Raw genomic sequence first — 54,247 nt, 5'->3', positions numbered from 1 at the left:
TATAAGGACCTACGGAAAAACAAGTGTAAAGTGCAAGGACCTCTAGATAGGTTTGGCCTTTGGCTAACCATCTTCCTATATTTTGTTCGTTCAAACTTCCAATGCATTTCTGTGTCTGCTGTTTTTCCCATATTAAACTATTCTTTTCCATTAATGTCCCCTTTTTTAATTTTTATAATAATGTCCCAATTTCATCATTTCATTGTAATTCTAACAAGTTTTTTTTCTAATCAATTGAATTGTTTGAATCTATAAATTAACTCCGTAAATAGCAAAATCCATTTTCCAGAATTTCAAAATTTAATCTCTAATGTTAAAAGAAAATAAAAAATAATGTTAAAGTCTGATTTCAAATTCTCTAATTTTTCAATGGTTGAAGGAAAAAAAAATGAATTTGAAGTTAAAAACGACAAAAGGCCAAATAAAGCTTATAGGCATATATATATTTTTTTGATAATTGGGAAAGCGAAAACCTAGCAGTTTTGTGTCCAAAGTTTGATTTTTTTTTTTGGAAATTAAGACATTATTATAAAAATTAGAAGTTTTTATTAAAATTGCAACAGTGCCCAAATGTTTCAATTTATTTGCTATTAGACCTACTTTAAATACCCTGACTGCTATATAATTAGAATTAGAAATTTGTTATAAGCCGCCAAAAAAAGTTAAAGCATTAGGGGAAGGAAGAAAAAACAATCTATGGTAAGTCATTTGTTCTTTTTGTTTTTGTTAGAGCATCCCCAATGATATTTTTTAAAATAAAGAGCATCTTTTGTAAAATAAAGAGCATCTTAAAGATAAAGAGTGATATTTAAAATTTTACTCAAATGGACTCTTTTTTTTTTTTGAGAAATAAGGATTGGATTAATAGAAAATTAAGCTGAAATCAGCCATTACAATATGAGAGATATCAGATGGAACAGACTCCATCCAAATATGTTCACTGCAATTCTCAACTAAAGCCTTTCTAGCTAACATGTGGGCGACCCTGTTTACATTCCTGCTAACAAAGTGATAACCCAAACATTGATTATTATTGCTGAGAAGGGAACAATCTGCAGCTAACAAAGCAACCTCATTCCAAATATTAATTGCCTCTCTAATATTAAATTTTATTTTATTTTGTTTTCATAAAAATATATTAATAAAATATTAAATATTAATAAAATAATTTTTTTTATTTAATTTTTTATTCATTTATTTATTCAGATTTTTTACTAAAAGTAAAAATAACCATCTTATTTTTTAAAATTTAAAATTTTACTATTTGAAAAATGAAGTAAAGAGTGAAAATGACTCTCTACATGTGGAGAGTCAATTTCACTCTCTACTCTAAATATAAAGAATAGAGAGTTCATTGGACTCCTAATTTATTGTCAAACTCTTTAATTTAAAGAGTTTGACAATTTTAAAGAGTTCATTGGGGATGCTCTTAGAGTTTAGGGTATATGTTGGGTTTATAAAATAAGGGCGGAATGGAATAGCTATTCCGTAATGGAATGATTATTCTTTGCTTTATTTCATGAAATAGTTATTCTATTGAATTGCTACGTAAGGTATATTTTAATATGACGAGTTTACTTTATTATGATTTTGGTGTTCAGGATAATCATCCGACCGAAGAGCTTGAGAACATCCCGGAAACTGATATCATCAGTAACTTGCCGAGTCACGTCATAGATAATATTCTAATTTTTCTGCCGATTCATGAAGCAGTGAGAACCTGTACACTTTCCAAGAAATGGAGGTTCAGCTGGATGTATCTTCCCAAGTTGGTATTTGATGATACTTTCTATCAGAAATCAGTATTACCTTGTGCTCCACAACCTGCTATTACCACATTATTTTTTCTTAATGTCTTTAGAGTTCTATTACTTCACCAAGGACCCCTCTTGGATTTTACTTTTGATGTTTCATTGTTAGAAGACTATCCTGAGATTGACCACTTGATGCTTTACCTGAGCAAGAAAGGCGTTCAGCGAATTTTCTTTGGTTTTGGAAGAAATTTTACTGAAGACCAAAGGTTTCCATTGTATTTGTTCTCGTGTGTGAATTTGAGGCGCTTGACCTTGTCCGGGTGTTCTTTCACAGTTCCTGCATTGGCATTTCAAGGATTTGTTAAATTGATTTTTCTTGAGTTATGTGAGGTTTGGTTTAATACCAATGAATTTGAAACTTTCATCTCGAAATGCCCTTTACTTGAAACACTTTCTATAAAATGGTGTAAAAAAATTCAAAACCTGAATATTGACATTCCTCATCTTAAGTTCTTTTATGTCAAGGGTGTGCGTCGCTCGTTTTGTTTTAGAAAACCTTGTCAGCATCTTTCAATTGTTATCTTTGATGGATATATTCATGAAGACGAGGCCTCTAAACCAACCGAGTTTTTTGAATGTCTGCCTGTTGTTGAGCACCTGCGTCTCAGTTTTAACTTTGTGGGGGTAAGCCAGCTACTTTTGTTTACTTCATATGAATATTTGCCAAATTTTCTGTTGTTGATTTACAAGTCAAATTCTACATTCTTACGTTGTTGTCCTACATTTTCTTCAAGAACTGGCCAAGGAAACTTTCGGTTCCTCTCGACTGTCTTAGAATTCTTGAGCTGCATTATATATGTTTGAGGTGTACGACTACGATCTCTGCTGTTCTTTGCTTGATTGTGAGCGCTCCTAACTTAGAGAAGCTTGATATTATGGTAATTCCAATATGTTCACTTGCTTTGTACCTCATGTTTCCCATCAAAACTAATGTTTGATGTATTTTATATTAGGCTCATTCTTTTAGGAGATCGGGTAAGCATCTTGATCGGGAGCTCTTAGAAGTCCAGGACCTGCTAGATAATGCACTGAAAAGGATTCGAGTGGTGAAGATGAAGCTCTCAAATAAAAGAGGACGGATTTCTGAATTGAGATTGATAAAGTTTCTATTGGCTGAATCAGTAGAACTAGAAAAGATGTTTATACAGCCTGCCAAAGGAACAGTTGCTAAGCAAGGACTCAAGATTTTGAAAAAGATAATTCGATTTCGACGCTCATCAAAGAAGCTAGAAATTGTATACTTAGATCCCTAGGATGATGCTAAAGCTGGTAGTAATGGTAGTGATGATATTGAAGGTTTAGGATATTGATTAGGCCTGAAAATCAAGTCCTTTTTCATGTCTTAGTAAAAACATGGAATTCAGTTTGCTGTTTTACCCTTGATTCATAATCTTTTGTGCTGTCTGGTTGATTTAATCATAATTTATTCTTCGATCACTTCAAGATTGGTGGAGCTGTTAATAGCAGTTCTAAACTCATAATGCATAAGCATGCAGATGATGTCTTAATGCACATAATAGTTGGCTTCATAGATTAAAATCGTTGTATTGTTCTTGGAGTACCAATGCTTTGAAGTGTAAACACACCTTTTGTTCCGGTTTTCGAGATGCTTATTAGTTCGTTGAATTAATCCAAATCCGCTGTCTGATTGCAATGTCAATACTGATGATTTATATAGATTCTTAAGTGACAATCCTATAAGGTTTATTTAAATGTTAATTTGTTCTCATTAAGGTTTGTTCATGGGAATACTGTTTGTGATTATTGGGGAAGTTTCATTGTCCTATAAATTTGCATACTTTGGTCAATTAATCACAAATAATTTTATTATCAATTTGGTCAGAAGTTTATTGTTCAGAGACTGTCATTTTCAAATGTATAAATTGTTAGTTGTTAGTTTCGATTTGGCAGCTTTCGTATAGTTTCATTGCGTGTTTTTAATTTGTATCGTAAATGACTGAGCTGTTATTCAGAACTGGCGGTTCACGGTTTCCACTGAAATGCATACGATTAATATTTATACAGAATCGACAAATTTTATAAGTAAATTAATTTCGATAGTAATTGATCAACGATTGCAATTTAAGGAACACATTGCCTTTTTAAGTTGTTTAATTTGCTAATGTGTTGATCTGGAATTGAAAGTTTGCATAGCATAGCATTTGTGCCAACTGATACTTTTAGTGCAATACTAATTGCTGGTACTGCAAGTTGCATTTAACAAATTAGCTGCCAGTTAACTAATTGGTCAGAAATTTATCTATTATTTAAAGCATGAATAAGATTTTTTAATACCACCTTAACATGAATAAGATGATTTAATTTTATTATATAAATTTGGTCTACAAATTATTTAGGCTAAACTATAAAATTAGAATGTATAATAGTATGGGTCGTAATTGTCTCGGCAGCTTCTCACTGACCATTGGATCAGACTCTATTTTCGGAGCAGAGCTTAAGAGTCTTATCTACTGGATTAACCACAATAACTGGATTAACCATCTTACTCAGATTAGTCATTTTCATACCTTTAAACACGTATCTTTCTTTCGTACTCTTGCAACAATATGTTGATTTTACCATCGAAAATTAATTTTTAAAAGTCATATATACGAAACTATGAAACAAAATAAAATTACAAATTAATTCATTGTAATTTGCAAATTCATCATAAAAGTAATGAAACACATCAAATTGTATAATTATTGAAATTGAGTTTAGATTAATATTATTTTTTAGGTTAATTATAAGTTTATTGATAACTCGTATATAAATATAATGTCCAAGTGTATGTTGTAGAGATGCACTTTTTTGGTTAAATTAATTTGCTTGTTATTTCTCAAGCAAAAAGTTCTACGGATTTAGCTTAAATAAATGACATATAACATTCAATGCCATAATTTCGTAATCAATGAAAAGTCTTTTAACTCTAATATTCTTATTGTGTTAGGGATGATTTTTTTCTTCTAAAATATAAAACATAAGTTCGTAAAAAATCTAAAATATTATGTTACTCCAAGAGACATACTACTTATCCATTGAATTTGTAATTGTGTTTTAGGTGATATTAAATTCTTTTTTATAATCAAAATAGGAATAGGAGTATTTTAATTAGAGTATTTATTGGATTAGAAAATATCTTATGAGTTGAATTAGGATTATCAGTTGTACCAATTAATTATATTAATAGTTAAAATAATATTAAGAACACTAATCTAAAAGTGCCTGACCCTTCATCCGTACATTTATATATACTAGTTTTACATTACGTGCTACGCACGTGGCTCGTAACGTAACTCGTCAATGTATTTTATATGTTATTAAATTATTAATATGAAATTAGTTAGAGTTTTTATTAGATTTAAAGAAAATTATGAGTTAATTAGACTAAGACTGTTATTTATATTGATCAATTATACTAACAATTAAAGTAGTAGTAAGTAATGTTAATTAATTGATTCATTAAACATACCCTACATAATAATATAAAAGAAACTGATATTTAATATAAAGAATAAATTTTTATTTTATTATTTATTGATAAACATAAAATTTCAATAAATAAAAAAATTAAACCACATTCATTTTCGTATTATATTCAGCAACATAATATAAATAGTTAGCAACATACATTATTAATGAATCAACATACAATTTGTACAATCTAAAAAACATAAACTATACTAATGATCTTTTTGTACGAAATTAAGATACAACAAAATTTACTTAGTTAAGTTTATTTATGATTTTCGGAAAGTTGTTATAGATTTTATCAAATAATAGTAAAATACTAATTTAGTGGAAGTATTTCACTTTAGTTAACATTCTTAATCAATTATCTTAATAAACAAAGTAGTAGTTCATTAGGATTAGTAGCCTATATTAACTGTATTAGGAATAGTTTAAATTCAATTAGTATTCTACATTAATTATAGTTAATCAAATAATAAAAAAGAGAATATCAAGGGCATTAGCGTAAAAGTGTCTGTCCCCCCCCATCCGTGCTTTTATATATAGTATACTAGTTTTTCGCCACGTGCTACGCACGTGAGCGATATTTATATGACCCGTTATTTAAATTTAATATAAATTAGTATAGTAAATATACAATTTATTTCAAATACATTATTATAAACTATTTTCAATAAAGTTAGATAAATATAGTTTTAAGTTAAGATTTTTTTATCTAAGATGAAATAATAACATTAGCTAATAGCATTAATAAATATTAGCTAAAATAATAAAATTATAATTATATGACTCGTTGTTTTAAATTAACATTATAACACGGGATTTCAACAACAATTTTGAAATTTGCATTGAACATTATATATTCTCCAAAAACAAAAATAAAATAACCCAAAAATATCAATTAATTACAATACAACGATCAATTAACAATATAGTACATGCAATTGAGCTAATTAATTTATATCATAATGCTCAAAATATAATCGAAATTGATTGTTTTAATAGAAATAAGTTATAAATTGAATGCGCATCTTTTTAAAATGTCCGGTGGTGATAGCGCCGCACATAGACGACAAATGTAGTGTTAATAATGTTATTAGTTAATTAGCAGTCCGACAACCAGGATTCAGGCAACTATACTATAAAGCTATTTCATGAATAGCAGCATTAACTACAATGTTAGCTTAATCATCTACTAATATTACAAATAAGTTGGACATGTTACGAAGCCTATCGGCAATTACTACATTTGGAATATGAAAGCCACTCCACAATTGAGATTTTAAAAATCTAATTGAAAAAAAAGAAAGAAACAAGAACAGCAAAATATACTTGTAAATCAACTATTATGCTGCAGATAATTGACCATTCTCCTCGTTATGCTGCTTGGCTTGCCATATCTCTGGTTCTTCTAAGAGCTGAGAATCATCTGCTTTTTGACCAAGACAAAACAAAAATTACATTTAAATTAACAATATAATGAATTATGAATATCTCGTAATTTAAGTATGTTTCCGAAGTCCAATATCATTAACAAATCTAATTTTGACCCGTTGCACCATCACTGTTCTTATTATCATTATTTGATAGCTTTGCATGCATAGCCTCCACCAGTTCAACAAGCCCAATTCAATCTCTTCCATCAACAACCCAACTATTCTCTTATATAGTAGAATTGATTTTTTTTTAATAGTAGTTTAATTTGAATAAAATTTGTACAACATAGCAGAAGAATTGGCATCAAAGTAAAAATACATGATAATTGATTTTCTTTTAGGTCATGTTTGGTTCATGGAATCGAATAATAGGGAATAGAATAGCTATTTCATGTGGAATGAAATAGTTATTCTTTACTTTTTAAGAGAAATAGTTATTCTATAATAAAAACATGGAACAACAATTTCATGGAGTTAACAAAAGTGAAGCATATCTATTCAATACGGAATAGCAATTTTATTCCGGACCTATTACATAAACCAAACACAGCTTTAGTAATAGTTTATTTTGAATTAAATTTAAACTCTTAATTAATTGATAATATTTTTATTTTGTATTTAAATTACATCTCCATTCGCTTTATATTTTTTAATATCAATTATTGTTTTTTTGGTAATTAACTAATTAAATCTTTAAGAATTACGTTTGTTTTTAACTATTTTAATTACTGCTTTATCATTAAAGGAGTGGCATAGTTGTTTTAGACTTTTACCTAATTTCAACTTGTTCTATTTAAATCAAATTCATATTCTTTCTTTAGTTTCAGCCTTTTTCTCATATTAAATGGCCCATATTCTATACAGTTCAACCAAAATGAAACTCATATTTGCATGTAATCCGATTATCTTATTTTTAGAGAGTTTGCAGTTAATTATGGTTTATTTTTATTTTAATATTATAATTATTTTTTATTTTTATACCCTTAATGAAACCTAATATCGTAATTTTGCCTGTCCCCCCCCCCCTTCGCTCTTATATCCGATTATCTTATTTTTAGAGAGTTTGCAGTTAATTATGGTTTATTTTTATTTTTATTTTAATATTATAATTATTTTTTATTTTTATACCCTTAATGAAACCTAATATCGTAATTTTGCCTGTCCCCCCCCCCCCCCCTTCGCTCTTATAGTATAGTTATAGATAGATAGATTATAAATTAATGATTTTGATTTAAAATATTATTAAAGATAAGCCAAATGTAGAAATTATTGAATTATATAAACATGATCAATAAAGAAAATTAAATCCTTTTTAATTAAAAAAATTAAATTTTCTTATCAAAGTTATTGATAGACAAATAAAATCACGTGTGTTAATCTTATTGGCTAGTAAGGATGTAAATTTGGCAAGCCAAAACTGAATTACGTGAAGTTCGAATGTTATATATTAGACGGCACATTAAGTGGGAACTCTCAGTTTGCTGAATTCAGTATCTCACTCTAACTTAGCTTCTTCTTACAACTACGGTAAGGTAAAGTGCCAATCATGTTTGTTTGGGTTTTTCCTTTGAAAATTGTATGGTTCGGTTTGATCTGATTTAATTTAAGGGTTTTCTTTCGTTTTAGTGTGTGTTGTTGTTGCATGTACTTGTTTGCTTTTTTCTTATTTTTGTGCTATTTTTCTAGAATATGTACTTCTTTTTAGTTTTAATATTAGAAAACTTGATTATTTCTACGTTCTAATTTGTTTGCCGATTCATGAAGCAGTAAAAACCAGTGTCTTGTCAAATAAGTAGCGGTTCAAGTGGACATATCATCTTAAATTAGTACACCCCCGGCTATAAAAAGATAGGTCAAGTTTGATTTATGCAGTAATTAAGAAATACAAGTTAGAATAGTTATATTTAATTAACTTTCTATTATATCCATAATGACAGAGGAAGTATTTGACTATACTGCAAAGCCTAGCATTACTAAACTCTTTTTTAATATCTGAAACATTAATAGAAAAAACCTCGTAAAGGAGAACACAAATATCACAGTGAGCTATTACCATATCTTAAATGTATTATATTTTGATATATTTCTATATCTCATGTGATTTTATTTCGCAATTGATTTGAGTCTGTCACTCGAGACTTAACCAGGAACTTCTGCTCAGGGAATTCAGTCTGTCTCTCTAAGCTTCTTCTTACTTTATCTGCTGATTTACAATTATGCCTAAGGTATCATGCAACTCAAATTATAAGTTTGTGTTTTAAGTCCTTCATCTGATAATTTACTTGCATCATCAATAAACAACATGCACTGCTAACCAAATTTATTACTCTCAATACTCTTAGGAAATAAGAGTAAAAGGGCTCTCATCTTTGATTGATACACTTGGAAGTATATTCAATTTGCAGAGCAATACTCGTCCCAACACAATGTCGGTTCATCATTCAAATTTAGATAGAATCAGTGACTTACCAGAAGATGTCCTTCAGAATATACTCATGTGGTTGCCAATTCGAGATGCAGTAAGAACTAGTATCTTGTCAAGTAAATGGAGGAACAAATGGGCAGATGTTCCTCAACTTCTATTCGACACTACTTTTACTGCGATAAGTCAGGAAACGCAAACTAATAAACATCTCATTACCATATATGAAGTATTATTGCTTCACTCTGGACCAATTCATACATTCGATCTCTCCTTTCCTGGATTGAAAAGTTGTCCTGAGATTGACCGATTCATTCTTTTCCTGTCTAGAAAAGGTCTTCAAGATATCAAACTTTGCATCTCAAGTGGATACCCCCACAAATTGCCTTCGTACCTTTTTTCATGTTTGCAACTAAAATATCTGTGTCTGAGTTTGTGTATACTCACACCTCCAACTACATTCCAAGGATTTCGTACACTCATTCGTTTAGAACTTCTGAATGTCCAACTTCCTTCAAACTTTAAAAACTTTATCTGCAATTGTTGGTCACTCGAAGAGCTGATGTTGGATGACTGCTCAGATATCTCTTGCCTTGAGATCAGCTGTCCTAAACTAAAACTTCTTTATTTTAAAGGTTCTTACCAAACTTTGCGCTTAAGAAATATGCCTCATCTTGCGACAGTGTCAATTTATGTGACTGAAGCTAAATCTGAGGGATTGAAAATACCTGATTTAATTCAGGTACTACAGCTACATAATTTACCTGCAGTGAAGTACCTGAGTGTGGATTATTATTTTCTTAAGGTAATTCATCATTTCATTCGTTATGTTCTTTCCTTTATCGTACAACATTTTGAAATCCTTATTTGGTTCTTGGTGCAAGAACATGGTCGTTCATGACGCATTGAAGAGGCATCCAACTGCTTTGAAGCACTTGAAAACTATTAGAACTTTTTATGTTTCCTTTGCTATATTGGAGGAAGTCACATCTGTTTTTCACTTGCTTAGAAGCTCTCCTAACTTGCAAAACCTTCAAATTCAGGTATTTACAGAGATTGAAGCCTTTTGATATGCCTTTTTGCCTTCAGTAAGCTTGTATGTCTTATATATCAAACAACTTTATTGGTTTTATTCTTCTCTTTAGTTTCATCCAGAAGCTGTTGAACCTTCTGAACTCTTAGAGGCTGAAGACTTCTTAAAAGCTGAAGGGCAGTCTGATTACTCCTTAAACCATCTTCAGGGAGTGAAGTTGCAAAATTTTAACAGTAGCAGGCCGGAAATAGAGTTTGTCAAGTTTCTGTTAGCCAAATCACCTGTTCTCGGGACAATATCTTTGCAGCCACATTCAGGGATGTCCAATGACGAACAACTTGCAATACTGAAGGAGATTATTCAATTCCGCCGTACATCACCTAATGCACATATCATTTGTGAGGAATTTGTTGAAGATCTAGTAGGCTGATGATGTAGTAGTTAGCATGTGAATGCATATGTGGTTAGAATTATCACCAAAACTAAGTATGTTAGGTCCTCATTTGATAGAACCCGGTTTGTTTGCGTTACTGCTTTATAGTATGTGTTTTCATGTGTAACATTGAGACGCTTGACCTTGTCCACTTGTACTTTCACAAGATTTGTTAAATTTATTTCTTTTTCATTTGATTGGGTTTGTTATACTACCTATGTGTTTCAAACTTTCATCCAAATGCCCGTTACTTGAAAGACTTACTAATTAAAGTTGTACCAATATTGATATTCTCCATATTTACATTCCTTATTTTAAATACTGTACTTTCACTTCTCAGGTTCTTTTAAGCTGTCTATTTTGTTTTAGAAAAACTAGCCAGCATCTTTCAACACTTATAATTGACAATGCCCCAACTGATCACATAGATATTTCTGCACCTGAGACCTCTGAACCGACCGGACTTTTCTAATGTCCGTAAATCATTGAGCGCTCACATCTCGGGTATCAGTTTGTGGATGTAAGACCTTTTTTTAATGCATTTTCTTCAAGTAGCTGGTTGAAGGAATATTGCCCATAAAAGTTTTGGTTACTCTTAGCTGTCTTAGAGTTCTTGAACTGCCGGATATATGTTTTGGGTGTCACAATCAAGTAATTACCATCCTTTACTTGATTGTGAACTCTGCTACCTCAAAGAAGCGGGAGATTGGAGTAATTTTCTATTTGTTCACTTACTTTGTATGTCATGTTTCATATTTTCTATCTAATGTTTGCTTTGTTTTTCTCTTAGTCTGTTCCAACTTCAGATGAAATAAACCTCTTAGATAATGCACTGAAAAAGCCGCGTATGGCGAAGATGCACACGAAAGAAGTAGAACCTGAACTGGAATTTAAATGATATTGAAAATGAATGTTGTTTTTGATATAGTAATGAAGCCGAGGATGTTAATTACGCCTGATAACTTTCTTATAGATTCTTGCTGTTTCTTCATTTTCCAATGCTCAGTGTCAAAATTGAATATTAATGCTCAACTCGACATTAGAGAAGATTTCAACTCCATATTTTTAGAAAATGCTCTGATTCTTGAAATACCTTTAAATTATTTTGACTTATCGTTTTCCAATAATTAACTACCCTGTATTTGTTTGTTCACACTTCCAAAGCATTTCACTCTCATATTAATTTTTTTTTGTATTTCATTAATTTCACCTTTTCAACTCACTGCATTCCATTTCCATCAAATTACTGTGAATGCCCTATATAATTAGAGTTAGAAATTTGTTATAAACAGCCACAAAAAGAAAAAAAAAGTTAAACCAGCAGGGGAAGGAAGGAAAAAAAAGAAAAGAAAATTATGGTAAGTAATTCACTCTTTTTTATTTGTTAGAGTTTAGTATTCTGTATTTTAGAAACTTAAAATATTTATAATCTTTTAGGAAGTGTGTAATGTAAGTCTTAAACTGACGAGCTCACTTTATTATGTGCCTATCTCTGCATTGATTATGATCTACAGGATATAATCAGCAACTTGCCGAGCGACATCATAGATAATATTCTAATTTTTTTCCCGATTCATGAGGCAGCGAAGACTAGTATCTTGGCAATGAAGTGGAGGTTCAAGTGGAGATATCTTTCCAAATTAGTATTTGACAGTACGTTTTATGAGAGATCCATATTACCATCTACTCCTACTACACAACCAAATATTTCTACACTCTTCCTTAATATCTTTAGAGTTTTATTACTTCACCATGGACCCATCTTCAAGTTTACTTTTTATGTTCCATTGTTAAAAAATTGTCCCGAGATTAACCAGTTGTTTCTTTACCTGATCGAGAAAGATGTTCGAGAAATTTCCTTTTACATTGAAAGTAGACCTACATTCTTTAGATTGCCATTATTTATGCCCTCATGTGTGACATTGAGGCGTTTGACCTTGTCCACATGTTCAATCATAGTTAAATTGGCATTTCAAGGATTTGTTAATTTGATTTCTCTCAAGCTTCAGCAGGTTTATTTTGAAGCCAATATATTTGAAACTTTCATCTCCAAATGCCCATTACTTGAAGCACTTACTGTAAAAAAATGTTCCAATATTGGTAACCTCGATATTAACCTTCCTTATCTTAAGTTCTTTTACTTTGATGGTTCTTGTAAGACTATTTGCTTTGGAAAAATTAGCCAATGTCTTTCAACAGTTATATTTGATGGATACTTCAACTGTGCCGACACCTCTGCGATGACCAAACTTTTCGAATGTCTTCCTACTGTCGAGCACCTGTGTCTTGGATATTGCTTTTTTAAGGTAAGCCAGTTATTTTCTTGAAACTTTGTATAGGGATCTGCTAATTTTCTAGTGCTGATTTAATTGGCATATTCCACTTTCTTACTCTATGTTCTTGCATTTGTTTCAAGTGCGTGGTTGGAAAATTGCGGAGGAAACTTTATCTTGGCTGTCTTAGAATTCTTGAACTGCCTGAAATAAGTTTCAGGCATGCGGCTGAGAGCTCCACTGTTCTTACCTTGATTATGAGTTCTCATAACTTAGAGAAGCTAGAGATTTGGGTAATTTTCTATTCATTCACTTGCTTTATAATTTGTCTGTCATGTTACATATTTCCAATCAAAAACTGACGTTTGATGTGTTTTTCTCTTAGTTTGGTGCATATACAGATGAAATGCCACTTCTAATTGATCAAGAAATTTTAAAAATTCAAGACCTCGTAGACAATGCACTGAAAAAGCTCCGAGTGGTGAAGATGAGCCTCCCACAAAGTAAAGAAGTGAAACCTGAACTGAAATTTATTGAGTTTATTTTGGCTAAATCAGTAGAACTAGAAAAGATGCTTATAGAGCCTGGCAACAGAACAGTTGCTGAGGAACGACTCCAGATTTTGATCGAGATTACTCGATTTGAACGTTCATCAAAAAAAGCAAAAATATTATTCTTAGACCCTGATCCTATTGATTCTGATTATGACGATTATGTTGGTTGTGAATACTTATAATAGTTATCTTTGGATGTTTATTACTAAATGGTTACTCTTCATCATTATATCTCATCAAGATTGTTTGGGTTTTTTCCCATTTAATTGCCCCCTAAATATATAATTCCCAAATGGTGCCCCATCATTGAATCCGCAAGTATGACTTGCGGATTCATAATGAATCCGCAAGTCATACTTGCGGATTCAATAGCTATCCCTTAATCACCTTGTTAAGGGTGATTAAGGGATGGTTACCAATCATTGGGAGACAACTTTTGTCTCCCAATGATTGGTGTAATCATTAGGTTAATGATTGGGCATTCAATGCCCAATCATTAACCTAAACTTTTAAAAAAAAAAAATTAATAAAATTCCACTTTAATATATATCTAATAATTAACAATTAAATTTGTAATAAATCAAAAAAATAATATTATTTTAAGATTTGAAATAAATCAATATTTGTACCAACGCTAATTTTTATACTATACTGATTTATTATTTAATGTTGGTAAAATGGTAGGTATTATAATTGTTAAAATTGATATTAAATAAAAATTGCTGATAAGTTTTTTAAACCTATTATAATTTAGAAAAATGTAATAAATTAAAGAATTTAGTATAATTATAAAAATTAATAGTATTTATTAAAATGTTAGGGATTAGTCAAATTTAGGAGAATGTTATAAATTTTTTTATTTTATTTAACTTTTAAAAAATGTTAGAGAACTGTAATTGTTAAAATTGAAGTTAATTATATGTTTTTAGTAAAATGCTAGAAATTCATAATTGTTATAATTATTTATTGTAAGTAAAATGTCGTTAAAAATGATATGCATTTGAAATTGCTATAATTTGTGCACAAATACTAAAAATAGAGATTTTAATTTTTTTTAACAAAATTTGTAGTCGACACAATATATCGTTTCAGATATGGTATGATGGGCAAATTCTGAACTCCCCCCGTGGAGCAGAATATCACGGTGGTTCAAAATCGGCCCGATTTCGTGATTAGTTTTGTTGTATTTTGTACCAAAATTGTAAACAATTTTAAAAGGCCAAATCACTTAAAAATCCCTCACCTTTAAATAAATTTTGAAAAACATACAATTAATATATGCTAGACGTGGAGAATGTTTTTAAAATTTTTCCAAATGAAAAAAACGTCAATTTAATATTTCAGGATACAATTGAAACATAAAAATGCAAAATAGGGTAAAATTGACAAATTTTACAATTTTAAAATAATATTGTTTTTTTTGATTTATTATAAATATTAAAATTTATATTTAATTTTAATATTTTTTTTTAATTTTCAATTATTAGATATATATTAAAATAGATTTTTATTAAAATTAATTTTTTTTTTAATAATATAGGTTAATGATTGGGCATTGAATACCCAATCATTAACCTAATGATTACACCAATCATTGGGAGACAAAAGTTGTCTCCCAATGATTGGTAACCATCCCTTAATCACCCTTAACAAGGTGATTAAGGGATAGCTATTGAATCCGCAAGTATGACTTGCGGATTCATTATGAATCCGCAAGTCATACTTGCGGATTCAATGATGGGGCACCATTTGGGAATTATATATTTAGGGGGCAATTAAATGGGAAAAAACCCAAGATTGTTTAATGGCAGTCTTCAAGAACAAGAATGTTAATTTGAGTTTTGAAATAGAAATCATTTTGCACAAACAGATTCTGCCTGCAACTAATTCAATTATGTACGCATTCCCATAGTAATTGCTTATTCAATAGTATAATGTATTTATCATATGTTTTTAGGCCTAAACAACTAAATTGCTAGTCTTTGTGAAACTAGCATGAGCTTTAGCATGAACGTGGTTAAAGCTTGAATAAGACCACATTTTGTGGAACTATAAGATGATATCCTTAGCTTGAAACTCTTTTGTATGGTTGTATGTCTCTTAATTTATCTATCAATAACTATTTTATATTTTTAAATTTTTTTAGTATCATTTTTTCAAGCGTTGGTAAATATATTTAAGTCTAATTTGAAGTTGACATAGGGTAATGTTAGTAGGATACAATCTCTGCACATTAACTTATAACAATGCGTTGCATCAACTCTGAACGAATTATGGATAGATTTAACAAATATCAGAAAAATGATAAATTTAATATATTTTTAAAAATATAACTGTGAGTACATAAATCTATCTTGCCTCTTTTATTTTATTTCTTACATATTTATAGTCTCTTTTTTTTTTTATACAGGAGAAGAAGGCAAGAGACTAAAAAACTATAAATTAATAGACCTATAATAAAAAAAACTCCATACATCTTCCCATAAAAACTCTCCCTTTCTGATTATCAAAAACAAAACTCCCTATAAATCATGCATAAGCCACAGAATCACACGCAGAGATCACGAGAAATAGACTTAACTAAACTATCATCGCTGCACGAGCGATCCGCAGCAAAATTCGCTACTATAGATGCTATAAATAATAACCAAAAATTGTTTGACTTTCTTGTTTTAATAAATACTGCCTTTGTGCCGTAGAGATAGAGAAAATGGCTACTTTTTTTATCGCACAAAAATAAAAAAAGTAGTGTTAGTTAAATATAAAATTATTAAAATATTTTTGTAATTGATTTATAGTTTCAAACTTTCAATAAATGACTTTATACATATGAAATTTTATTGAACAATAATTATGTAGTGGCTTTGGTTTTTGTAAACCATTAATTTATATTGATTTTTAATGATAAATGGCTTAATTTCCTGAAAAAAAATTTCCATTCATATTCCGGTATCTCCCTTCTTATGGGGATGGGCATTCCTCACAACCAACCGAGGCCAATTCGGTTTCCAAAGTCGGGAATACACAGGCCCACGGCCCATTAGAAGGCACAGTTAAATCCTCTATGCATTTCATTTCAGTCTGCAACCAGCAACTTGTGCTTACTGAATTCAGTCCGTCCCTCTTACTTTATCGGGTGATTTACGAATTGCAACTATGGCCATGGTATTCATGATAATCTTCTATTTATTTATTTACGCATGTTTGGGTTTTTTATTTGCAAATTTGTTGGTTTGGTTTGATCTGATTAAAGGGTTTTATTTCAGTTTTGCCTCTGTGTTTATGTTTTTGTGTGTTGATGTTTTTGTGTAAGTTTTTAGTCTTATTCCTTCCTAAGGGCATCTCCAACCCAAAACCTATTTAAGTTTCAATTTACCCACTTTTAGGTTTGCTACAGTGTTTTTACTCAAACCCATTACCCCATTTTTCACACCAAAAGAATATTCTCTATATATTCTCTTTTATATTTAATACTATTATATTTAACCATTTACCATTTCACATCTATATTTATATTTTAAACACATACATCCTCATCTATTCATTTATTTAATAATACTTAAATAATATTAAATTAAATATTAATTTTTTTAATATTATTTAATGTCCAATTATAAAAAATAAAACAAATAATAATTGAAATTGAAACAATAAAATTATAATTATAATAACACATTATATTTAAATATTAATAATAAATAACACATTACATTCAAATATAATAATAAAACTACAATTGAAACAATCTTCTTCATGCCTCCGCATTAGTATATTATTAATTAAATAATTTTAATTTTAATGTTTAATGTTGTTTATTAACTATTATTTTAATTTCCGTTCTACGATTAGTTTAATTATAATATTTATCTACCCGCTTTAATGTTTAATGTAATGAAATGTTTATGTTTAATGTAATGTAATTTTTATGTTTAAATAAAAAATATGTTGTTTAAATTTTATGTATTTAATTTAAATAATTTAATTTATTTATTTTATTTTTACCAATAAAAATAATTTGGATTACATTATTAAAAATTTAATTGGTATTTAATGAAAAGTTGTACCAAAATGAATATTTACAAAGTTAGCTATATAAATTGTAATTAAAAAGTAAATATCCAATTAACCAAAAATGGGTTTGTGTGAATAGTGCATACCAAGAAGTGGGTTGTTACTATTCACAAACAAAGAAATGGGGTGGGAAGTAGGTATGGGTTGGAGTTGAAAAACAAGACCCAAACCCAAAAATAGGTATGGGTTGGAGATGGTCTAAGTAACTAAAAAGTGCTTACAAGATATATATTACCCTGTTTAGTTTACAATTACAATATTCATGAAATCATTGTTTCTGGGTATATGCTAATCAAATTATATGTTTATGTTTTAAGTCCTTCATCTCATCATATTTACTGATTGGAATAAAAGGATTTCCATTTTCGTTTGGAAATTTCAATAAATTTCTACCTTCAATTTGCAGCGCAATACCCGTCCCAGGAAAATGTCCGTTCATCATTCAGACTTAGATAGAATCAGTGACTTGCCAGAAAATGTCCTTGAGAAAGTAGTGATGTGTTTGCCAATTCGAGATGCTGTAAGAACTAGTATCTTGTCAAAAAAATGGAGGAACAAATGGGCAGAAGCTCCTCAGCTTATATTCGACACTACTTTTGCCCCGATAGTTCACCCATCATCACAAATTAAGACACTTCTCATGACCATATATGAAGTGTTATTACTTCACTCTGGACCAGTTCATAAATTCACTCTCTCCTTTCCTGGATTGAAAAGTTGTCCTGAGATTGACCGGTTGATTCTTTTTCTGTCTAGAAAAGGTGTTTAAGATTTCAAACTTTGCATCTCAACTGGTTACACCCACAAATTGCCGTCATACCTCTTTTCATGTTCGGATCTAAAATATCTGTGTCTAAGTTTGTGTATATTCACACCTCCACCCACATTCAAAGGATTTAGCTCACTCGTTAGTCTAAAGCTTCAGGAAGTTCTGTTTCCTCCGAGCTTTAAGGATTTTATCTTCAGCTGTTCGTTACTTGAAGAACTAATGTTGGATTGCTGCACAAATATCTCTTGCCTTGAGATCAATTGTCCTAAACTCAAACTCCTTTATTATATTGGTTCTTACCAAACTTTGTGCTTTAAAAATACGCCTCTTCTTGCAACGGTGACAATTTATGAGATTAGAGCTCGATATCCAAAATCCAAAGGAAAGTTGATACCTGATTTAGTTCAGGTACTATGTAGTTTACCTGCAGTGAAGTACCTAAGTGTGGATTATTATTTTCTTAAGGTAATTCATCGTTTCATTCGTTATGTTCTTTCTTTTATTGTACAACATTTTGAAATCCTTATTTGGTTCTTGGGGCAAGACCTTGGTCGTTCATGACACATTGAAGAGGCATCCAACTCCTTTGCAGCACTTAGGAACTATTAGAACTTTTTATGTATCCTTTAGTAAATTGGAGGAAGTCACATCTATTTTTCACTTGCTTAGAAGCTCTCCTAACTTGCAAAACCTTCAAATTGAGGTATTTACATTTTACAGAGATTGAAGCTTTTTAATGTCACGACCCAATTTCATGGATCGCGACCGGCGCTAGGGTATGGGTATGGTTGTACCAAAACCCGTAGCTAGCCTTGCGGATAAACAACAAATACAAAGACCTGCAAGAAAACCAATGCTCGGGGGCAACCGAGACTTCAGCCTAGTTCTAGCAGTTCATAATATACAATATTTATAATAAAATGCTCAGCCAACTCTGAGTCTTAAATATGGCAAAAGTACATATTAACCCAAGCTAATAAAGAATCCCAAAATAACAGTAATCCATTGAATAACTTTATAACAAGTATTAGACATATAATACTTCTAACTACTACTGCGGTCTAAGAATAAAATCAGTTTAATAAACTTTATTAAATAAAGTAAAACCTCCGAGGAAATAAAGAATCGGAGAGCAGCTAACTCGCTCATATCATAACCCTGGAAAAATTGGGAAAACAACGGGGTCCGATATACTGAGATGAGTTCATACCACTATTTACATTTATCAAGTGGAAAACCTTTAAAACCGTTTAAAACATTTAATAACAACATTACGTATAATAGTTGGAACCCTAATCCACAATACTAAATATATATATAATCCAATAGGCATGGTCCCGAGAGCTGAGCTACACCGAGTTACCACCGACCATACTTAATCCATATCCAGAGTCCCGAGAGCTGAGCTACACCGAGTTACTCTACTGGTCCCGAGAGCTATGCTCACACCGAGTTACCACCACATATCACATACCTTATCTAGATCAATACCGGTGCGCACGCAGTCCTAATGATGCCCATTAGGTAGCATGTTCCAACTAAGAGCCATAATGGAAAAACAGTTCGAAATATCGTATACAGTATATATAGATATTAAAATAATAATTTACTTAATAAAGCGGTAAATAGTAAGTACAAACTCACTGCTTGCTAATCCACGTGAAAACTCCTGGCAAGCAACCTAGACTCGGTTCGCCTCAAAAGCACGAACAGTCGACGAGTCTAAACACAAATAAATAATTATTAAAACGAACCCTAACTCTAGAGAGTACTAGACACCTCATAGGACTAGCACAAACAACAAGTCAAGGTAAAACCAACCAGAGTAAACACAATACTCAATTAATTAATAAACCACACAAGTTAAGTCTATTGAGTTCCCGCTTTAAAATCCATTTCATAAAATACTTTTTAAAACAATTGATAAATAATAAACCAAGTAATCTCCAAATAGTGGGTTAGCCGAGTTACTGATAACTACCAAGTTAACCTCACATGTCAGGTGACCCAAGTCTAACCCGACCCAATCATTTTATCAAAATATAAACCATAGTTTATAATCCCAAGAATAATGATTTGATAAAATAATAAATTATAATTGAAAGCGGAACTCAATATCTTTAAACAAAAGTAACCATTAGTTACTAACAAAAACTTAACCACAGTAAAGTTTAAGAAAACGTTTTATGTCAAAACGTAACTTTATCCAAAATGGCACATCAAGCCAATATTTTCAAAACCCATAATTACCCAAGTAATTATGTGATTAAAGATTATAAAATAAAAATCGTATTCAGATTGAAATTATAAAAACCAATCCGATTAACATCAAAAAGAATATTATTTCCAAATTTAAACGATGCTAACACTTAGCAAAAATTTGGCTAAACAAGCCAACAACATTACAAGCATGTTGTAACACTTAAATGAATCCAATAAGGATTGCATAACACATTTAAATCATTTACTCAGAATGAACCAACAATCAAACCATATATCAATCGAATAACTATGGCATACATAACATAACTCGTGTACAAACAATCAAGAATCGATGGGCAACAATCTTGAACAATATCATCATGCCAAAGACATTACAAACAGCCCTAACATGTATTTCCAGCCACTATCAACATATTCAAACAGTAGGTAAGCAATGAAATAATCATACCAAGCAAGCTAGCACTTAACCTAGCAATTCAATTCATAATACCCAAGGTAAAATCCAATACAAACACTCTAAACCAAAGCTAACTATACATAATCAGTTCTAAGCATGCAAAAACAGTAAATCAAATCATCACAACACCCAAGGTATAGGTTTAACCTTAAAACACAAGATTCGGCACTTACCGACGAAGATAAGCGGATAAAACATCATATGGATCCAAGAACGAGGCGAATCAGAATTGGTATGCTTAAGACCTCACACAACAATGGAAAACATGGATACATAAGCCCTAAAACGAATTGAACAAAGGAAATGTGAACATACTAAGGATAGGGTATGCAGATCACTTACCGGAGTCCAACAAACAAAGGAATTGATGTACAAACTATCAATTCAGAGTGTTGTAATGTCAATGGGTCGGCTAGGGTTTATAAAATGATGTGGGAAAAGTTTTAGATAAGATAAAGGGTCTATTTATAGGCCAAACAACAAATCTGACAGAGGGGCGCGATGGGAGGCGCGTTGCGAGGCGCGTTCGTCCCATCGCGCCTTCACTTGACGCTGAAATCGTATGGGGCGCGTTGCGAGGTGCGATGGCCGATCGCTCCATCCAACGCGCCTCAATTTTTGATCCAACGGTCAACTTTGTCTTTGGCATATCATATCCAAAAATGAACCTGATCCAACGGTTAAATTGGGAGATATGAATATTTTCTCAAAACATGTCAGATTCAGAAGGTACCAGAATAAATCATCGATTATAAACCGAATCCAAATCAAATCGCCATCGAAAACTCACACGACACATGCGACATATACAAGATACAACTCAAACCGCAAACAAAGTGTTACACTTGCTAAGTCCACCATTAACAATCCGAAACTAAGTTGGAAACACAACAAAACCATGATGGAAAAACACGGGATATTATATTCTCCCCAACTTATATAAAATTCGTGCTCGAATTTAAAACAATACAACCCGCGTAATAACATATCATAAAACTATATGCTGACCGAACGAAAAAGCATAGAGCCAACGTAAACACATAAACATGACACCCAAAGTAATCAAGGAAAGCAATTTTTAACAACTCTGCAAAACGAACTTTGTTTCGCAGGAACACTCCTCAACCAAGTAACCAACCCAAACTGTAATCATAGGAATTCCGTGCTTAACGACCTAAGTACTTGCGTAAGCAAAACTCAAATGGTTGTTCCTCGTACTATAACTAAAAACTACCACTTTCATAAATCGAACAATCTTAAAAGGTCACAAAAGCCTTAGTGCCAACTTCCACTTAACATAAAACGATAACGCCCTTTCTAGGTGAAATCAAACGAAGGAATACAAACTCTCCCACATAAAGCTCGACTGAAATACTTAGGATAATCTATAACGAAACCTCGAATCTCTTCAATGATAACTCTAAGAAAATTTTCACCCAAAGAAGGTCAACACAAGACGAAACACGCCGAAAACATATGGGGTATTACATTCTCCCCTACCTATGAAAAATTCGACCTCGAATTTTAAACTGAACTAATTCACACTATAACCGTCACGACACACAAATGCGCAAATTTTTCTGATTCCGATAACTCGTTACTCTAAAGATTAAATTGATCAACACAATTGAATAATCCAAAATTTTCTAACTGATAGTGTCAAATACACCTTACCGGAGTGGCTTCCAAAACCATCTCGCATATTAAAAATTATAAAGTCCTCAATTATCAAAATAAAGATCAAGCCCTTAGCTCGACTAAAGTTCTACAATTCCAAACGCTTTTACCTCAAACAAAACAAAAATACTGCAAACATAGCTGATAAAATCTATCGTTCTAAAACACTTACTTACTTCCACTTATAGCATCTCTACATTTAAATTATCGATAACAAAACCCAATAAATCAGATAATATTTCGGTTCCAGAACAAACATTAATAATAATCTAATCTTAACGATTAGTACCAACTCGATAATACCATTATCTTGTGAATCATAAAACACAAAAATATCGCAATTCAAAGAAAGCGAATTTCTCTCATGACACAAAAAGTCTCTAGATCTTTGATACACAATATCAATCATAATGATTCTTCCAATCATTCAGAGCATAACGCCACAACTAAACTGGACATCGACTAAATTTCACAACTCAAAATTTTTATCGCCCACACCAAGGGTTCAACCACTTACCCGAATGATATTTAAACATTACAAAAACACCATCAATCAACTAATGGTTGTTGAAACCTATTAATCGCAATTCCCGATTCTCGAATTAGCTAACTCATATATCCAAATTAAGTCCACCAAATTATTCCATCAATTAACTATTGCCACGTATACAACGAATGATCACCACGATCAAATCACCACGACCGGATTATTAGTTATGCTCAAAACCAACCCCTGTGGGTATAAAATATTTTAATACAAAATATATACAAAATTTTCCACCCTGTTTAAAAGACTCTACGTCTTACACCTCCTTTTTCATTCAAACTCAAAATACCTTTACCGTTGAAAAACCATCGGTTTTGCAAACCCTTGAATTTTTTTTTTAAAACATTCTCATTTTAAATCTGAAATTTCCTCTTACTTTCCAATACATTTGCAAATCTATAAAACAATTCAACTGACAAAATTTATGTTCTCTTTAATTCAAACTTGTTAAAACACTTTTATCCCTTCTTTGAAAATACACCAACTGTGGAAACATCTTTCGTATTGAAAATACACATTAATGTTTCAAAATATCACAAAATTTTAAGTCGCTTCTAAATTTTCTCAAACAAAAACACAATTTGAAGAATCGTTCAACCGAAAAATTTATTATTCCTTTTGAATTAATTTTGACAAAATTTATTCCTTTCCTCAGAAGGATAAAATTTAACAACGCAATCTCTTTGTTTATGAAAATACTTTTATATCCATTTACCCAAAGTAATTGGAAAAAATCTAATCTGAAAGATAACATCTCTTTTTTTTAAACGCAGTGTATAAACACACATGGAGCATAACCAACATCCTTAATCCACAAATCGTAAATTATCACGAAAGCTTTCTATTCTAAATTACTCTATACTGCACTTATCACAACTATTTCTCGAGCGCAACCTCAAAATCATTCTTACTCATAACCACAAGATTCTGATCCTACATACCAATCGCTCACAACGTAAACGTTCAATAACCATCACCATCATCACAGAGTATTTGTCTAGCTACCTTTCGGTAAAAGTTTCAAAATCATTTGAAATCCAACAACTTATAAATACATTTATTATAATGTGACTCGCGAGCTCGTTTCAAAACATCATTCTCAAAACACTTTATTGATAAAATCCATTTTACATAATTGTGCGCCAGGGTGATGACATCTCTCATCCCCAAAGAGTTGCATCCAACCCTAATCATTACTATGCACGTGATGCATGTACTATTATGCATGTATCAATTATTGATTTACCTTTTATTTAGTGAACATACTCAATGTTCAATGCAAACATAATCGTGACATTCAAAATGCATGTTCATGATATGTCTGGGCACAATTACGTGTTGAAAATATTTCAAATATTTTAACAATTCAACCTTTGAAATCAACTTCTCAATAAAAAATTTGCTAGACGTTACACTCTGTGAGATGTGCACTCGATAACCTCAAAATATTTCTCAAATTCCTTACTTGCAACCTAGCAACACTCGATGCTATATGACAACTCATCCTAATAACTTCATTACAACTCTATCATATAAGATATCCCACTAACCTCAATTTATATTGAGCTTATTCCCAAAGAAATAACACATCAATTTGTTCCTACAAAACTTAACGCCAGCTCCCGCATCGCATCATCAGACTTGATGGAAACACTAGTGTATTAATACACCGATCTACAAAGACCTGCAAGAAAACCAATGCTCGGGGGCAACCGAGACTTCAGCCTAGTTCTAGCAGTTCATAATATACAATATTTATAATAAAGTGCTCAGCCAACTCTGAGTCTTAAATATGGCAAAAGTACATATTAACCCAAGCTAATAAAGAATCCCAAAATAACAGTAATCCATTGAATAACTTTATAACAAGTATTAGACATATAATACTTCTAACTACTACTGCGGTCTAAGAATAAAATCAGTTTAATAAACTTTATTAAATAAAGTAAAACCTCCGAGGAAATAAAGAATCGGAGAGCAGCTGACTCGCTCATATCATAACCCTGGAAAAATTGGGAAAACAACGGGGTTAGACATACTGAGATGAGTTCATACCACTATTTACATTTATCAAGTGGAAAACCTTTAAAACCGTTTAAAACATTTAATAACAACATTACGTATAATAGTTGGAACCCTAATCCACAATACTAAATATATATATAATCCAATAGGCCTGGTCCCGAGAGCTGAGCTACACCGAGTTACCACCGACCATACTTAATCCATATCCAGAGTCCCGAGAGCTGAGCTACACCGAGTTACTCTACTGGTCCCGAGAGCTATGCTCACACCGAGTTACCACCACATATCACATACCTTATCTAGATCAATACCGGTGCGCACGCAGTCCTAATGATGCCCATTAGGTAGCATGTTCCAACTAAGAGCCATAATGGAAAAACAGTATCGTATACAGTATATATAGATATTAAAATAATAATTTACTTAATAAAGCGGTAAATAGTAAGTACAAACTCATTGCTTGCTAATCCACGTGAAAACTCCTGGCAAGCAACCTAGACTCGGTTCGCCTCAAAAGCACGAACAGTCGACGAGTCTAAACACAAATAAATAATTATTAAAACGAACCCTAACTCTAGAGAGTACTAGACACCTCATAGGACTAGCACAAACAACAAGTCAAGGTAAAACCAACCAGAGTAAACACAATACTCAATTAATTAATAAACCACACAAGTCAAGTCTATTGAGTTCCCGCTTTAAAATCCATTTCATAAAATACTTTTTAAAACAATTGATAAATAATAAACCAAGTAATCTCCAAATAGTGGGTTAGCCGAGTTACTGATGACTACCAAGCTAACCTCACATGTCAGGTGACCCAAGTCTAACCCGACCCAATCATTTTATCAAAATATAAACCATAGTTTATAATCCCAAGAATAATGATTTGATAAAATAATAAATTATAATTGAAAGCGGAACTCAATATCTTTAAACAAAAGTAATCATTAGTTACTAACAAAAACTTAACCACAGTAAAGTTTAAGAAAACGTTTTATGTCAAAACGTAACTTTATCCAAAATGGCACATCAAGCCAATATTTTCAAAACCCATAATTACCCAAGTAATTATGTGATTAAAGATTATAAAATAAAAATCGTATTCAGATTGAAATTATAAAAACCAATCCGATTAACATCAAAAAGAATATTATTTCCAAATTTAAACGATGCTAACACTTAGAAAAAATTTGGCTAAACAAGTCAACAACATTACAAGCATGCTGTAACACTTAAATGAATCCAATAAGGATTGCATAACACATTTAAATCATTTACTCAGAATGAACCAACAATCAAACCATATATCAATCGAATAACTATGGCATACATAACATAACTCGTGTACAAACAATCAAGAATCGATGGGCAACAATCTTGAACAATATCATCATGCCAAAGACATTACAAACAGCCCTAACATGTATTTCCAGCCACTATCAACATATTCAAACAGTAGGTAAGCAATGAAATAATCATACCAAGCAAGCTAGCACTTAACCTAGCAATTCAATTCATAATACCCAAGGTAAAATCCAATACAAACACTCTAAACCAAAGCTAACTATACATAATCAGTTCTAAGCATGCCAAAACAGTAAATCAAATCATCACAACACCCAAGGTATAGGTTTAACCTTAAAACACAAGATTCAGCACTTACCAACGAAGATAAGCGGATAAAACATCACATGGATCCAAGAACGAGGCGAATCAAAATTGGTATGCTTAAGACCTCACACAACAATGGAAAACATGGATACATAAGCCCTAAAACGAATTGAACAAAGGAAATGTGAACATACTAAGGATAGGGTATGCAGATCACTTACCGGAGTCCAACAAACAAAGGAATTGATGTACAAACTATCAAATCAGAGTGTTGTAATGTCAATGGGTCGGCTAGGGTTTATAAAATGAAGTGGGAAAAGTTTTAGATAAGATAAAGGGTCTATTTATAGGCCAAACAACAAATCTGACAGAGGGCGCGATGGGAGGCGCGTTGCGAGGCGCGTTCGTCCCATCGCGCCTTCACTTGACGCTGAAATCGTATGGGGCGCGTTGCGAGGCGCGATGGTTGATCGCTCCATCCAACGCGCCTCAATTTTTGATCCAACGGTCAACTTTGTCTTGGGCATAACATATCCAAAAATGAACCTGATCCAACGGTTTAATTGGGAGATATGAATGTTTTCTCAAAACATGTCAGATTCAGAAGGTACCAGAATAAATCATCGATTATAAACCGAATCCAAATCAAATCGCCATCGAAAACTCACACGACACATGCGACATATACAAGATACAACTCAAACCGCAAACAAAGTGTTACACTTGCTAAGTCCACCATTAACAATCCGAAACTAAGTCGGAAACACAACAAAACCATGACGGAAAAACACGGGATATTACATTTAATATGCCTTTTTTCTTTAGTAAGGTTGTTTGTCTTATATTTCAAACAATTTTGTTGGTTTACTCTTCTCTTTAGATGTATTCAGAAGCTGGAGCCAATGCCGTTAAACCTTCTGAACTCTTAGATGCTGAACATCTCGCAAAAGCTGAAGGGCAGTCCGACTATTCCTTAAACCAACTTCAAGAAGTGAAGTTGCAAAGGTTTTACGGTAGCAGGCCGGAAGTAGAGTTTGCCAAGTTTTTGTTAGCCAAATCACCTCTGCTCAAGACATTATCTCTGCAGCCTCATGAAGGGATGTCCAAAGACGAACAACTAGCATTATTGAAGGAGATTATTCGATTTCGCCGTTCATCACCTAACGCAGAAATCATTTGTGAGGAATTTGTTGAAGAGTGATGATGGTACAATTAGCATGTGACGTGAATGCATGTGATTAGAATTATACCAAAATGTATGGACAATTCCTCAATATCTTGTTCATTTAGTGTGGTCTCCATCATATACATATAAGTTAATTATCCCAACTCATTCCGTTAAAGAATCGAGTTTGTAGCATGCTTTTGAAAGAAAAAAAATAGAGGGTTGAAGCCAAACTTGTTGGTCTTTACTTTTTAGTTAAAATGGTGTTGATCCTTGGCATGGAACATTGTTAGGGAGTTCCTTTTGAAGTGTAAACAGCTCTAGTATTTTGTTTATTTGAAACTCTTTGTTGTGCTGAATTTGAGAATGCCAGCCTTGGCACTAACGTTATTGAAGATTTAATCTTTAGATGACCTTTGTCGGAAAGGTTAATATTACTTCCACATTTTAGAAAACTGTTTGCATAATGTTAGATACACCACTAGTTGCATTATCTTAGAAAACTGTTACGGCATTACTCGCCAAGTTACGAAGTAGGAACGCTCTATTCAATCAATGTTGAGGAAGGATATAAGATTTTGAAAGAGATATCCAGATTTGAAAGAAGCGCAAATTTTATTCTTAGATCCCGAGGATGATGGTGAAGTTAGTACTAGTAATCGTACTCTGTACTTTTAATCCATCACTCTCGTACTGAGAAATTCTTAGGTAGACTCGGTCTACCACGTCATCCGTGGACTAAGCCAATCATATCATAACACTTCATTAAAATGAAAGTATTCTTGTAATTTTGTTTGTTATTTGCATACACTTTTGAATGATAATATTACAAGAATACTCTCATTTTAATGAGGTGTTATGATATGATTGGCTTAGTCCACGGATGACGTGGTAGACCGAGTCTACCTAAGAATTTCTCGTACTAAGAGTGATGGAAGTGAAGGTTAGGAAGTGGATTATGCTTGCAAGACAAATTATTTCTCATCAAAGAAAGTAGAAATATTATACTTAGTTAGATCCTGAATGTTGATGTTGATTGTAGTGAAGGTTATATTAGGATGTTAATTAGTAATCGTAATCTGTACTTTGATCACTTCAAGGTTCTTTGAAAAAACAAGAATGTTAGAGCACTTAACTAAATTTTTTATTAGATAAAAGTTGACAATTTAGTCCTTCCATTTATTTTTACTTTTAATCAATTATATTAAAAAATTAAATTATATTTTAATGTAGTATTTAAATTTATTCTTGATACAAAATATAATTATTTTATGCAGAGACGGATGCAATGTAGGGCCAGGCAGTGCCTAGGCCCTACCTCGCTTAAGAAAAATTATAACTTACACTAAATAATCTCTGCCTTTTGGTTAATTATACTGTCCTAATTAATTTTGCACAATAGAAATAAAATAAGCAATATGAAATTTAACACATGGCTTGGGTTTATCTGATAAGAATTCGTCAAACATTGCTGTATAGTAATGTTTAATATGCAATTTGAATTAGCCTAACATACTATTAAAGATAGGAAGTGACTAGCAAAGCTTAATTGATCATGATGTAAATCAACTTAAATTTTTTCTCAAGTTGTATTTTTGCTATCCAAATTAAATTCTAATTCTAATTCTTTTAACATTTTCCTATTAAAAATGTACTTTTAATTTCCTAATTATTTAAATAGGGTAAATTTAATTTTTATAAATACACATAGGTGTGCATTAGCAAGTCAACAATTTAACTAATTTTTAAATACAAATTTAAACTTATATTTTTATGTTAGAAATACAAGCGGTTCTTATCACCTTTGTGGTATTAATGGTCTTGCTAAAATAACGGTTAAAACAGGAAAAGGCGGTTTATTTACTTTGATCTATCTACCTTTTCGATTGATATTGATATTACCAATTATGCATATGTATGTTATATAAAAAAAATTAAGAATATTAGCGATTAAAACATCTTATACCAATTTCAGAAGATATAGACTCAGATACAATTTTCTCTAATTCAAAAGCGATGATGTTTGATTTCATAATGTATTCTATTACTCTTTATTTTATTTTATATTAATTTTTTAATAATTATACATTTTGATTATATTTTACACAATATTGATATTTTAATTTTTTTAAAATTAAATTTGTGCCCTGGCTCAATTTTAGGCTGGCTTCGTCACTGATTTTATGAGATTCAATTATAAAGATTAGCCAAATATAAAAATATATGGATTATATAAATATGAGCAGTAAAAAAATGTTGCTTCTCATCTCTGAAAAATATGAGCGAATAGTAATTTTATAAAAGGAAAATGTTGCAATTATAAGAACAATACTGATATACTCCTTATTTTTGGAATACGGATTTTCGCGCTCCAAGAGCTGATAACAGCGCTCCAACTAATTTCAAAAAGGCTAATTTACCCTCTTACAACATGATAATGACTTCTAATCCAATTCTTGAATTTGAAACTCATACTTAATTATCTAGTTTACTGGTTTCTATTAATTATTACTTTTTTTTGATGAATTCTATTAATTATTACTTAAATTATAAGTATATATTATTCTCACCATTCTACAATAGTTAATTAAATTCATATTAGTTAAGATGTATATATTTTAACAATTAAATGGTACATTCTTAATATGATATTTTAATTTAAAAAAATTGACTATTTTTAATATTTAAATTTTTTAATTCATATCAATGTAATATAAATAAGGACATATTTTAAAGAAAAAAAATTGTAAAATGATTTTAGAAAAAAAAATTATATGTTTTCAAATGAATAAAAATAATTTACTATTATACAACGAAGAGAATTATTGTTTTACTCAATTATATAGAAATAATTAAATAACTACTGTTTTTCTTTTTAACTGGCACTACTAAAAACAATGTAATCACCAACAGATAAATACGTTGATAATTTATAAAAACTTCTTCGGTAACTTGTGTACCGATAAATTTTTGAAAAACTAAACGTGGTCAATATTCCTGTCAGTAAATAGATTACTAAATAGAAAAACAATTCGGCAAATAGTGACGGATTGCACCGACAACAATTAAAGACAGATTACGAACTTGATCCGTTGGTAATGAGACTGCATCACCTATGAATTATTTTTTTAGTAATTAAATTTTTACTTAAAAAAATAAAATATTTCAAAAAATAACATGGTACTTCTTGTTTTCAATACTAAAACGTAAATCATCATATTTATGTTATAATTTTCAATAGTAATACATTTTAAATATAATAGACTTGATAATATTTTTCTAAAAATAAATTGATTTAGTAATTAATGAATATAAATCAACTGTTTTGAATAAATGACGATAGCTTTAAATAATTTACATACATAAAAATTATATAATCGAAGTATAATGGAATTAGTTTAGTATTAAAAAACAATAATATAATTGACTTATATGCACATATTTAGAAGAATTAAAATTATGAATAAAAAATTAATATACAATATGAAGAAATAGTTGTATTCGAAGGGGCCGGTAATCAAAAACAGCAAATCAGCAGACACCAATATCATGAGGATATATTAGTCATATATTAGTCTATTTGTTAAAATTTGGAGTGCTATTATAAATGGGTGGAGTGCGAAAATCTCCACCCTATTTTTGTAATTATTTAATATTTTAATAATAGAGGTGTAAATTTTCGTTGAAAAAACTCAAAATACAGCCGAAACGCAAACACATGGAAACCAAAGGTAAGTGGGAACTCTGAGTCTGGTGAATTCAGTCTAAGCTTCTTCTTACAACTATGGCTAAGGTAAATTTCCAAATCTTTGCTCATTTTGTTTTGTTTTTTTCTTTCAAAATTAAATAAAAAGTTCTTACATTTTTTTGTTAATTGTTTCTGGGTATGCAAATCAAATTATGCTCTCAAAATATAACAACTTTATGAGAAAATGCAATCTAAAATTCTGACCTAAAATTTAGAAACAAATATTTATAGCTAAATAATTTGAGGTTTTCCATTCCCTTTTCTCTCTGTTCCTGTTGCATGTGAAACCCTAAACATAAATACACATTCAACTTTACAATAAATTATTTCCTGTTTTGTTTGCAATAGTCATGAAATCATTGTTTCTGGATATGCAAATCAAAGGATTTCCACCTTTGGTTGATACATTTGGAAGAGAGTAGTTAATTCAATTAATATTTTTACCTTCAATTTGCAGAGCAATACCCGTCCCACGAAAATGTCCGTTCGTCATTCAACTTTAGATAGGATCAGTGACTTACCAGAAAATGTCCTTGAGAATATACTCTTGTGCTTGCCAATTCGAGATGCAGTACGAACTAGTAGCTTGTCAAAAAAATGGAGGAACAAATGGGAAGATGCTCCTCAGCTTATATTCGACACTACTTTTGCACCGACAACACAGCGAACACAAATCAATAAACTTTTGATGACCATTTATGAAGTGTTATTACTTCACTCTGGTCCAATACATAAGTTCACTCTCTCCTTTCCTGGATTGAGAAGCTGTCTTGAGATTGACCGGTTGGTTCTTTTCCTGTCTAGAAAAGGTGTTCGAGAATTCAAACTTTGCATCTCAATCGGATCCCTGCACAAATTGCCTTCGTACCTTTTTTCATGTTTGCAATTAAAACATCTGAGTCTGCGTTCGTGCATATTTACTCCTCCACCTACATTCAAAGGATTTAGCACACTCATTACTCTAAAGCTTCAGGAAGTTCAGTTTCCTCAGAACTTTAAGGATTTTATCTCTAACTGTTGCTTACTCGAAGAGTTGATGTTGGATTCATGCACAGATCTCTCTCGTCTTGAGATCAATTGCCCTAAACTCAAACTCCTTTATTATATTGGTTCTTACCAAACTTTGTGCTTTAAAAATATGCCTCATCTTGCAGCAGTGTCAATTTATGAAATTGAAGCTAAATCCGAGGGAATGAAAATACCTGATTTGGTTCAGGTACTACATAGTTTACCTGCATTGAAGTACCTGAGTGTGGATTATTATTTTCTGAAGGTAATTCATTGTTTCATTCATTATGTTCTTTCCTTTATTATACAACATTGTAAAATTTGGTTCTTGATGCTAGACCTTGGTCGGGCTTCCAACCCCTTTGAAGCACTTGAAAAGTATTATAATTTATTTCGTATCCTTTACTAAATTGGAGGAAGTCACATCTGTTTTTCACTTGCTTAGAAGCTCCCCTAACTTGCAAGACCTTCAAATTGAGGTATTTACAGAAATTGATGCTTTTTTTAATATTATCTTTTGTCTTTGGTGTGTGTCTTATATTTCAAACAGTTGTGATGGTTTTACTCCTCTTCAGATGTATCCAGAAGCAGGAGCCTATGCCATTAAACCTGTTGAACTCTTAGAAGCTGAACAACTCTTAAAAGTTGAAGGGCAGTCAAAGTACTCGTTAAACCAACTTCGGAAAGTAAAGTTGCAAAAGTTCAACGGTAGTAGACCGGAAGTAGAGTTTGTCAAGTTTCTGTTAGCCAAATCACCTGTGCTTGAGACAATATCTCTGCAGCCTCATGAAGGGACGTCCAATGACAAACAACTTGCAATATTAATGGAGATAATTCGATTTCGGCGTGCATCAACTAATGCAGAAATCATTTGTGAGAAATTTGTTGAAGAGTACGATGATGATATAGTTAGTATGTGAATGTATATGTGAATAGAATCAAACCAAAACAGAGTGTCGTGGTTTCCATCATATGCTCATTTTGTTAAAGAAATGAGTTTGTAACATACTAACATTAAACATCAGTTTAAAAAACAACGGTTGAAGCCAAAGTTTGTGGTTTTTACATCATTTAAGACTTCGTTATTAAAATTGACACCAAACCGATACAAAAAGTTGACACCAAACCGAACCGACTAAATATTTCAATGAAATTTATTTTCGGTTTTTGGTCAATTTTATAACGGTTTGGTTTCGAATATTATATAGTATGACACCGTCGGTTTTGGACTTTTGAAAACCGAACCGAACCGGCCGATGCTCTCCCCACGTATCTCCCCTCTTTTGGGCATTCCGCACAACCAACCGAGGCCAATTCGGTTTCCAATGTTGGAAAACACAGGTCCACGGCCCATTAGAAGGCACAATGAAAACCTCTATGCATTGCTGACCGACTTCAGTCTGTCAGTGGATACTTAACCAGAAACTTCTGCTTACTGAATTCAGACCGTCACTCTAAGTTTCTGCTTATTTTATCAGCCGAGCTACAGCTATGGCTAAGGTATGAATGATGTTAATCTTATATGTCTATGTTTCAAAATGATTTTGTTTGGTTTGATTTCAGGTTTTTCTTTCATCTTTGTTTGTTGTTGTTGCATGTTCATAAAGTTGTTTGCTTTTTCTTATTTTTGTGCCATTTTTGTTGAATATGATGTTAATCTTTGATGGTTTTTCTTTCATCTTTGGTTTGATCTGATTTAAGGGTTTTCCTTCTATTTCAGTCTCTGTTGTTGTTGCATGTGCATAAAGTTTATTGCTTTTTTGTTTTTGTGTCAATTTTCTTGAATGTGTAGCTATGTTTCTGTTTAACAATTACAGATTAAAAAGTGCCTGCTGTATACTTTTTCTTGTTTTGTTCATCGTTTCTGGGTGCAACATGAAGTTATAAATTCTCAAAATTAAGAACTTTATGTGAAAGAGAATTTTTGAAATTACTGACCTAAAATTTAGAACTAAATAGTTTAGCTAAAATTTAATTGGGGTCTTTCTTTCATTTGTTTTCATGCTGTATGTAAAATAAACATTAAGTTTTTTTTTTGTGCCATTTTTCTTCAGTGTGATTGTAAGTTTATAGTCTTATTCCTTCCTAAGTAACTAAAAAGTGCTTATAAGATACTTATTATCTTATTTTGTTTACAATAGCAGTATTCATGAAATCATTATTTCTGGATATGCAAAAAGAATTATATGTTTGTGTTATCCATCATCTTATAATATTTACTCGCATCATCAATAAGTAACCTGTACTGATATTTTTACCTTCAATTTGTAGCGCAATACCCGTCCCAGGAAAATGTCCGTTCATCATTCAGACTTAGATAGAATCAGCGACTTGCCAGAAAATGTCCTTGAGAAAGTAGTGATGTGTTTGCCAATTCGAGATGCAGTAAGAACTAGTATATTGTCAAAAAACTGGAGGAACAAATGGGCAGATGCTCCTCAACTTATATTTGACACTACCTTTACACCGATGAGGCAGGTTTCACAAACTAATAAACATCTCGTTACCGTATATGAAGTCTTATTACTTCACTCTGGACCAATTCATAAATTCACTCTCTCCTTTCCTGGATTGAAAAGTTGTCCTGAAATTGACCGGTTGATTCATTTCCTGTCTAGAAAAGGTGTTCAAGATTTGAAGCTTTGCATCTCAACTGGAAACTCCCACAAATTGCCTTCATACCTCTTTTCATGTTTGGATCTAAAATATCTGTGTCTGAGTTTGTGTATACTCACACCTCCAACTAAATTCCAAGGATTTCGTACACTCATTCGTTTAAAACTTCTGAATGTCCAACTTCCTTCAAACTTTAAAAACTTTATCTGCAATTGTTGGTCACTCGAAGAGCTGATGTTGGATGACTGCTCAGATATCTCTTGCCTTGAGATCAGCTGTCCTAAACTAAAACTTCTTTATTTTAATGGCTCTTACCAAACTTTGCGCATAAGAAATATGCCTCATCTTGCAACAGTGTCAATTTATGTGATTGATGTTAAATCCGAGGGATTGAAAGTTCAGGGACTGCTGCTACATAATTTACCTGCATTGAAGTACCTGAGTGTAGATGATTATTTTCTGAAGGTAATTCACTGTTTCATTTGTTATGTTCTTTCCTTTCTTATAAAGCATCTTAAATCCTTATTTGGTTCTTGTTGCAAGAGTTTGGTCGTTCATAACGCATTGAAGAGGCTTCCAACTCCTTTGGAACACTTGAAAACTATTAGAACTTTTTATGTATCCTTTAGTAAATTGGAGGAAGTCACATCTGTTTTTCACTTGCTTAGAAGCTCTCCTAACTTGCAAAACCTTCAAATAGAGGTATTTACGGAGATCGAAGCCTTTTGATATGCCTTTTTGTCTTCAGTAAGCTTGTATGTCTTATTTATCAAACAACTTTTATTGGTTTTATTCTTCTCTTCAGTTTTATTCAGAAGCTGTTGAACCTTTTGAACTCTTGGATGCTGAAGAGCTCTTAAAAGCTGAAGGGCAGTCCGATTACTCCTTAAACCATCTTCAAGGAGTGAAGTTGCAAAATTTTAACGGTAGCAGGCCGGAAATAGAGTTTGTCAAGTTTCTGTTAGCCAAATCACCTGTTCTCGGGAAAATATCTTTGCAGCCACATTCAGGGATATCCAATGACAAAAAACTTGCAATATTGGAGGAGATGATTCAATTTCGCCGTACATCACCCAATGCACAAATCATTTGTGAGAAATTTGTTGCCGAGTTTGCTGATGTAGTAGTTAACATGTGAATGCATATGTGGTTAGAATTATCACCAAAACTGAGTATGTTTAACAGTTTTTTGGAGCAAAGTTTTAATAGCCTATGACGGCATTACTCACTTGGCATTCATGCTTATAATCTCAAGCTATATTTCAGAAATGTTCGGCTTTTTGTAGTATTTTTAGTTGCAGGAGGAGAGTCAAGAGGATCAATGATTGAGAAAGGAAGTACTTTTGATATCCTTCTATGTTTTTCTTTAGTTCGAACTTCCAATGTGTTCCACTGTCTTGTGTATTGTGTTTCACCTTTTCAACTTCTCAACTCACAGCAATCTGTCAGATACTCTTTACTGCTTTATATCTATTGAAGTTTGTTAAAGCATCAACACAAAGAAGAGAAACAAGTAATTAAAGCAGCAAATTAAGGAAGGGGAAACTGGAAACTATGGTTCATTGTATTTTAGTGTGTGTTTTCATGTATTTGTTAGATCCTCTATTTGATAGAACCCAGTTTCATGGGTGACATTGAGACGCCTGACCTTGTCCTCTTGTATTTTCACAGTTGCATGGGCATTTCAAGAATTTGTTAAGTTGATGTTTGTTTTGATACATATATGTTGAGTATCCCAGCTTACTCTGTTAAAGATAACAGAGTTGAGTTTGTAGCATACTAACATTCAGCATGACTTTTGATTAAAAGAAAAAGGGTTTAGGCCAAATTAGTGGATTTTATGTCATTTTAGGACTTTGTAGTAAAAGAGGCATTTGTCCTTCGCATGTAACGTGGCAAGAGTTTTTTTATATATATACTTTAGTGTCTTTTTAGTATTTGCATATTTCTGATTGTTCATTTAAAACTTATATTTCGTTCAAATGGATTATATATAGGTTTGGCTGTGTTGAATTTGGGGCTGATATTATAAAATTCATTACTCCTTGCTTAAAAAGAATACCAAATTACTAATACATTAAATTATGGGTTAATTTTATAAAAATCGCGACCTTTACACAAAGTTTCATTTTTAGTGTATTTTTGCAGACGTGGCAACCGGAATCCGGCTAATTTGAAAAAAAAAAAAAGGTAAAAATACACCGGAAAATAATTGGTGATAGATTTGAAAAAAAATGAAAGGTCATGGTTTTATATAACAACTTTTAAAAGTCGTGATTAAAATGAAATTTCGTGTAATGTTCATGATTTTTTATAGAATTAACCCTTCAATTATTACTATTTTCAGTAACGGGTCCTTCTCTAGTCCCTTAAAAGGATCCAATTTATCAAAAAAAATAGAAATTTAAGGACTATAGAAAATAAAAGTAAAAATGAGAGACCAGATAATTAAAAGTCATATAATTTAGGAATCCCAAAACAGATTTAGCCCATAATAAATGGTCTTCTCAATCAAACACACTTTATAATATAAACTTAAAGTTGCTTCTAATAACGTACTAGACTGCAACTTAATTTTTTTCTTGATTTGATGATGTAGCCTAAATACCCCTTTTTTCTTGGTTTAATACATAGTTTGACCCCTGAACTTGTACCCTTTTACCCATCTAACCTCCAAACTTAACGTCTCACCTATTGAACCCCTGAACTTGTTAAATAACCCGATTTGACCCCCGAACTTGATAAATACGTAAACATTGAACCCCTCCGTACACAATTTTTTCTAGAACGTTTCAAGTGACAGGTGGACACGAAGGGTTCAATATTTGCATATTTATCAAGTTCAGGGGTCAAATCGGATTATTTAACAAGTTCATAGGTTCGATAGGTGAGACGTTAAGTTTAGGGGTTAGATGGGTAAAAGGGTACAAGTTCAGAGGTCAAACTATATATTAAGCCTTTTTTCTTTGCTTTATAGCTTATGTTTCATGGTGGGACTATGATCTAACTATCTATTTACATTTACTAAAAATATTTCAACAATCTATTTACATTTAAAATGACATGCAACAGAAAAGAAAAAAGTCTTACGAATAAAAAAAGTAAGAAGATGATGAGGTGGAGCAATAGATATCTATTTTTTTGTTGTCTTATTAGCTTTATTTCAATCAAGTTAAGATGTTTAACTATTTTTTAAACTTAAATTTTTATATTTTTTTAATTACGAATAATCTTTTTTTATTTTCATAATTATATTCAATTTAAATTTTTTTTTTCTTATATTATGTCCAAAACTTTAATCGCAAAAGTCTGGTATTTTTTAGGGTTTGGCTAATTTAAAATATTGTTCACTTCATAAAAAAATTATTATGAAAATTTGATTGCAATTGACAAAAGGAGTAAATATTTGAATTTAAAAAATATAAATTAAAATTTTGGCTATAATTATTCAAAAAATTATTGAAATTGAACATAATTATAAAAATTATAAAAATTAATACTAATTAATAAAAAATGCAAAAATCTAAATTTAAAAAAAGTAGTTTGATCTTTTATTAATGGGGGTGTCTAAAACCGTTTTTAGAGAGTTTAGGTTCATTTTTAGTGTAAAAACCATAATAATCACACACAGCCTATAACCTTTGGCATACCTTACAGTAAAGAGTTTTAAAGACCGCTCTAAATTATGTGCCGGCGCTCACCATGGTCTTTATGTCCTAAAAATACACCGTTTTTTTGTTAGATGTAATTCCAAAAAAAAACAATTGATGGCGCCACCTCATCTGTTACCAAAAGTTCACAAAACATCCAAAATACCTCTAAAATTATCAAAATTTAATTAAAAAAAATAAAAATTTGACCCAACCCAACAACCCCTAACTCTCACCCACCGTTTTTCGGCCACCGCTTCTACTGACCGCCAATTTTTTTTAGGCAGTCTTCTCCTAACATTTTTCCATGGAAAGAACATATCTATTCTGGAGAAGACTGCAGGAAAAAGAACACGGCGGCCGGAAATCGGTGAGTGGTGTTAGGCGTTGAGTGGTTGGGTTTAGGTGGGTTTGTTTGGATTTGGTTTTTAACTTTTTTAAATTAAATTTTAATAGTTTTAAGGGTATTTTGCATGTTTTATTTGTTTTGAACTTTTGGTGACGTGACAGATGACGTGACGTCATTTTTTTTTGAATGGCAACTGACCAGAAAACGACGCGAGAGACATTTTGGGGCATAAAGGTCATGGTAAGCGCCACCGCATAACTGAACCAAACAAGATTTGGTTTGATTTTTTTAGTTTGGTTTGATTTTTATTCAACCTTACTCTATTCTCATAATACAACCCACCAAATTGGAGTGTGAATTTATATTTAACTGAATATTTTTATAAATTCATATTTTATTTTATTATCTTTAACAATTAAACATAATCCTTACCTTTTTTTTACCGTCCATTCATTTTCTTTTTTTTACTTTACTTTCTTCTCTTCCCAACAAAGCTTTAGATGGCGGATACGTTTAGCTGTTGATTTTGGGACGTTTGATCAAATTTTTCGGCTATTCGTAGAAGAAATTGTTCAAAGAAATGACCGCTTGAGGACTTACCCAGAGTCGATGGTTTTGATAGTTTCAGTGGGAACTCTCAGTTTGCATGTCACTCTAACTTTTATCTGCTCACTTGCAACTATGGCTCATTGTGTCTGAGTATGCAACTCAAAGTCATGTTCTCAAAATTTCATGAGAATAAAACAATTTTGAAATTACTTACCTAAAATTTAAATAGTTTAACTTCAATTTATCTGAGGTTTATTAATATTTGTACCTTCAATTTGCAGAGCAATACCCGTCCCAAGACAATGTCTGTTAATCATTCAAATTTAGATAGAATCAGTGACTTACCAGAAGATGTCATTGAGAATATACTCATGTTGTTGCCAATTCGAGATGCAGTAAGAACTAGTATCTTGTCAAGAAAATGGAGGAACAAATGGGCAGATGTTCCTCAACTTCTATTCGACACTACTTTTACTCCGATAAGTCAAGAATCGCAAACTAATAAACATCTCGTTACCATATATGAAGTATTATTGCTTCACTCTGGACCAATTCATACATTCGATCTCTCCTTTCCTGGATTGAAAAGTTGTCCTGAGATTGACCGATTCATTCTTTTCCTGTCTAGAAAAGGTGTTCAAGATTTCAAACTTCGCATCTCATCTGGATCCCCTCACAAATTGCCCTCATACCTCTTTTCATGTCTGTATCTAAAATGTCTTGTTCTGGGTTTGTGTGTACTCACACCTCCACCTTCATTCAAAGGCTTTAGCACACTCATTAGTCTAAAGCTTCAGGATGTCCAACTTCCTTCAAACTATAAAGATTTTATCTGCAATTGTTGGTTACTTGAAGAGCTGATGTTGGAGTCGTGCTCAGCTATCTCTTGCCTTAATATCAGTTGTCCTAAACTCAAACTTCTTTATTTTAATGGTTATTACCGAACTTTGCGCTTTAGAAATATGCCCCATCTTGCAACAGTGTCAATTTATTGGATTTCAGCTAAATCTGAGGTATTGAAATTACCTGATTTTGTTCGGGTACTACATAGTTTACCTGCATTGAAGTACCTGAGTGTAGATGATTATTTTCTGGAGGTAATCCACTGTTTCATTTGTTGTGCCCTTTCCTTTATTATACAACATTTTAAAATCCTTATTTGGCTCTTGGTGCAAGGCGTTGACGAGGCTTCCAACTCCTTTGATGCACTTGAAAACTATTAGAACTTTTTATGTATGCTTTAGTAGTTTGGAGGAAGTCATATCTGTTTTTCACTTGCTTAGAAGCTCTCCTAACTTGCAAAACCTTCAAATTGAGGTATTTTCAGAGATTGAAGATTTTTTATATGCCTTTTTGTCTTGGGTAAAGCTTGTATATCTTACATATCAAACAACTTTGTTGGTTTTGTTCTTTTCTCAGATGTGCTCAGAAGCTGTTAAACCTTCTGAACAAGAAGCTGAAGAATTCTTAAAAGCTGAAGGGCAGTCAGAGTACTCCTTAAACCAACTTCGGAAAGCAAAGTTGCAAAAGTTTAACGGTAGTAGACCTGAAGTAGAGTTTGTCAAGTTTTTGTTAGCCAAATCACCTGTGCTTGAGACAATATCTCTGCAGCCTCATGAAGGGATGTCCAATGACGAACAACTTGCAATATTGAAGGAGATTATTCAATTTCGCCGTACATCACCTAATGCACAAATCATTTGTGAGAAATTTGTTGCGGATGCTGTTGTAGTAGTTAGCATGTGAATGCATATGTGGTTAGAATTATCACCAAAACTGAGTATGTTTATCTGTTTTTTGGAGCTAAATTTTAATAGCCTATGACGGCATTACTCACTTGACATTCATGCTTATAATCTCAAGCTATATTCAGAAATGTTCGGCTTCTTGTAGTATTTTTAGTTGCAGGAGAAGAGTCAAGAGGATCAATGATTGAGAAAGGAAGGACATTTGATATCCTTCTATGTTTTTCTTTTGTTCGAACTTCCAACGTGTTCCACTGTCTTGTGTATTGTGTTTCACCTTTTCAACTTCTCAACTCGCATCAATCCGTCAAATACTCTTACTGTTTTATATCTATATATACAAGTTTGTTAAAGCATCCACACAAAGAAGAGAAACAAGTAAAGCAGCAAAGGAAGGGGAAACTGGAAATTATGGTAAGCGGTTCATTGTATTTTAGTATGCGTTTTCATGTGCAACATTGAGACGCTTGACCTTGTCTGGGCATTTCAAAAATTTGTTAAGTTGATGTTTGTTTTGATAGATATATGTTAATTATCCCAGCTTACTCTGTTAAAGAGTTGAGTTTGTAGCATACTAACATTCAGCATGACTTTTGATTAAAAGAAAAAGGGTTTACGTCAAGTTAGTGGTTTTTAGGTCATTTTGAGACTTTTTAGTTAAAGAGGTATTGGTCCTTCACATGTAACATGGCAAGAGTTAAGAAGTTCTTTTGTGTTTTTTTAAGTATTTGCACATTTCTGATTGTTCATTTAAAACTTATATTTCTCTCAATGGATTATATAGGCTTGGCTGTGCTAAATTTGGGGCTAATATTATAAAATCCATTACATCTATGCTTAAAAAAGTATATCAAATTACTAATATATAAAAGGCATAATGTCTTAAAAAACCCCGACCTTTTAGCCCCTTTTCAATCATACCCTGACGTTGAAAATTTGTCAATTTTACCCTATTTTGCATTTTTGTGTTTCAATTGTACCCTGAAAAATTAAATTAACGTCTTTTGCGTTTGGAAATTTGTTTAAAACATTCTCCATGTCTCGCATATATTGATTGTATAAAATATAACATTTATGATAAAATTTAAATAAAATTAAGACATGCACCTTCTAGATGGTGTCTCGTCTTCTTTTTAGTAATTATAAAATAATAAGTTTGCATATTTTTTTTTCTTCTTTTTCCGAGGTTAGAATTACATATTTATTATTTAGACTAACTCTTTACATTACCTGGTAGAATTCTACTACTTACAGTGACTATTACAAACTATAATTAACTCGTCGTTTTGCAATTGCATTGCTTTTTACCAGTGCACATCATTTTGCAATGCTTGCATGCGACATCCAGTCAAAGCCATATCCGTTCTTTGTAGTCTTCCGTCATCAATCTCCAAGTGTATAGCCTCCATCTTTAATAATCCTATAAATCTTCCCTTTTACGTACAAGATAATTTCTCCGTTTTCTCTTACAATTGCAAATAGACACATTAAAGCAACAGATATTGTCATAAAAATTCAAATAATTTTTTAGAAAAAAAAACTATTGTTGGATACAAGAAGAAAATAAGTCTAATTGCTGTGAACTTATAAGAAGAAGTGACCCGAGTTTTTCATAGTGGCAGTTACAATTATGGTTGGAGAAATTATATTCATAGTTTCATACTTAGAGTTGCTTGTAATAACCATCTCTCCTATTCAAGAGAATTATCCTTGAATTGACGATGTATTTCATTCCTTTTTTGCTTTATTGGCCATGTTTGATCCATGGAATAGGTACGGAATAGAAGCTATTCCGTATTGAATAGTTATTCCTATGGAATAGCAATTCCTTTGAGTTACTATTCCATGAACCAAAGTAAGGAATAACTATTCAATACGGAATAGCTTCTATTCCGTACCTATTCCATGAACCAAATATGGCCATTGTTCTGTTTCATGGTGGGTTTATGATCTACCAATCTATTTAAAATTAGTACAAATATTTTAACAATCTATTTACATTTAGTATAAATATTTTTATTAAGCTTGCTTGGTAGGTTGTCAAAATGACATGCAATAGAAAAGAAAAAACCGATGAATAAAAAGTAAGAAGATGATGAGGTGGAGCAACTTTTTGCATTTACTATCAATTATGAATAAATTTTTATAATTATGTCTAATTTGAAATTTTTTTGTAATTGTTTTTAAAATTTAAAATTTTATTTTCTAAATTCAATTTTTTGTGTTATTTATCACTTACGCACTACTAGAATTACCGGGGTTACCGACGGATATTACCGACGGACGAATTTTAAATATTATTAACACCTAAAAAGAGTCATTATAAACATTTGGTCGTAATTGATCATAAAAGATGCAAATGTTTAATTTACAATTTAACTTTTTGGATATAGCTGTAAAAAAAACCTTTGAAATTGTACCAAATTGTAACAATTAAAAGATTTAGTCATAATTTATAAAAAAGACTTAAATGGCAATTTGCCCTCTCAACTTGTAAACAGTGGTCAATTAACACAACTATTAGTCATGAACTTGTTTATTATAGGGCAACAGTTTACCTCCTCAACTTGTAAGCAAATTGTTCCCTAAATTGGCAATTTTCCCCTTCAACTTATAAGCTAATTTGCCCAAATGAGATTAATTTCTATAATTACCAAGTTCGTGACTAATTTACCCACAAAATTAATTAACACATCCATTACTTATAAATAGAGTGGGAAAATTGCCACTTAAATAAATAAAAAAAAGTAAAATTTAGATCTACAAACTAGTTTGACCTTTTGTTAGTGGCGGTGCTTAAAGAGTTCAGGTGCAATTTTGAGTAAAAAAAAACATTAATGTCATATCTGCACTTCATGTTAAACATTAAGGTCGTATTTGAACCTTCTCCCTTCACCTTCTCAACTTCTCAACACACTATCCATTGAACACTTCCGACTGCTCTATAATCAGAGGTTTGGTAAAGCAGCAAAGCAAGGGAAAAAATTTATACTATGGTAACCAATTCTATCTGTTTTCTTATTATCATTATAATTAGAGCTTCATTTTTTTTATATTTAATTATGGTTAGCGGTTCAGTTTCTGCTCTCATTTGATAGAACCATTAATTTGTGAGTGTTGCTGTTATCTAACATTTGACTTGAATTTTCACTCCTTAATCACAATCCACAATTTGTTTTAAAACCTAATATTATTTTAATTTACATCTGGTTGCAAGGGCAGAACCAGCTTTAGTGAAATGGGGGATGTAATCATAATTTTTTTAGGGGGCTAAGTGTTTAAAAATAACTATATTTTCTAAAAAAATAAAAAAGTTGAAGAGTTTTTTATTGAAAAAGAAATTGCGGGGTCGGATGCCCCCTCTGGCTGTATGCCTTGGTTCAGGTCGTAAAATGTTGATTGATTTTGATTTTCAGGATAACCAGCCGGTCAAAAAGATTGATAACAGCTCAAGATCGGATAGAATCAGTAACTTGCCGAATCATATCATAGATAACATTCTAAGTTGTCTGTCGATTCATGAAGCAGTTGGGACTAGTATTTTGTCAAAGAAATGGAGGTTCAGGTGGAGATATCTTCCCAATTTGGTATTTGACGATACTTTTTATGAGACGTCAATGCGATCTTCTACTACAAAACCTAGCATTACTAAATTCTTTCTTGATATCTATAGCATTCTATTGCTTCATCAAGGACCCATTATGAATTTTACTTTTTATGTTCCATCGTTGGACAGTTTTTCTGAGATTGACCGGTTAATGCTTTATTTGAGCGAAAAAGATGTTCAAGAATTTTTCTTAAACATTGAAGGAAGTTCCCATATCGACCGGTTGCCATCATTTCTGTTCTCATGCGTGACAATGAGGCGCTTGACCTTAACCTGCTGTTCTTTCACAGTTCCATTGGCATTTCAAGGATTTGTTACGTTGATTTCTCTTAAGTTTCAGTCTGTTCGTTTTAAAACCAATTTATTTGAAACTTTTATCTCCAAATGCCCATTACTTGAAACACTTTCTATAAAATCTTGTAGTGGTATTGATGACCTTGATATTGACATTCCTTATCTCAAGTACTTTCACTTCCATGGTCCTTTTAAGGCTATTTGTTTTAGGAAAACTTGTCTGCATCTTTCAAAAGTTATAATCAGTAATAGTACATCTGCTGATAACTTTTCTGGACCCAAGACCTCTGAACCGACCAAGCTTTTCGAATCTCTGCCTGCCATCGACCACTTGCGTCTCGGATATCAGTTTGTGGATGTAAGCCAGTTTTCTTTTCTACTTTGTAGAGAAAATTTGCCAACTTTATACTGTTGATTTAGCTGGAAAATTCTAACTTTTTGCTTTCTATTCTTGCAATTTCTTCAAGTACCTGATTGATCGAACAGTGCCGATAAAACTTTCAGCTACTCTTGATTGTCTTAGAGTTCTCAACCTGTCTGAAATGTGTTTTCGGTATCCCGAACATGTCTCTGTTGTTCTTCGCTTGATTGTGAGCTCTCTTAACTTACAGTTTCTTGCGATTGAGGTAATTTTCTATTTTGTTCACTTGCTTTGTACTTCAAGTTTAATATTTTGCATCAAAACTGAAGTTTGATGTGTTTTTTTCTTAGTCTTTTGCATATACGGATGAAATCCCGCTTCTTGCTCCGGAACTTTTAAAAGTAGAAGGCCTCTTAGATAATGCACTTAAAAAGCTTCGAGTGGTGAAGATGACGCTCCCAAACGCAGAAATAGAACCTGAACTAGAATTTATTAAGTTTCTATTGGCTGAATCAGTAGCACTTGAAAAGATGATTATACAGCCTTCCGAAGAAACAGAACCTAAACAAGCACTAAATATTTTGAAAGAGATAACTCGATTTCAACGTTCATCTAAGAAAGCAGAAATTCTATTCCTAGATCCTCAATATGATGATGAATGATTGTAGTGTAAGTTAGGATGTTTTTTCCTGAAAATCAAATCATTTTCTTGTCTTACCAAAAACATGTTTGTCTTTAACTTCTTATGGTAATTTTGTTTGTGGGGTTTGGTGGTTTTATTTAAGCAGTTCTAAAACAAGAACGTTGGAGTACTGAAATAGAACTCATTTTGCACAAGCCGATCATAGCAAATACATTATATACTGTCGAACTATTCCATTATAATTAATTTGTTTACTGCCAAATTTACATAAGTTAAAACAAATGTAACTAAAATGGTGTATTTTCCTAGATTATGTTTTATGTCTAAACAATTGAATGTTTCATAAAAACATCCTTTGTTCTGTTTTCCAGAAGGGTATTGGTTGGTTTTTTGAATCAATTAGCACATGTGTGTGTTGCAAATTCTGCTGTTTTTGTTTCCATGTCAATTGTGATGATTTACATAGAGTCTGGTGTTAGATTCTTAAGGTTTATTCAAATGTTATTTGTATTCTGTAATGTTTCATCAGCTAATTCTTTCCTTTATTATGCATCATTTTATAATCCTTATTTGGTTCTCGTTGATCGTTCATGATGCATCGAAGAGGCTTCAATTCTTTTGAAGCACTCGTGCGTGGCAGTGATAATAAATGAACATGAAGTTTTTCTTCTTCTTTTCATGCTATTTTTCTGATGTGTGCTTATGTTACTGTGTAAGACTTTTAACGTCATAATCCTTAAAATTAACTGATAAGTCGTATTTTATTTATAGTAGCAGTATTCATGAAATCATTGTTTCCAGGTCTGCAAATCAAACTATATTTGTGTGTTAAGTCCTTCATTTGATAAATTGTTACTTGCATCATTAATAAGCAACTTGTCAAATATGCTTACAAATAGGAATACCGAATAAAAGGATTTCCATCTTTGAGTGATTCATTTGGAAGAAAGTAGTTAATTTGATTAACATTTCTACCTTCATTTGTAGAGCAATACCCGTCCCTAGAAAATGTCTACTCATTCGAATTTAGATAGAATCAGTGACCTAGCAGAAAATGTCGGTGAGGATATACTGATGTGTTTGCCAATTCGAGATGCAGTAAGAACTAGTATCTTTATCAAGGGAATTGAAAATACTAGTTGAATGAAACAATTTATAAAATTCAATTACTTCATAAATGTCCTTTTATTTTCTGATTGTAAGTAAGATTAACTAGTGGCATTTCTTGAAGATTTCGGTTGCATGATTTGTTGTAGAGAGGCTTCCATACTTATTGATAGAATACTGACTTCATGTGGCAGCTCAAGTTTCATTCGCTTTCTGCTTGATTAGTAGCTCTCTGTACCTACGGGAACTTGTAATACATGTGAGTTTGAACTAAGATTTCGTTCTGATTTTCATACGACTATAGTAAAAAAAATAAGTTGTTTGTTTTAGGCGTTTCAAGAGGTGATTGCTGATACGAGTGCTGCTATCTTGTTTTTAGAAGTTGAAAAGCGATCAGATTTCTAATTGAATCAACTTAAAGAAGTAGAATTAAGATTTATAATGGGCACGCACACTACAAGTTATATATAAATAGACGTTATAATTCACTTCGTTAGAATATAATGCCAATGTTTCATAGATGATAATATGTGCGGGGGGTGTTCAGGAAAAACAAGTTGCTTCAGCTTGATATCGTCAAGAATTCCTGACTATTGAAATTACTAAAATTAAAATAAAAAAGAAATAGAAAAAATATTTTATTTGTATGCCTTATCATGTATCAATAGTATTTCAAAAGCTAAACCCGTCTAGTGACTCTTGTATTATACCATTTTTATTTAGGATGTTTGTATTATTTTTTTATTCTTCTAGTCCCTTTACTTATCTAATTTTTGGTTTTTTAACTTTTTATTAGTTTTTTTTTCCAGTCCCTTTCACTTACAATTCTTTTTCTTCCGGTCCTCAAAGCACCCGAAAAATCGGAATTTGCCAAGTACATGGACTCGAACGTAAACTTTAGAATAGGGACCTTTTGAAAAAACCGATAAAATAGAAGGGTCTCCGAATGGATTTTACCTATTTCGAATATGTATAACATGTCTTTTGCAAAATAATTTATTTGTATAATTTATGAATTTAAATAATATATAAAAGTACATAAAAATTTAAAATAATAAAATACTATAAATTATTTACATATAAAAAAATCAATATATGTTTGAAAAATTTGATCTGACTCATTATATTTTTTTAAAGATTGTGTATGATATGTTTGATAAGTGTATCTCAAACGTACTGCCACATTAAAGGTCTATTTGATTCAAATGAATTTCACATTTTTTATGAAATTCAATTGAATTTCTACAAAAAATGTGTTTGGTTCAAATGAATTTTCATAATTTAAATTTATATTTATACTCGAAATATAATATTCAATTTATTTCACTTAATTTAGTATTATTTTTATATAAAATTCAAAAAATCAAATATATAAATTCATTCTTCAAATAATTTTTATATAGAATTCATTAAGAAATAAAAATATTATAATGAATACTACACTATAATTAATCTAACAGCCCTAATATTCATACAATACAATACAAGCATTGGTGCATTTCGGGCTGATGCGTTAACACATGTTAAGGTGTTTTTTTTCCCACCGGGAAATATAAATTTTAGGTACTTGTATAATAAATAAATTTAAAGATTATTTTTGTAAGCTAAATAATGTTTTCAAGACAACTATGTTATTATTAATTTAATATTAAACATATTCATATAGTTCTGTCTTGTTAAATCTTTTTTCATGAAAAATGTTCATACAATTAATACTTAGTACAGAATATAGATCAATCTAAATGCGAGGTCGGGGGTTCGAACCCCGACTTTCGCTCAGGCCGTGATTTGCCTGTTTTAACTTTAAAAAGTGCATACTAATTCCCGCTAACCCCCGCTAACAACTAACCCTAAAATAGGTCTATTTCTGATAAAAAAAAATTAGAAATTATTATATAAATAAAAATATTAGTAAAAAAAGTAAGTATAATTAAGATGGAACAAAGGATTAAAAAACCTCCTAATTTGGCACGAAATATCAAATAGATTTAAAATTACAAAACCATATCAATTCAGCTCATTTAGTGTATCAAACCGGATCAAATACATTTTTTCCCACTCCCATCTCTCGTAGTGAGCACATTCTCTCTAATTAAATGGAAAAAGGTTCAAAATAATTCCTATTATTTATTCCATTCTTCAAATTAATACTTAAGGAAATTTCAGTTTCAATTACAATCCTAATATTTTAAAACTTCAAAAATTACATTAATTTTAAAATAAAAACTGAAGGATTATTTTACACCTTTTTCATCTTTTAAATCAATTTTTTCTAAACCTATTCATCTTCTACATCTATCACCGCCGGCCACCTCACTTCGCCGGCCACCTCACCTCATCTTTAGCATCAAAGAACACCGCTTCCCCACCATGGGACGATCGGCAACACCCATCTCTTATCCTCTCTCTCGTCGCTGGTCACGAACGGCAGAAGTTCTCTAGCCGCATCAACCACACACAGTTGCAACGAGCAGCAACATAACTTGAGACTATGGTAAGCGATTCATTCGTGGGTTTGTGCATTTTACTGATTTCTAGGTCAATAAATTACTGTTTTGCTATATTAGGGTATTTATAATCTTGATTTTCAGGCTAAAAAGCTTGGAAAAAGCTCAGGATCTGATAGAATCAGTAACTTGCCGAGTGAAATCATAGATAATATTCTAATCTGTCTGCCCATTCACGAAGCAGTTAGGACCAGTATCTTGTCCAAAAAATGGAGGTTCCAGTGGTCATCTCTTCCCCACTTGGTATTTGATGATACTTTTTATCAGAGATCGATAGGACCCTCTGTTTCAAAACCTAACATTACTAAACTATTTCTTAATATCTTTACAGTTCTGTTGTTTCACCAGGGCCCCATTTTGAATTTTACTTTTAATCTTCCTTCCTTAAGAAGTTGTCCTCAGATTGACCAGGTTATTCTTTATCTGAGCCGAAACGAAGTTCATGAAATTTTCTTCGAGATTGATCCTAGGCATTACTATAAAATACCATTATTTCTGTTCTCATGTGTGACATTGAGGCGCTTGACTTTGTCCTCGTGTTCCGTCACCCTTCCATTGACATTTCAAGGGTTTGCTAACTTGATTTCTCTTAGGTTTGAGTTTGTTGATTTTAAAACCAATGTATTTGAAACTTTCATCTCCAAATGCCCCTCACTTGAAACGCTTTTTATAATACAAAGTGTCATCGATAACCTCCATATAGACATTCCGTACCTTAAGGTCTTTGAGTTCTCTGGTGATTTCAAGTCTATTTATTTCGGAAAATCTTGTCACCATCTTTCAACAGTTATATTTAATGAAGGTTTCTACGCTGATGGGGCCTTTAAACCGAAAGAGCTTTTCAAAAGTCTGCCTTTTGTCGAGCACTTGCGTCTCGGATATGAATTTGTGTATGTAAGTGAGTTAATTTTGTTTACTTTGTATGGAGATTTGCTAATTTTGTTTTGTTGATTTACTTGGCACATTTTAGTGTTCTTACTTTGTATATATTCCTTCATTTTCTTCAAGTACCTGATTGAAGAAATAATGCCAAGAGAACTTTCTCTCGGCTGTCTAAGAGTTCTCGAGCTGGATATTGCTTTTTGGTATAGGAACGATATCTACACTGCTCTTTGCTTGATTGTGAGCGCTCCTAGCTTAGAGAAGCTTCATATTTGGGTAATTTTCTAATTGTCCTCTTGCTGTATTCCTCATGTTTCATATATCTAATCAAAACTAATGTTTCACGTGTTTTTTTCTTAGTCTTTTGCAACTGATGGTGAAACTGATCGTCATGCTGCTGAATTTCTAGAAGAAGAAAAGCTATTAGATCATGATCTGAAAAAACTTAGAGTAGTGAAGATGGAGACTGGATACACAAAAGCAATAAAACCTGAACTTGATTTTATTAAGTTTATACTGGCTGGATCAGTGGAACTAGAAAAGATGTTTGTTAAGCCTTACAAAGAAACAGTTGCTGCAGAAAGACATAGGATGCTGAAAAAGATAACTCGATTTCGACGTGCATCAAAGAAAGCAGAAATTGTGTACTTGGATTCTGGCGATTCTGGTGAAGTTAGCAGTGACAGCAGTGAAGGTTATGATGTTGATTATGCCTGCTAATCAAATCATTTTTCTTGTCTTAGAAAAACATGGATACTCTTATCATTTGGTCCATTTATGCAAAATTAGAAACATGAACATATGTCGCGTTGTCTTTCAAGTCATATGCTGACAGTCTGATTACAAATATTTAATAGCACCACGCCTGAAGTAGAGTTCATCAAAAGTTTCTGCCGGCTGAATCACATGTACGTGTCTAGAAGGATGTTTTAGAAAACTTTGTTAGCATCTTTCAACATTTATATTTGATGGAGATTTTTCCGCTCGCGGCCGGGCCTTTGAACCTACCAAGAATTTTAAATGTGTACCAGTCGCCGAGCTCTTGCGTCTCGGATATGAATTTAAGGAAGTAAGCTAGCTAATTGTTTCTATTTATCTTGTATGATTTTTTTTTTTAATTTTGTAGTTTCGATTTAGTTGCAAAATTTAACGGTCTTACTTTGTATATTTTGTTTTTCCTTCAAGTGTCTGCTTCATGTAGTATTGGTGAGGAAGTTTTCTCTGGGTGTCTTAGAGTTCTTGAAGTGTTTTTCTTAGTCTATTGGAAATTGTGGTGATATTGATTATCATACAGCAAACTTTTTAGAAGAAGAAGACCTTCCAGATAGTGAACTGAAAAAACTTTGAGTTGTGAAGATGAAGATCGAATACGGAAAAGCAATAAAACCTGAATTTGATTTAATTGAGTTTATATTAAAAGATGTTTATAAACCCTGCCCAAGGAACGCACGATAAGGAAAGAGTTAGGATGCTGAAAAAGATAACTGGATTTCGACGTGCATCAAACAAAGCAGAAATTGTATATGTAGATTCTGAGGATGATGATGAAGTTAGTGGTGATGGTACTGAAGGATAGGATGTTGATTATGCCATTGTTTTTTTGCGTAAATTGGTCTTTATGCAAAGCTAGAAACATGAACATGTGCTGTTTTTCTAGTCATTCGGTAACAAAAAGAGAAGGCGGTGCCATGCCATGAACCAAATGTTGTCCCTGTTGCAGTGAACTAAGTATTCATCTGTTTATTCTGCTACCGCTAGCTAAGCTACTCGATCCTTAACTGATTGATGCATAATATATTCTTGTTGTAGCCAATTTGAGACAGAAATTGTGAAAGGCAAATTTTGTTCGTCAAATGTACTCGAAATAACACTTTTTTAGAAATATTTTCTTTCAAGAAAATCAACTTTGATTTTTATTTTACATTATTTGAGACCAGGTTTTATTTTGTTTATTTTTGAATATATACCCAAACCAAAACCCATCCGTTTATTTTCGAGAAAGGCATTTTCACGGCCTTGAGCAACAATATTGTGTGTTGCATTGAAGATATGGCAGGTACCATATTTGTGCTGGAATTACACCTCCAAAGCCTCAATTATTGAAGATACTGAAGCTTGAAAGAAATCGAAACTGTAAAATGAGGTATTTACAGAGTTAACAAAAATACATTATATATTGTCTAACTATTTCATTATAACTTGTTCATCGTCAGTTTTACATAAGTTGAAAAAATTATGTCTAAACAATTGAATGTTTTATAAAAACATCTATTATTTTATTTTCCAGATGTTTATTGGTTGGTTATTTGAATCAATTAGCATGTGTTGCAAATTCTGCTGTTTTTGTTTCCATGTCAATAGTGATGATTTACATAGAGTCTGGTGTTAGATTCTTAATGTTTATTCAAATGTTATTTGTATATTGTAATGTTTGTTCATGGGGGAACTGTTGTTTATGATTATTATTGGTGAAGTTAAAATCTTTGTTTTCTTAAGATTTAAATTCGTTGTTTCATCAGCTATATTCTTTCCTTTATCATACATCATTTTATAATCCTTATTTATTTCTCGTCGATCGTTCATGATGCATCGAAGAAGCTTCAACTCTTTTGAAGAACTTGTGGTTTATATAGTTTTACCTGGCACGTGTATTCCGCAGTGGATTCCTACTCTTTTTGGTCCCCACAAAATCGGTTAGTAGACGTGGTTTGCTCACGTTGGGTCTCGTTTCTCGAGTAGGATATGCAGTACATGGAAACGCCTATGTGTCAGATTCTGTTCAGAGTTTGTTATGGAAAGTGTTAACTCGGCAAAACACCGTGCACCGAGCCACCTGATACCTGTGTTAGAGGTATGGCCACTCCGGGATGGTCAACCTGTAGTTCGGTCTCTCCGTGGTCTTTTCCTCTGGTAGATCGGTCGGAAATGGTCACTAGGTACCAGGTCCTTATGTTCGTTTGACCGGGTGAGGTTTCATGTTGGTGAGGCTGTTTCACCGCCTTGTTGCTGGTCTCGTTATCACTAGTCCCCCCCCCAGTGTGTCGAACATTTATGTTCGTGTTTGGAGACCTTATCGGCCGAGTTGAATTTTTTGCGTGGGATAAAGTTGAGTTCCGTCATTCCGATGTCGGGTTTCTGAACAGGTTGTCAGAGGATACGTCGCTTCACTTGTCCTTTTTCTGGCATAATTTGTTGGG

General features: G+C 32.0%; 9 protein-coding genes across 11 annotated transcripts; all 9 read left to right on the top strand.

The window, feature by feature from the left end:
* The first annotated feature begins 635 nt into the window (after positions 1-635).
* On the top strand, positions 636-3,346 carry LOC126673990 (F-box/FBD/LRR-repeat protein At1g13570-like). Its single transcript, XM_050368331.2, has 4 exons — positions 636-699; positions 1,602-2,438; positions 2,549-2,692; positions 2,768-3,346. The coding sequence occupies exons 1-4, from the start codon at positions 697-699 to the stop codon at positions 3,065-3,067; spliced, it is 1,284 nt and encodes a 427-aa protein (XP_050224288.1). The 5' UTR covers positions 636-696; the 3' UTR covers positions 3,068-3,346.
* Positions 3,347-8,220: 4,874 nt separating this feature from the next.
* LOC126673984 (F-box/FBD/LRR-repeat protein At1g13570-like) lies at positions 8,221-10,806 on the top strand. Its single transcript, XM_050368322.2, has 4 exons — positions 8,221-8,946; positions 9,064-9,948; positions 10,028-10,186; positions 10,289-10,806. The coding sequence occupies exons 1-4, from the start codon at positions 8,938-8,940 to the stop codon at positions 10,604-10,606; spliced, it is 1,371 nt and encodes a 456-aa protein (XP_050224279.1). The 5' UTR covers positions 8,221-8,937; the 3' UTR covers positions 10,607-10,806.
* Positions 10,807-11,080: 274 nt separating this feature from the next.
* LOC130015283 (F-box/FBD/LRR-repeat protein At1g13570-like) lies at positions 11,081-13,638 on the top strand. Its single transcript, XM_056105077.1, has 5 exons — positions 11,081-11,086; positions 11,165-11,347; positions 11,400-11,480; positions 12,124-12,915; positions 13,026-13,638. The coding sequence occupies exons 1-5, from the start codon at positions 11,081-11,083 to the stop codon at positions 13,242-13,244; spliced, it is 1,281 nt and encodes a 426-aa protein (XP_055961052.1). The 3' UTR covers positions 13,245-13,638.
* A 2,887-nt stretch (positions 13,639-16,525) lies between these two features.
* Positions 16,526-28,047, top strand: LOC126674002 (F-box/FBD/LRR-repeat protein At1g13570-like). Its single transcript, XM_050368355.2, has 4 exons — positions 16,526-16,601; positions 17,914-18,741; positions 18,821-18,979; positions 27,700-28,047. The coding sequence occupies exons 2-4, from the start codon at positions 18,496-18,498 to the stop codon at positions 28,018-28,020; spliced, it is 726 nt and encodes a 241-aa protein (XP_050224312.2). The 5' UTR covers positions 16,526-16,601; positions 17,914-18,495; the 3' UTR covers positions 28,021-28,047.
* A 3,585-nt stretch (positions 28,048-31,632) lies between these two features.
* LOC126673987 (F-box/FBD/LRR-repeat protein At1g13570-like) lies at positions 31,633-33,791 on the top strand. Its single transcript, XM_050368326.2, has 4 exons — positions 31,633-31,777; positions 32,190-33,005; positions 33,079-33,219; positions 33,316-33,791. The coding sequence occupies exons 1-4, from the start codon at positions 31,769-31,771 to the stop codon at positions 33,658-33,660; spliced, it is 1,311 nt and encodes a 436-aa protein (XP_050224283.1). The 5' UTR covers positions 31,633-31,768; the 3' UTR covers positions 33,661-33,791.
* An 83-nt stretch (positions 33,792-33,874) lies between these two features.
* LOC126673988 (F-box/FBD/LRR-repeat protein At1g13570-like) lies at positions 33,875-36,584 on the top strand. Of its 2 annotated transcripts, XM_050368327.2 has the most exons (4): positions 33,875-34,240; positions 35,012-35,821; positions 35,900-36,058; positions 36,162-36,584. In XM_050368327.2, exons 1-4 carry the CDS (start codon positions 34,232-34,234, stop codon positions 36,492-36,494), a joined length of 1,311 nt encoding a protein of 436 aa, XP_050224284.1. In that variant the 5' UTR covers positions 33,875-34,231; the 3' UTR covers positions 36,495-36,584. The 2 variants fall into 2 exon arrangements, with proteins under 2 accessions (XP_050224284.1, XP_050224285.1); XM_050368328.2 differs by lacking the exon at positions 35,900-36,058.
* A 3,229-nt stretch (positions 36,585-39,813) lies between these two features.
* LOC126672844 (F-box/FBD/LRR-repeat protein At1g13570-like) lies at positions 39,814-41,740 on the top strand. The gene is made up of 4 exons (XM_050366796.2): positions 39,814-40,068; positions 40,186-41,001; positions 41,081-41,221; positions 41,324-41,740. Exons 1-4 carry the CDS (start codon positions 40,057-40,059, stop codon positions 41,648-41,650), a joined length of 1,296 nt encoding a protein of 431 aa, XP_050222753.1. The 5' UTR covers positions 39,814-40,056; the 3' UTR covers positions 41,651-41,740.
* LOC126673981 (F-box/FBD/LRR-repeat protein At1g13570-like) lies at positions 41,739-47,233 on the top strand. Of its 2 annotated transcripts, none has more exons than XM_050368318.2 (4): positions 41,739-42,063; positions 45,066-45,908; positions 46,018-46,176; positions 46,262-47,233. In XM_050368318.2, exons 1-4 carry the CDS (start codon positions 41,833-41,835, stop codon positions 46,571-46,573), a joined length of 1,545 nt encoding a protein of 514 aa, XP_050224275.1. In that variant the 5' UTR covers positions 41,739-41,832; the 3' UTR covers positions 46,574-47,233. The 2 variants fall into 2 exon arrangements, with proteins under 2 accessions (XP_050224275.1, XP_050224276.1); XM_050368319.2 differs by lacking the exon at positions 41,739-42,063 and adding an exon at positions 43,596-44,645.
* Positions 47,234-49,819: 2,586 nt separating this feature from the next.
* On the top strand, positions 49,820-52,141 carry LOC126673986 (F-box/FBD/LRR-repeat protein At1g13570-like). The gene is made up of 4 exons (XM_050368325.1): positions 49,820-50,155; positions 50,253-51,062; positions 51,177-51,326; positions 51,411-52,141. The coding sequence occupies exons 1-4, from the start codon at positions 50,153-50,155 to the stop codon at positions 51,768-51,770; spliced, it is 1,323 nt and encodes a 440-aa protein (XP_050224282.1). The 5' UTR covers positions 49,820-50,152; the 3' UTR covers positions 51,771-52,141.
* The last annotated feature ends 2,106 nt before the right edge of the window (positions 52,142-54,247 follow it).

This window comes from Mercurialis annua, linkage group LG3, assembly GCF_937616625.2.
Source record: "Mercurialis annua linkage group LG3, ddMerAnnu1.2, whole genome shotgun sequence".
Taxonomy (NCBI): Eukaryota; Viridiplantae; Streptophyta; class Magnoliopsida; order Malpighiales; family Euphorbiaceae; genus Mercurialis; species Mercurialis annua.
The sequence above is the reverse complement of the archived record's forward strand: the minus strand, read 5'-3'. Positions and strand labels throughout refer to the sequence as shown.

Coding starts and splice junctions, on each gene's coding strand:
- LOC126673990 (XM_050368331.2), top strand. Junction 2,439..2,548: donor TCAGTTTTAACTTTGTGGGG/GTAAGCCAGCTA, acceptor ATTTTCTTCAAG/AACTGGCCAAGGAAACTTTC. Junction 2,693..2,767: donor TAGAGAAGCTTGATATTATG/GTAATTCCAATA, acceptor ATTTTATATTAG/GCTCATTCTTTTAGGAGATC.
- LOC126673984 (XM_050368322.2), top strand. Junction 9,949..10,027: donor TGGATTATTATTTTCTTAAG/GTAATTCATCAT, acceptor TCTTGGTGCAAG/AACATGGTCGTTCATGACGC. Junction 10,187..10,288: donor TGCAAAACCTTCAAATTCAG/GTATTTACAGAG, acceptor TCTTCTCTTTAG/TTTCATCCAGAAGCTGTTGA.
- LOC130015283 (XM_056105077.1), top strand. Junction 11,481..12,123: donor CGAAGATGCACACGAAAGAA/GTAGAACCTGAA, acceptor TATGATCTACAG/GATATAATCAGCAACTTGCC. Junction 12,916..13,025: donor TTGGATATTGCTTTTTTAAG/GTAAGCCAGTTA, acceptor ATTTGTTTCAAG/TGCGTGGTTGGAAAATTGCG.
- LOC126674002 (XM_050368355.2), top strand. CDS start 18,496: ATGTTGGATTGCTGCACAAATATCTCTTGCCTTGAGATCAATTGTCCT. Junction 18,742..18,820: donor TGGATTATTATTTTCTTAAG/GTAATTCATCGT, acceptor TCTTGGGGCAAG/ACCTTGGTCGTTCATGACAC. Junction 18,980..27,699: donor TGCAAAACCTTCAAATTGAG/GTATTTACATTT, acceptor TCTTCTCTTTAG/ATGTATTCAGAAGCTGGAGC.
- LOC126673987 (XM_050368326.2), top strand. Junction 33,006..33,078: donor TGGATTATTATTTTCTGAAG/GTAATTCATTGT, acceptor TCTTGATGCTAG/ACCTTGGTCGGGCTTCCAAC. Junction 33,220..33,315: donor TGCAAGACCTTCAAATTGAG/GTATTTACAGAA, acceptor ACTCCTCTTCAG/ATGTATCCAGAAGCAGGAGC.
- LOC126673988 (XM_050368327.2), top strand. Junction 35,822..35,899: donor TAGATGATTATTTTCTGAAG/GTAATTCACTGT, acceptor TCTTGTTGCAAG/AGTTTGGTCGTTCATAACGC. Junction 36,059..36,161: donor TGCAAAACCTTCAAATAGAG/GTATTTACGGAG, acceptor TCTTCTCTTCAG/TTTTATTCAGAAGCTGTTGA.
- LOC126672844 (XM_050366796.2), top strand. Junction 41,002..41,080: donor TAGATGATTATTTTCTGGAG/GTAATCCACTGT, acceptor TCTTGGTGCAAG/GCGTTGACGAGGCTTCCAAC. Junction 41,222..41,323: donor TGCAAAACCTTCAAATTGAG/GTATTTTCAGAG, acceptor TTCTTTTCTCAG/ATGTGCTCAGAAGCTGTTAA.
- LOC126673981 (XM_050368318.2), top strand. CDS start 41,833: ATGATTGAGAAAGGAAGGACATTTGATATCCTTCTATGTTTTTCTTTT. Junction 45,909..46,017: donor TCGGATATCAGTTTGTGGAT/GTAAGCCAGTTT, acceptor AATTTCTTCAAG/TACCTGATTGATCGAACAGT. Junction 46,177..46,261: donor TACAGTTTCTTGCGATTGAG/GTAATTTTCTAT, acceptor TTTTTTTCTTAG/TCTTTTGCATATACGGATGA.
- LOC126673986 (XM_050368325.1), top strand. Junction 51,063..51,176: donor TCGGATATGAATTTGTGTAT/GTAAGTGAGTTA, acceptor ATTTTCTTCAAG/TACCTGATTGAAGAAATAAT. Junction 51,327..51,410: donor TAGAGAAGCTTCATATTTGG/GTAATTTTCTAA, acceptor TTTTTTTCTTAG/TCTTTTGCAACTGATGGTGA.